Source organism: Nicotiana tabacum, chromosome 23 (assembly GCF_000715075.1).
Source record: "Nicotiana tabacum cultivar K326 chromosome 23, ASM71507v2, whole genome shotgun sequence".
Lineage (NCBI taxonomy): Eukaryota > Viridiplantae > Streptophyta > Magnoliopsida > Solanales > Solanaceae > Nicotiana > Nicotiana tabacum.
This window is the reverse complement of record NC_134102.1, coordinates 80,038,056-80,110,144: the sequence shown is the minus strand read 5'-3', so window position 1 is coordinate 80,110,144 and position 72,089 is coordinate 80,038,056. Positions and strand designations below refer to the sequence as shown.

Genomic DNA, 72,089 nt, shown 5'->3' with positions numbered 1-72,089 from the left:
ATTTATTTGTTAGAACCAGGACCCCCATAAAAGACCGCATGCCCAATTTCCTTATTGGTAATTGGTTTATTAGCAACCCGGTATAGGGTGTGGGCATCTTCAAAACTTGATACCGCGGGATCCCGAGTGTTGCCAACAGAATCAAGAATTGAAATTTTGCTACAAAATGCATCTTTATCGGTGTCTACAAATTTAGGGAAACGACCAGAACCCATTGGAGGGAAAGTAGGGACTGAACTAAATGCCTCTCCACCCCATGCCGCCTGTGATGCAAAACCCTTTAATCCCGTAAAAAGCTCTGAAGGCCAAAAACCAATTTGTGTGAAATCATGACTATAACGGAGCCACCATCTTCCATTTTTCAGATCCTGCGTATAAGAAAATGATTATATATGCTCTTAGTTACTTTTCGAATGAGATGAAATTTTAATATGGTAATAATCTAACCCTTTGAATGAAGAACGTCTGATCGAATATGCGTCCAGGTGTGGAAGTCAGAAGTACCATGTCCAAAGGTATTTGCGTATTCACAATTACGAATCCAGGGCAACGTGTGTTGAAGCATTGAGTTGTGCCTGCCTATGTCATGATGTAACAAATTTAACTAACCTTGAGTAATTAAGGATATTTTGCTAAAGCATGGCTCACTAATATTTGAATGAATAATAATAATTAAAAAAAAAAATAAGACTTACTTTAAACAATGAGAAAAATCGAGTACGAGTATCGCCATATAGGATTGGATCCACCTAGATCAACATAACATTCATTATCAACTTTTGATATTCTATTGTGTAGAATTAAAGCTAAGCAAGAAAGGGGGATTGAATTTCACTTAGCAAAATTAATTAAAAGTAATACTTACACGCCACCCAGCTTGTATTTGGTCACGGCCATTTTGTACCTTCACGATGGATGCACTCCACTGGTTCGAAAGAACCTTTGGATTATAAATACTACTTATCGTTCCAGCTCCCGAAATCTTGAGATTTGGATCATTTATTGTTTGTTCTAGAGCAAACTAAATGTTCAAATCAGAATAAGTAACACGATATGCTCACATTGGTTGATAATAAAAATACCCTTTTTTGAAAAAAAGTTGCAAGTTCTTAACGAGGTATAAAAACAAAAATATATGCAAGCCGCATTGAGATTAACGTCCACATATACCCATAAATCCGAAATCTTAAAATAAATTAATAAATAAGATGGAAATCATGAGTTTCAATGCCATAAGAGCTCCAAAAAGATGATAAACAATAGTGGAGTTCCCACTTGGATTATGTTTAATTTGTTGCTATTGCATATAATTGTTTCAATTTCCATCTTAGTGAATTAGGATAAACAAAAGCAGTTTATAAAGGAGCAGCTTACGTGAAAGACGCCACCAACATAACTAGTATTAAATCTCCTCTCTCTAATGAGATCTTCTTTCGTAGTTCTTCTAATAGGAACTGTTCCCATTGGACAACCTCCATCATTAAGCCCGATTCCGGAGGAGCTATTGGATGTTGACGATTTTTTGTTTCGCTTTAATAGGGAGAGAGATGGTTTCATCTGCATGCATCGTGTACAAAAATTCAAGAATCACAATCATTCTTACTTTCACAATACAAGTACTACAGTAGTGCTGAATAAGGATCTATATACCAAATAGACATACCTGAGGATGATAAGTATGATTCTTCAGTAAAGGATGATCAAATGCAGGTTGTTGATAGAAATCCACACAGTCATAAATATCTTCATATTCGGTCTACAAAATAATATAACTTGTTATTGGTTTTAAGTATATAGATTATTTATGTGTGATATTATTTTCGGTTCTATGAAAAGAAGATAATTGAAAACAACACAGATAGACCAATTACTTCCCAAACAGACCAAAACAAAAAATAAAAATCTACCTTAATAGTTTTTACTGCTGGCTTATTTAAAAATTTTAGTTGCCTCTCCAATGCTTCATGGTCCTTCTTTGATAAGCCCTCAACTTCATCATGGTTGAGATAAACCAAAATTGCAATCAAAAGTTGTATAACGCTTAGATGTATTCTTGTGGTCTTCATTCTATAATAAATTTAAAATATATTATATTAGATACAAATAAAATCATCAAATTAAACATAAAGGCTAATAAGAGAAATGGAAAACTATGATTATTGTGCAAATAACTAGCACATGACATATAATCCATCCTTTCAAGGATGGAATTTAAGAAATAAGAGACCAAGTACCTGATTTCTTTTTATGGGATGGAATACTGAATGATTCTACAAGAATAACATACTTTATATAGGAATTGCGGGACATTTCATAATCTCGTAATTCTATTGTTTGCATTGATTTACTTTTATTAGATTGATTCGTACAATCATTCTGTCCTTAAATTAACAGATATGAGATCTTCTCCTTAAATTCTTACTACATATTTATGGCACAATTAGCTCGAAGAGGCAAACGTACACGTTATGCAAATAAAAATCACCTATTTATGGCACAATTAGCTCGAAGAGGCAAACCTTTATGTGAATAGGCTATATATATATAACGCATGTCTCTGGTGGTTCAAGCTTTATAATAAAATTATATAGTACTAAATAAATAACTTTCAAATGCATGAGTTTACACTTGATGCTGATTAAGTTTATTTTACCCCATTTGGGCTAAATATCAATTTTTTATTAACTTAAAAGATCATGATTCTGATACTACCATATAAAAATATTCTGCAACTGCAAAGATATAGGGAAGAAAATCATAACGAATAAAAGGACAACAAATTAAATCAAGAAAAAAAAGTTGGATGGGAATGAATGGAATATTTAGCTTGTCTTTTATTGTTTATTTTGGTACTCCTTTTATTTTCAGATACTATTAATCTTTGTGAGTGCAAGCAATAAATCAATGGAGATTCATCACCTAGTAATACTAAATCACGCTTATTCATCTTCTAATTTCTTAGTATTTATTTTCTATATAACTTTTAATCACTATCAGTATACAAAATTAATGGAGATTGGAGAAATTGAATGATACTTTAAGATTGAATTCATAATAAAAAATGATTGTAGCGAGGTCATCTTAGTTCTGCTAAATTGTTGTGTTCTTGTTACTTCGTGCCAAAGAATCAGAATGATACCAAAATATTCATTATTTAATTTTATTTTTCACGTTAATTTCCTTTCAGTCTATTAGATTAATCCTTCTTACCATTCTATCCATTAATTAACAAATCTTGAATTTTTTTAATTCTTATATTTTGGTAAAATTAGATCTTTCATAATATATATTTTAGATGTTTGGGTTCTTAATTATTATTCCTCCTTTAGAGGAGTTAAAATCTTATTCTTATGAGTAACTTATGTTAATATATTATCTGGATATTTTGGAGTAGTTAATGCTATTATCATTTAATAAAAGATTAGAGATCTCAAACGTAACCTTCTAATTCAGCAAAGATGGCAAGTTAGATACGTTTACAAAATAATTCAAGAAAAGAAAAACAAAAATCACATCAGCATTATGATTTGAGATTCTCATTCAGAATCATGCACCCTTCTTAGTCTAGTTTTTCTTGTTATATCAAATATTATAGCCTACTCATCCACCAATCAATAAAGCGGCAATCGTATCAATTTGGCTTTTTTTCTTTTCTCCTTATAGATCTATGTGACCTTTACTAATTCTCTATATTTTATGGGGCACATAAACTCATAGTTTTTCCACCAAATTATGTATTTTATGTATTTATTTTTTAAAATTGATCTAATATTATTTATTGGCACCCATATTTCATAAATGTTGAATGATGCACTTGGTTGAATATTAGTTTATTTTGCCAAAGGAGTATGATCGATTCCCACTTATTACTTTTTCTTTCTCCTTTCTTTAGTAGTGCACTAATATTCTAAAAATTCTAAGATCAGCCAATACACACACATACATACATATATATATATATATATATATATATATATATATATATATATATATATATATATATATATATATAACGATAGCAGAGTTAAGAACAGGGTTGGTATTGGACCCTTGCCTTGATGGCGAGTTGTCAGTGTGACAGTATTAATATTACATATGCCATAACTTATCTTTCAAAAGTAATTCCTGACCATACTGCTTCATGGCAAACACCGAGGAACACTACAAAAAAACGGGGGTAATTGCGGCGGACTATTATGCGTATAGCCGGGGGCGGATCCACCCCTTTACAATGAGATGGCATGGCACCTGCTAAGATGATAAAAAATTTATATACCTATGTTGAAACTTTCTTAAATTAAGTTAAATATCTGATCCTACCACCCACAGCGGTAAATTAGACAAAGGTCCCATGACTGGTAAATCTTTTTGAAAGCTTTTCTCATGTGTAAAATTCAAGTTGGAAATTATCTTGAACCTTATCCCACTTTCACTTTTCGTGTGCTTTTTATTTTCTTTTTGTCCTGGTCATTTTTCTTTTCGGCTACCTCCCAATTTTCTATTTTTCGTTTCATTATTTTTTTTCTTTATTCTATTATTTATATGCGGTCTCTAACAAGAGCACTCAAAAAAAGACTCCAAAATTATAAAATTCTATAAAATAAGCATTCCTCTTAATCTCAAATTTATGAGTTTTCTTCTTCATATCCGAAAAATTTGGGTCTTAATGGGAATTTTAGATTGAGATCAATTTTTTTCATCTTTTTTTGTTATATCATAAAAATTTGTGTTATTCTATGGTTATTAAATATAATTTAAATCTCTTTAGTATTAGATTATGACAAATATTCGTAAGCATTGCTTAAAAATATGATATTTATGATTTTGATTTTTGAGAACTTGTAGTTTATTTAATTCTACACTTATGGGGTATAATTTATCTATTGAAGATATTTTTAAAATTTTCTTATTCTGATTGATGTAATTCCCTTATTGGAGATTGGAATTGTACTTATAGTTCCTTTTCTCATATAGTTTGATATGGTATGATCTTATATGTGAATTCCTTTTGCTCTGAACTGAATTCTTTCGCGGGTAATATCTAAACTTAAGATAGGGTGGCAATGTAACCAACTGCTATGTGTTTATATATTTTGAGTATTCTTACATAAACGAGTTGGAGTATGAGATCAAATGACATAATATTATAGGGAATAAACAAACACCAGTACAAGTACGACCAAAGCTTACTTTTTTTCATTTATTTATAACTGAGACATTGATGCAAATAAGGGTAGCTTTAAGTGGAAATCATTTCCTAATACTAGGCTAAACATACATGTAATTTATTTGTTAGAACCAGGACCCCCATAAAAGACCGCATGCCCAAATTCCTTATTGGTAATTGGTTTATTCGCAACCCGGTATAGGGCGTGGGCATCTTCAAAACTTGATACCGCGGGATCCCGAGTGTTGCCAACAGAATCAAGAATTGAAATTTTGCTACAAAATGCATCTTTATCGGTGTCTACAAATTTAGGGAAACGACCAGAACCCATTGGAGGAAAAGTAGGGACTGAACTAAATGCCTCTCCACCCCATGCTGCCTGTGATGCAAAATCCTTTAATCCCGTAAAAAGCTCTGAAGGCCAAAAACCAATTTGTGTGAAATCATGACTATAACGGAGCCACCATCTTCCATTTTTCAGATCCTGCGTATAAGAAAATGATTATATATGCTCTATTACTTTTCGAATGAGATGAAATTTTAATATGGTATTAATCTAACCCTTTGAATGAAGAACGTCTGTTCGAATATGCGTCCAGGTGTGGAAGTCAGAAATACCATGTCCAAAGGTATTTGCGTATTTACAATTACGAATCCAGGGCAACGTGTGTTGAAGCATTGAGTTGTGCCTGCCTATGTCATGATGTAACAAATTTAACTAACCTTGAGTAATTAAGGATATTTTCCTAAAGCATGGCTCACTAATATTTGAATGAATAATAATAATAATAAAAAAAATAAGACTTACTTTAAACAATGAGAAAAATCGAGTACGAGTATCGCCATATAGGATTGGATCCACCTAGATCAACATAACATTCATTATCAACTTTTGATATTCTATTGTGTAGAATTAAAGCTAAGCAAGAAAGGGGGATTGAATTTCACTTAGCAAAATTAATTAAAAGTAATACTTACACGCCACCCAGCTTGTATTTGGTCACGGCCATTTTGTACCTTCACGATGGATGCACTCCACTGGTTCGAAAGAACCTTTGGATTATAAATACTACTTATCGTTCCAGCTCCCGAAATCTTGAGATTTGGATCATTTATTGTTTGTTCTAGAGCAAACTAAATGTTCAAATCAGAATAAGTAACACGATATGCTCACATTGGTTGATAATAAAAATATCCCTTTTTTGAAAAAAAGTTGCAAGTTCTTAACGAGGTATAAAAACAAAAATATATGCAAGCCGCATTGAGATTAACGTCCACATATACCCATAAATCCGAAATCTTAAAATCAATTAATAAATAAGATGGAAATCATGAGTTTCAATGCCATAAGAGCTCCAAAAAGATGATAAACAATAGTGGAGTTCCCACTTGGATTATGTTTAATTTGTTGCTATTGCATATAATTGTTTCAATTTCCATCTTAGTGAATTAGGATAAACAAAAGCAGTTTATAAAGGAGCAGCTTACGTGAAAGACGCCACCAACATAACTAGTATTAAATCTCCTCTCTCTAATGAGATCTTCTTTCGTAGTTCTTCTAATAGGAACTGTTCCCATTGGACAACCTCCATCATTAAGCCCGATTCCGGAGGAGCTATTGGATGTTGACGATTTTTTGTTTCGCTTTAATAGGGAGAGAGATGGTTTCATCTGCATGCATCGTGTACAAAAATTCAAGAATCACAATCATTCTTACTTTCACAATACAAGTACTACAGTAGTGCTGAATAAGGATCTATATACCAAATAGACATACCTGAGGATGATAAGTATGATTCTTCAGTAAAGGATGATCAAATGCAGGTTGTTGATAGAAATCCACACAGTCATAAATATCTTCATATTCGGTCTACAAAATAATATAACTTGTTATTGGTTTTAAGTATATAGATTATTTATGTGTGATATTATTTTCGGTTCTATGAAAAGAAGATAATTGAAAACAACACAGATAGACCAAGTACTTCCCAAACAGTCCAAAACAAAAAATAAAAATCTACCTTAATAGTTTTTACTGCTGGCTTATTTAAAAGTTTTAGTTGCCTCTCCAATGCTTCATGGTCCTTCTTTGATAAGCCCTCAACTTCATCATGGTTGAGATAAACCAAAATTGCAATCAAAAGTTGTATAACGCTTAGATGTATTCTTGTGGTCTTCATTCTATAATAAATTTAAAATATATTATATTAGATACAAATAAAATCATCAAATTAAACATAAAGGCTAATAAGAGAAATGGAAAACTATGATTATTGTGCAAATAACTAGCACATGACATATAATCCATCCTTTCAAGGATGGAATTTAAGAAATAAGAGACCAAGTACCTGATTTCTTTTTATGGGATGGAATACTGAATGATTCTACAAGAATAACATACTTTATATAGGAATTGCGGGACATTTCATAATCTCGTAATTCTATTGTTTGCATTGATTTACTTTTATTAGATTGATTCGTACAATCATTCTGTCCTTAAATTAACAGATATGAGATCTTCTCCTTAAATTCTTACTACATATTTATGGCACAATTAGCTCGAAGAGGCAAACCTACACGTTATGCAAATAAAAATCACCTATTTATGGCACAATTAGCTCGAAGAGGCAAACCTTTATGTGAATAGGCTATATATAACGCATGTCTCTGGTGGTTCAAGCTTTATAATAAAATTATATAGTACTAAATAAATAACTTTCAAATGCATGAGTTTACACTTGATGCTGATTAAGTTTATTTTACCCCATTTGGGCTAAATATCAATTTTTTATTAACTTAAAAGATCATGATTCTGATACTACCATATAAAAATATTCTGCAACTGCAAAGATATAGGGAAGAAAATCATAACGAATAAAAGGACAACAAATTAAATCAAGAAAAAAAAGTTGGATGGGAATGAATGGAATATTTAGCTTGTCTTTTATTGTTTATTTTGGTACTCCTTTTATTTTCAGATACTATTAATCTTTGTGAGTGCAAGCAATAAATCAATGGAGATTCATCACCTAGTAATACTAAATCACGCTTATTCATCTTCTAATTTCGTAGTATTTATTTTCTGTATAACTTTTAATCACTATCAGTATACAAAATTAATGGAGATTGGAGAAATTGAATGATACTTTAAGATTGAATTCATAATAAAAAATGATTGTAGCGAGGTCATCTTAGTTCTGCTAAATTGTTGTGTTCTTGTTACTTCGTGCCAAAGAATCAGAATGATACCAAAATATTCATTATTTAATTTTATTTTTCACGTTAATTTCCTTTCAGTCTATCAGATTAATCCTTCTTACCATTCTATCCATTAATTAACAAATCTTGAATTTTTTTAATTCTTATATTTTGGTAAAATTAGATCTTTCATAATATATATTTTAGATGTTTGGGTTCTTAATTATTATTCCTCCTTTAGAGGAGTTAAAATCTTATTCTTATGAGTAACTTATGTTAATATATTATCTGGATATTTTGGAGTAGTTAATGCTATTATCATTTAATAAAAGATTAGAGATCTCAAACGTAACCTTCTCATTCAGCAAAGATGGCAAGTTAGATACGTTTACAAAATAATTCAAGAAAAGAAAAACAAAAATCACATCAGCATTATGATTTGAGATTCTCATTCAGAATCATGCACCCTTCTTAGTCTAGTTTTTCTTGTTATATCAAATATTATAGCCTACTCATCCACCAATCAATAAAGCGGCAATCGTATCAATTTGGCTTTTTTTCTTTTCTCCTTATAGATCTATGTGACCTTTACTAATTCTCTATATTTTATGGGGCACATAAACTCATAGTTTTTCCACCAAATTATGTATTTTATGTATTTATTTTTTAAAATTGATCTAATATTATTTATTGGCACCCATATTTCATAAATGTTGAATGATGCACTTGGTTGAATATTAGTTTATTTTGCCAAAGGAGTATGATCGATTCCCACTTATTACTTTTTCTTTCTCCTTTCTTTAGTAGTGCACTAATATTCTAAAAATTCTAAGATCAGCCAATACACACACATACATACATATATATATATATATATATATATATATATATATATATATATATATATAAACGATAGCAGAGTTAAGAACAGGGTTGGTATTGGACCCTTGCCTTGATGGCGAGTTGTCAGTGTGACAGTATTAATATTACATATGCCATAACTTATCTTTCAAAAGTAATTCCTGACCATACTGCTTCATGGCAAACACCGAGGAACACTACAAAAAAACGGGGGTAATTGCGGCGGACTATTATGCGTATAGCCGGGGGCGGATCCACCCCTTTACAATGAGATGGCATGGCACCTGCTAAGATGATAAAAAATTTATATACCTATGTTGAAACTTTCTTAAATTAAGTTAAATATCTGATCCTACCAACCACAGCGGTAAATTAGACAAAGGTCCCATGACTGGTAAATCTTTTTGAAAGCTTTTCTCATGTGTAAAATTCAAGTTGGAAATTATCTTGAACCTTATCCCACTTTCACTTTTCGTGTGCTTTTTATTTTCTTTTTGTCCTAGTCATTTTTCTTTTCGGCTACCTCCCAATTTTCTATTTTTCGTTTCATTATTTTTTTTCTTTATTCTATTATTTATATGCGGTCTCTAACAAGAGCACTCAAAAAAAGACTCCAAAATTATAAAATTCTATAAAATAAGCATTCCTCTTAATCTCAAATTTATGAGTTTTCTTCTTCATATCCGAAAAATTTGGGTCTTAATGGGAATTTTAGATTGAGATCAATTTTTTTCATCTTTTTTTGTTATATCATAAAAATTTGTGTTATTCTATGGTTATTAAATATAATTTAAATCTCTTTAGTATTAGATTATGACAAATATTCGTAAGCATTGCTTAAAAATATGATATTTATGATTTTGATTTTTGAGAACTTGTAGTTTATTTAATTCTACACTTATGGGGTATAATTTATCTATTGAAGATATTTTTAAAATTTTCTTATTCTGATAGATGTAATTCCCTTATTGGAGATTGGAATTGTACTTATAGTTCTTTTTCTCATATAGTTTGATATGGTATGATCTTATATGTGAATTCCTTTTGCTCTGAACTGAATTCTTTCGCGGGTAATATCTAAACTTAAGATAGGGTGGCAATGTAACCAACTGCTATGTGTTTATATATTTTGAGTATTCTTACATAAACGAGTTGGAGTATGAGATCAAATGACATAATATTATAGGGAATAAACAAACACCAGTACAAGTACGACCAAAGCTTACTTTTTTTCATTTATTTATAACTGAGACATTGATGCAAATAAGGGTAGCTTTAAGTGGAAATCATTTCCTAATACTAGGCTAAATATACATGTAATTTATTTGTTAGAACCAGGACCCCCATAAAAGACCGCATGCTCAATATCCTTATTGGTAATTGGTTTATTAGCAACCCGGTATAGGGCGTGGGCATCTTCAAAACTTGATACCGCGGGATCCCGAGTGTTGCCAACAGAATCAAGAATTGAAATTTTGCTACAAAATGCATCTTTATCGGTGTCTACAAATTTAGGGAAACGACCAGAACCTATTGGAGGGAAAGTAGGGACTGAACTAAATGCCTCTCCACCCCATGCTGCATGTGATGCAAAATCCTTTAGTCCCGTAAAAAGCTCTGAAGGCCAAAAACCAATTTGTGTGAAATCATGACTATAACGGAGCCACCATCTTCCATTTTTCAGATCCTGCATATAAGAAAATGATTATATATGCTCTTAGTTACTTTTTGAATGGGATGAAATTTCAATATTGTATTAATCTAACCCTTTGAATGAAGAACGTCTGATCGAATATGCGGCCAGGTGTGGAAGTCAAAAATACCATGTCCAAAGGTAATTGCGTATTCACAATTACGAATCCAGGGCAACGTGTGTTGAAGCATTGAGTTGTGCCTGCCTATGTCATGATGTAACAAATTTAACTAACCTTGAGTAATTAAGGATATTTTGCTAAAGCATGGCTCACTAATATTTGAATGAATAATAATAATAAAAAATAAGACTTACTTTAAACAATGAGAAAAATCGAGTACGAGTATCGCCATATAGGATTGGATCCACCTAGATCAACATAACATTCATTATCAACTTTTGATATTCTATTGTGTAGAATTAAAGCTAAGCAAGAAAGGGGGATTGAATTTCACTTAGCAAAATTAATTAAAAGTAATACTTACACGCCACCCAGCTTGTATTTGGTCACGGCCATTTTGTACCTTCACGATGGATGCACTCCACTGGTTCGAAAGAACCTTTGGATTATAAATACTACTTATCGTTCCAGCTCCCGAAATCTTGAGATTTGGATCATTTATTGTTTGTTCTAGAGCAAACTAAATGTTCAAATCAGAATAAGTAACACGATATGCTCACATTGGTTGATAATAAAAATATCCCTTTTTTGAAAAAAAGTTGCAAGTTCTTAACGAGGTATAAAAACAAAAATATATGCAAGCCGCATTGAGATTAACGTCCACATATACCCATAAATCCGAAATCTTAAAATAAATTAATAAATAAGATGGAAATCATGAGTTTCAATGCCATAAGAGCTCCAAAAAGATGATAAACAATAGTGGAGTTCCCACTTGGATTATGTTTAATTTGTTGCTATTGCATATAATTGTTTCAATTTCCATCTTAGTGAATTAGGATAAACAAAAGCAGTTTATAAAGGAGCAGCTTACGTGAAAGACGCCACCAACATAACTAGTATTAAATCTCCTCTCTCTAATGAGATCTTCTTTCGTAGTTCTTCTAATAGGAACTGTTCCCATTGGACAACCTCCATCATTAAGCCCGATTCCGGAGGAGCTATTGGATGTTGACGATTTTTTGTTTCGCTTTAATAAGGAGAGAGATGGTTTCATCTGCATGCATCGTGTACAAATATTCAAGAATCACAATCATTCTTACTTTCACGATACAAGTACTGTCACACCTCTTTTTTTCCGAACGGGGAATATGGGATGTTTTTCTAATTTAAGTGACATGAATCGAAATGGGATTATTTATTTATTTCAGAGTCGCCACTTGGAATAATTTATGGTGTCCCAAGTCACCGGTTTATTTTAAATCCCAAATCGAGGAAATTGACTCTTATTTATGGTCTGCGAACACAGAAGACCGGGTAAAGAATTCTGTTAACCCGGAAGAAGGTGTGAGGCACTCCCGAGTTCCGTGGTTTTAGCACGGTCGCTCAACTATTAATAATTGGCCTAATTATCTGATTTATTACATGTTTTAAAATCTATTGCGCATTTTTACTTTTTAACCGCTTTTAATTATTTATGAAATTATTTCTGAAACAAGTCACGATGTCGTACACTTGTCATTTTGGCACACACCGCAAACCGCGCCACATGAAATGCACCCGCGATTTACGACATGCTTATTTTTATTATTGTTTAAAGTTATGATCGGGCCACATGAAATGCACACCCGAATTGAGATTTACGTATTGTGACCATGCCACGGGAACCGTACCCATGACCACGATGATTCATTATTAATCGCGCTTAAAGCAAACTACGATGTTCGACGTTCATGAATTATTTATTCGACTATTTGAGATCGTTGTAAGGTCATGGATTATGGAAGTTGTTGTGGATAAATGTGCATGTTTAACTGCTGATTCATTAACAAATTCAAATACCTGCGACCTTTCAACAATTGTGCATTCAGCACCACTAAAATCTTAATAAACTTTCACTTTAAACTTGACAAGAGAACAAAATTAATGCATAAACAAAATACACTCTGCGTGGATATCTATAAGAACTTTCCAAATATAAGAACCCACTATCATAAACTTCATCATCCATATTTTAGTAATTACCCAATAGACTCTAACACATCTATCTTATAAGAGCAGATGAAAATTAATGCAGAACGAACAAAATTACTTAACATAGCTAAGGCAAATGTCACGGGTATAAACTATATATACAGTTTTTCAACACACGAGTGACACCTAAAGTATTGCAAAGCAAACACTACAAAACGGCAAGATGCTTACTCAACAAATCCATTCGACAATTGACACCATTAAGTCTATATTTATTCATGAAATCAGTCAACAGTTATACATGAGCTCGGAACGTACCTTTATATTGATGAATAAAGCTGAAAATTTACTACTCAATCGGAATAACAAAGCAACAATCGTTGGACTGAAATGCCGAAATTGTGAATCGGAACCTCGAATCGGCACCGGAAAACTCAAAATCCAAACCCGACTTCAATTAAACTCCGTCGGATTTCATGGTTTCGAAATCAAAAATCAAAAGAAGAAGCTAAAATCTGTTCTGGCGGAATGAGCTGCGAGCGTAGCAGTCATCGGATGTTTCACCATTTTGTGAGTCCTTTCCTCAATAAATCAACGTTCTCTTGAACCTTGGCTAAAATAGGGACCTTAAACGGAGAGCTCAAAAGGTATCGACTCGCCGACTCAAAGGGTGAAAGCTTTTCCAATTATAAGAGTGGTGGTATGACTTATGAGAAGCAACCGGGGTAGGAGACCACAGACGGAACCGCGTGCAGCGAATTCAAATGTCTTCTACACCCCAACTCCGATACAACTTGGCAAAAACGAAATCTGGTATTCCGAAAGAAGAATTGACGGAGCTTTTAATAACTGACTCAAAAACTCAAATGACCTGAATGGCAAACGGGGATGATTTTGGCTATTGTATTTTAATTTGTGGCTGCTGAACCAGAGGAGCTTAGTTTTGGCTTATGGAGTTCGGTGACTTTATTGCTAACTAAAAGACGATGGCATAACACTAGTGGTGGAGCTGCTGCGGCGTTAATGGAGGAAAGCCGGGGTAATTTGGTATATAAGGAAGAAGGCGACGGCGTTCTTAATCCTAAGTTGCTAGGGTTCGTCTGTCTCTGTTGTGGTTCGGCCTCTTTTTTTGTGTAGAGGAATTAGGTTAGGTCTAATATCAAATGGGGAGTGGGTATGGGCTTGAGGGAGGAGTGGATTGCCAGAATTTGGGCTCAGGTTTGGGCCAAATTTGCCTTTAAAAGTGGCCCTTTAATTCTACAAAGCTAAAATATTAATTTCTTTTCCTAAAATATCATACCATAAAAATGTAAAATCAATCCTAATTAATTAAAATATCTATATTATGACATGAAACTATTTTTTGGTATTTTCAAGAATTATACTAAAATAAAAATGGGTTAAAAGTGATATCTTTCTAAAAATACCTAATACATGTATTAAATAGAAAAAATAAAACTACTTTTGTATTTTCAAACATATGTTTTAAAATTAAAACTAAAAGTTCACTGAAATCCTATTAAAAATAAAAATAAACAAATATTTTTGAAATATTACTTTTAAAAGATACGCGGGTCAAAAATTACATGCTTACAACTGCCCCTCTTTGCTTGGAAACACGAAGAGTTTTTGGAGCAAAGAACAATAAGCAACGTAATTGATTTATGACCCGACGCTTATTCAAAACGAAACAAAGACGGATAAAAGATTGTGACCGAGCCCTGGTATTTGAGTTGCCTACATATCGTTGGCTTTAAAGGAATCAGGTCACGTGTAGTTCAGAGGTGAATGGAGTAATGGAGTGTGTGGAGAGGATGACAGAGTCGAGTGAGATACCGTTCCGTCGAGGTTCCAGTCCGCGGTCCTGTTATTACATCAAAATAAAAAAAATAAAAAAGACTAACTAAGCCTGTCAGCTATGAGTTACAAGATTCCTATCTATAAGTCTTCTGAAGCTTGATCTTGAGGCTTGAATGGTTCTTCATGCAGACTTTTGATTTGAACCTTGCTGCTTGCTAACTGCAGGTGCTGATTCATTCTTCTACAGCTTCTTTGGATCAAGACTGGACATGCGGTGCTCGTGTATTCAGTCATGCCTTGAGCAGTTTATGTCTTTCATCGGCTTATGCATTTTGGATTCACTTCTCTTTTTTCTTTTTTCTTTTTTTTTCTTTTATTCTGGATTGAGACTTCTTCCTTTGGTCATCTCGGACTGTCAGCTCGCATTCTTGAGGCGAGCTTCTGCTACTTCTAACTTGAATTGAATTCTTAAATAACTTCCCTCGTTCTCCAGGTGGGCGCCTGATGACTTAAAACTCGAAATAAATTTCCTCATTCTCCAGGTGGGCGCCTGCTGACTTAAAAACTTGAAATAAATTCCCTCATTCTCCAGGTGGGCACCTGCTGACTTAAAAACTTAAAATAAATTCCCCCATTCTCCAGGTGGGCGCCTGTGCTGACTTAAAACAGAAATGAATTCCCTCATTCTCCAGGTGGGCGCCTGATGTTGACTTAAAACTTGAAATGAATTCCCTCGTTTTCCAGGTGGGCGCCTGATGACTTAAAAACTTGAAATAAATTCTCCCATTCTCCAGGTGGGCGCCTGATTTTGACTTAAATCTAAGATAAATTCCCTCGTTCTCCAAGTGGGCGCCTGATGACTTAAAACTGAAATGAATTCCCTCGTTCTCTAGGTGGGCGCCTGATACTACAACAAAATAGACAAAACAAAAGAAACTTTTGTGCCCCAGTTTGCACTAGGAGGATTTGTGAGTTGTTAGCAAAACTATAAATCACTTATGTTATTGATGAATGATGCAATGATGAGAGTAAAATTGAAGGCTCGACTAGGATATGCGTCTCCTAAAGAAATAAAAATCTGAAAACCCCAAACTAAGAAGTGCGTCTCCTAAATTTGAGATTGAGCTTGCGAAAAACTATAAAGTAAGCTCGACTAAACTAAAAACAAACCCTATTCTCCAGGCGGGACCCCTGATTTCAAGAAAACTAAAGATTGATAACTTAAGAAAACTAAAATTGACCCTTCTTTTTTTCTCTTTTTTTTTTAAATAAAAAATCCAAACTTCCCCTTTCTTTTTTTTAAAACTTATTATCCTAGGAGAAAATTCATCAGACTAGGTCTTTTTTTGGTATCTTAGGAGAAAAATTCATCAGACTAAGACTTCTATCCTAGGAGAAAGTTCATCAGACTAGGTCTCTTTTTTATTATCTTAGGAGAAAGATTTTTATTGAGAGAAAATCCATCAGACTAGGACTTTTTATTCTAGGAGGAAAAATGTGAAGAGCAATGGCAACATTTTATGCACACTAGCAAGATAAATAAAGGTAAAGATTTGAGAAACTTCCCTTTTGTCGGCTCTTCTCTTCTCTTTTATTTTTGACACCCAAATTCCTTGCACTGCTTTATTCCTGTTTCAAACAAAGAAAATTTTGTCAGTTTTACAAGTGGTGGTCAGTTCGCGGCCTTGAGTCTTGGGTGGCTTGACTTTGTGATCATCCAACTTTGGAAGACTGACTGCATTGGTAGTTGGCTGCACTGCTGGGAGACTCTGTTGTTCCTTACAAGGGACCTTTACTTTCTGTATCAAACCTGATTGTTTCGCTCCCAATGCCATTTGTGTTTTGTGGCTCAATCAGCCTTATCTCAAAAAAAGAGATTTCTTTTCTTGGATAACCTTTTCAGATATCTTGAATGGCTTTTGCTTTTGGAGCAATTTTGTTTCTCAGGGAGAATCACAACTGGTAAGTGTCTTTTGCACAATGTGCCACTTCATAGTCCTTGTTCGGTACTATAGGGAATCCATGATTAACCTTGAGGTTATCTTTGCTTGCTTTAGCCAAATAGGCTGACAAGAGTCTTTTGGGGGAAACCTTCGTATTGCACGAATCCTCAAGACATGTTGGCTGTAACAACTGAGTGTGCTGGCCAAATTTACTTTGTGCAACTGAAAAGCTGGTAGCAGATTTTGAAATCTTTTCTTGCTTGTTTTGACAAGGACTGACTCAGAGCGAATGACACAATGATGCGAAGAAACAATATTAACAAGAAATACCCCTGTCGGGAAGGAAAGGAGGAAGATTTTTTTTTGGGGGGGGGGGCAGCTAGCCTTTATGATCATGACATGCATTTTGGACTTAGCGGCCTGATCTTTCAAACTGTTCAAATCTTTCCTTTTACCATTCCTATGACATTTGAAGTCGGGCTTGTTTGTGCCAAATCTTTGCATCAGCTTCATGACTCACTTTCGACTAGTGGTGCCCCGAGAGGTTTTCACCAACAAGTCTCTCTCATTTATTCATCTCTGCTTACCGTCGTCTTACAGTGCCCGTGAGGGTTTTCACTAGTAAGACTCTCTCATTTGTTCTTCTTTATTTTTCTTTTTCTTTTGCTTTCTTGTATGAGCAACTTGACATTGTCCTATGTCGCGTGACAAACATTGCTCATTGTATGCTTCTCTTGACATTCTTGAAGGCATATCGGAATGTCTTTATTTGGAAGGTTTTTGGATAGGGTTGGAAAGAAGGTTGACATGAAGGCTCAAAGTAGACTCAAAATGAGGGGTTGTAGACTTACAACTCCTGGAATCGACTCTTTCAAAAGTGAAATAAAATCTTTGCCCTAGTTTCAGATATTGGGGATTTTTGGATTTTTTGTTTTTTTTGAATTCTTATTTGGTTGGACCGAACCGTGTAAGGCTGCCTACTTATCCTTTTTAAAGGAATCAGGTCTAACGTAGTTCAAACATCTAACTTAACTCTTCTTTTTTTTATCTCTATCTTTTTTTTCACTTCTTTTTTTTCTCTTTTCTTTTTTTTCAAAACAAGTTGCCCCAACTTTTATTTTTTGGGGGCATGAGCTTTTAACTGTTCTTTTCTTCTTATTTTGTTTTACTTGTACTTTCTAAGAGTTGCCCCAGTTTGTACTCTTTGGGCATGGACTTTTATTTTTATTTTTTTTATTTTTTTTTGGACTTTTAACTATAAACTAGATTCCAAAAGAGGGTGGTCGAAGAAAATAACACAGGCTCAAAAGGGGTAACAAAGGGTATAAAGTGTTGAGGTAGCACAAAAAGGGCCTCCCAGCCTCGAGAACGCCAAACATATTATCTTTTGCGGTCACAACATTGATGACCATGTTTGTCTTCTTGGTTTGTCGTAGTCGAAAGACACTTTCCATCCCTTAATGTCAAACTTTCCAACAAACTTCAATTGATTCTTTCCCAAACCCGATTTTCACCATGATTTGAAGGTAAAACTTACTCGAGCTTAATTCCAAAGTATTTCGACTCTTTGTTCAACCTCAAAAATATATTTTTTTTCGGTTATCCGATTCAAGATTAAATCAATTTTCTAAGATCTAGCCAAAAGTTTCACATGCATGTCATGTCACTAGAACTAGCGGCGAAAGAACTGAGCATAGAATGAAACAAAGACAAAATATATTTCATTGAATAACAGATAGAAGGATTTGACAATAAGACAAACAAACTGAAATCCGAGTTACGACCCTAAAATAACCCGGCTAATGAAAATAGCAACAAAACGAACAGACAAGACTCACACAAACAAAATAGAGGGATAGAAGGGTTTGACTCAATAAAATAAATAAAATCTGGATCACACCCTAGAATAACCCAGATAATAGAAAAAACATCAAAACAAACTACCAAGATTCCTTCCTAGTGAGGAGGGAATGACTTTTCAATTGCTAAGCTTGACATTTAGCCACAAATTTGCTCATCAGAATCACCATAGCCTTCTCCAATTTCAGTCGGCAAGTTACCGAGAGGATTCTCATACTCCATGTCACCACACATCATCCCCACAAAGTGTGCATCATCATGTGCATATAAAGGATTCTGCGTGATATTCTGGGTGTCATTATCTTGGATCACTATCAGTTTTTCCTGGATCATCCTTTCTATTTCTCTTTTCAAATCCCGACAACTTTCAACATTGTGCCCCTGGGCATTGGAATGGTATTCACACCTTTTAGAAAGGTCAAAGTTTCTTGCACGTGGGTCCACATGATTTGGAGGAATAGGTGCAATCATGTCATAATGCTTTAATTTCTCAAACACACTTGCATAGGACTCTCCTATTGGTGTAAAATTATCTTTCAACCTTTGTTCCCCTCTATACCCCTAGCTCCGTTGTGGGTTATAGGGCATTTGAAAATTTTGTGGAGACTGGTGGAGATTTTGCGGTGCTGGTGCTCGCTTTCTGGGGTGTCTTGGTGGCTGGACAACATACTGAAATGGAGCAATAGAGTATTGTGGGTTCTGAGGTGGATAGTAGTGCTCAGGGGAATCATCGAAAACCTGATGAGTCTGCTCATACCTTCGAGATGTTCTCCTAGGACCTCTTCTCGACCTTATTGTCATCATGGTTTCTTCATCCTTCTCATTCGTGTCACTAAAATTATCAAATTCAATCTTTACAGCCTGAGTTGCAGCTTTGAGAACTGCTTGACTTATAATTTTGCTTGTCTTAAGGCCATTCTCAACCATTTCCCCAATTTTGATTGCTTCCAAGAAGGATTTGCCAACTGCGGACATCATGTTTTGAAAATAATCTGGCTCTTAAGCCTGAAGGAAGACAGTGATTAGCTCGTGGTCATCCATGAGTGGCTTAACTCTAGCTGCTTGCTCTCTCCATTTAATGGCATAATCCCTGAAGCTTTCAGTCGATTTCTTCTTCAAGTTAGAAGTCGATTTCTTCTTCAAGTTAGAAAGGGAATTGCGGTCTGGGGCGATGTCGATATTGTACTGGAATTGTCTGACGAAGGCTCGGGCCATGTCATCCCAGACATGCCAGTGAGAGGTGTCTATATCAATAAACCTTTCAGAGGCCACCCCTGTCAAGCTTTCCCCAAAATAAGCCATTAGCAATTCTTCATTTCTTCCCGCACCTCTTAGCTGATTGCAATACCTTTTCAAGTGAGCTATGGGGTCGCCGTGTCCATCATACTTTTCAAATTTGGGGATCTTGAAACCAAGTGGAAAACGAACATCGGGGAACATACATAGATCCTTGAAGGCAACACTCTTCTTACCTTCCAACCCTTGCATATTTTTCAACTGTTGTTCTAAGCTTTTCATTCTTTGGGTCATTTCTTCCTGTGCCATCTTACGGCCAGGATTCTCAATCTTTGCAGGAAGATCGAATAGGCACGAGTGGTACTCAGGAGAATGGTATTGTTCTTGTTGGGTAGCAAATTGTGACTCGTGAGTTTTCTTTTGCACCACCGTCGGTTGTGGGATGGTAAAGACGGGTATAACAGTAGTGGTTGTCTGATTGGTTGTCAATGGCACACTTTGGGAGCGCGCAACAGAAGTTTCAGTTGTAGTCATACAGTTGGGATAAAGACTGAACCCAGGTGGATAGGATTGATCGGGCAATGAGACCGGAATGGTAGTAGTCGAAATGGATGTGAACTCTGGGAAACCATGAATATAAAAAGGCGGTCCTTGGCCATTGGCCCATGCTTGACACATTTCAGTCATTTGCTGCTTCAGTACTCTATTTTCCTCAACCACAGTAGACTCTTGTAGAACCCTCTGACCCTGAGTCTCTTGAGCACTTGTAACAGCTTCGATGCCAGTTGTCAATGGCATTTTTCCCTTGGATATTGTGTTGCCAACTTACCACAAACCGACCACCTCAAACTTTTTCTATGATTCAAAATAAGAGACACGTTAGAATGGACTCAGTCGGTCCTTATTATCATCATCATTTTTATTTTATTTTTTCATTTATTTATTTTTTTGGTCGATCGAACCTGATGTGGGTTGCCTACGTATCATGTGGGAACATGAATCAGATCGTGCGTAGTTCGGGAAGATCAAGAATAAAGGAAATAAACTAACTCTTTTTTTTTATTTTGATTTTTTTAATTTCCGAAAGAAAGACTTATAAAGTAGAAAGAAAATATTTTTGGAATTTGATTTTTTTCTAATTTTTTCCGAAAGAAGGACTTCTACATAAGAAAGAAAAAATATTTTTTGGCTTTTGATGTTTTTTTTTGGGAGAAAGTCTTTCTAAAAAAAAGGTAGAAAAATTGTTTTTGGATTTTGATTTCATTTGTTTTATTTTTCTAATGAAAGACTCCTACAAATAAAATATTTTTTGGTTTAAACTTTTTTTTAAATTTTTTTTTATTTGTTTGGGATTTTTCTTTTTAAAAAAAAGACTCCTAAAAGAAGGAATTAAAGAAAATATTTTTGGATTTTTTTTAAAAAAATGGGGTCTCAAAGAAAGATTTTCTAAAGAAGGAAATAAAGGAAAATATTTTTAGATTTTTGAAAATTAGGGTCTAAAAGAAAGACTTTCTAAAGAGGAGATAAAGAAAAATATTTTTGGATTTTTGAAAATTGTGGGCCGGAACCGATGAGGTTTGCCTACGTATCTCACACCTGGTGAGAATCAGACCCGCGTAGTTCTGCCAGTTTTGACGGAACAAGGGAAACAATGACTTTTGAAAGCATTGGCTTATTTTCTCTCCTTTTTTTTTCAAAATTTCCACAGAGTTTCGAAATGTTTCAAATACCTACCTCACTCTTATTTTTTTTTCTTGATTTTCTTTTCCTATTCTAGAAGTCGGTAAACAAGCCGAAGCAAATAAGTAGCACGTAAAATGCATCAAGATGGTCTTTTAATTTTTGGGTACACCTGTCCTAGATGGACCCAACCCCTGTGTTGAGTCCCTAAGGTCAAATGCACGTGATGCAGACAAACGTTCCTACTAGGGATCCAGCATGAGGCTATGTTATTCTAAGTTTGAATCCTGAAGTGTGTTGCTCTAGACCTGGCTCACCCGAGCGGACAACTCGAGCCGAGGGGAGGCAACGTACCGGTAACCAAAAGGCCATCCGGCTTTGTAACTGATCCGATCCTAGTTCTAAATTAGGATATGACACTAACATAAAAGAAGTCACGCCAGCGTGCACCTCCCAGAAGATTTAGAAGACTCAGAGAGGAGAATGGTTTCGTAGCAGTTTATATACAGTCCAAACAATATCAAAGCAGTATAAAGAGGCATTTAGCACATTAGGCTCAAACACGTAAAAAATCAGATAATAAGTAAAAGCCAAGTATAACAGTCATCTAAGCTTGAATTCTGAACCTTGAACCAGAGATTCTAGGTTCGTATCCCCAGCAGAGTCGCCAGAGCTGTCACACCTCTTTTTTCCCGAACGGGGAATATGGGAAGTTTTTCCAATTTAAGTGACATGAATCGAAATGGGATTATTTATTTATTTCAGAGTCGCCACTTGGAATAATTTATGGTGTCCCAAGTCACCGGTTTATTTTAAATCCCAAATCGAGGAAATTGACTCTTATTTATGGTCTGCGAACACAGAAGACCGAGTAAGGAATTCTGTTAACCCGGAAGAAGGTGTGAGGCACTCCCGAGTTCCGTGGTTTTAGCACGGTCGCTCAACTATTAATAATTGGCCTAATTATCTGATTTATTACATGTTTTAAAATCTATTGCGCATTTTTACTTTTTAACCGCTTTTAATTATTTATGAAATTATTTCTGAAACAAGTCACGATGTCGTACACTTGTCATTTTGGCACACACCGCAAACCGCGCCACATGAAATGCACCCGCGATTTACGACATGCTTATTTTTATTATTGTTTAAAGTTATGATCAGGCCACATGAAATGCACACCCGAATTGAGATTTACGTATTGTGACCATGCCACGGGAACCGTACCCATGACCACGATGATTCATTATTAATCGCGCTTAAAGCAAACTACGATGTTCGATGTTCATGAATTATTTATTCGACTATTTGAGATCGTTGTAAGGTCATGGATTATGGAAGTTGTTGTGGATAAATGTGCATGTTTAACTGCTGATTCATTAACAAATTCAAATACCTGCGACCTTTCAACAATTGTGCATTCAGCACCACTAAAATCTTAATAAACTTTCACTTTAAACTTGACAAGAGAACAAAATTAATGCATAAACAAAATACACTCTGCGTGGATATCTATAAGAACTTTCCAAATATAAGAACCCACTATCATAAACTTCATCATCCATATTTTAGTAATTACCCAATAGACTCTAACACATCTATCTTATAAGAGCAGATGAAAATTAATGCAGAACGAACAAAATTACTTAACATAGCTAAGGCAAATGTCACGGGTATAAACTATATATACAGATTTTCAACACACGAGTGACACCTAAAGTATTGCAAAGCAAACACTACAAAACGGCAAGATGCTTACTCAACAAATCCATTCGACAATTGACACCATTAAGTCTATATTTATTCATGAAATCAGTCAACAGTTATACATGAGCTCGGAACGTACCTTTATATTGATGAATAAAGCTGAAAATTTGCAACTCAATCGGAATAACAAAGCAACAATCGTTGGACTAAAACGCCGAAATTGTGAATCGGAACCTCGAATCGGCACCGGAAAACTCGAAATCCAAACCCGACTTCAATTAAACTCCGTCGGATTTCATGGTTTCGAAATCAAAAATCAAAAGAAGAAGCTAAAATCTGTTCTGGCGGAATGAGCTGCGAGCGTAGCAGTCATCGGATGTTTCACCATTTTGTGAGTCCTTTCCTCAATAAATCAACGTTCTCTTGAACCTTGGCTAAAATAGGGACCTTGAACGGAGAGCTCAAAAGGTATCGACTCGCCGACTCAAAGGGTGAAAGCTTTTCCAATTATAAGAGTGGTGGTATGACTTATGAGAAGCAACCGGGGTAGGAGACCACAGACGGAACCGCGTGCAGCGAATTCAAATGTCTTCTACACCCCAACTCCGATACAACTTGGCAAAAATGAAATCTGGTGTTCCGAAAGAAGAATTGACGGAGCTTTTAATAACTGACTCAAAAACTCAAATGATCTGAATGGCAAACGGGGATGATTTTGGCTATGGTATTTTAATTTGTGGCTGCTGAACCAGAGGAGCTTAGTTTTGGCTTATGGAGTTCGGTGACTTTATTGCTAACTAAAAGACGATGGCATAACACTAGTGGTGGAGCTGCTGCGGCGTTAATGGAGGAAAGCCGGGGTAATTTGGTATATGAGGAAGAAGGCGACGGCGTTCTTAATCCTAAGCTGCTAGGGTTCGTCTGTCTCTGTTGTGGTTCGGCCTCTTTTTTTGTGTAGAGGAATTAGGTTAGGTCTAATATCAAATGGGGAGTGGGCATGGGCTTGAGGGAGGAGTGGATTGCCAGAATTTGGGCTCAGGTTTGGGCCAAATTTGCCTTTAAAAGTGGCCCTTTAATTCTACAAAGCTAAAATATTAATTTCTTTTCCTAAAATATCATACCATAAAAATGTAAAATCAATCCTAATTAATTAAAATATCTATATTATGACATGAAACTATTTTTTGGTATTTTCAAGAATTATACTAAAATAAAAATGGGTTAAAAGTGATATCTTTCTAAAAATACCTAATACATGTATTAAATAGAAAAAATAAAACTACTTTTGTATTTTCAAACATATGTTTTAAAATTAAAACTAAAAGTTCACTGAAATCCAATTAAAAATAAAAATAAACAAATATTTTTGAAATATTACTTTTAAAAGTTACGCGGGTCAAAAATTACATGCTTACAGCTGCCCCTCTTTGCTTGGAAACACGAAGAGTTTTCGGAGCAAAGAACAATAACCAACATAATTGATTTATGACCCGACGCTTATTCAAAACGAAACAAAGACGGATAAAAGATTGTGACCGAGCCCTGGTATTTGAGTTGCCTACATATCGTTGGCTTTAAAGGAATCAGGTCACGTGTAGTTCAGAGGTTAATGAAGTAATGGAGTGTGTGGAGAGGATGACAGAGTCGAGTGAGATACCGTTCCGTCGAGGTTCCGGTCCGCGGTCCTGTTATTACATCAAAATAAAAAAAATGAAAAAGACTAACTAAGCCTGTCAGCTATGAGTTACAAGATTCCTATCTATAAGTCTTCTGAAGCTTGATCTTGAGGCTTGAATGGTTCTTCATGCAGACTTTTGATTTGAACCTTGCTGCTTGCTAACTGCAGGTGCTGATTCATTCTTCTACAGCTTCTTCGGATCAAGACTGGACATGCGGTGCTCGTGTATTCAGTCATGCCTTGAGCAGTTCATGTCTTTCATCGGCTTATGCATTTTGGATTCACTTCTCTTTTTTCTTTTTTATTTTTTTTTCTTTTATTCTGGATTGGGACTTCTTCCTTTGGTCATCTCGGACTGTCAGCTCGCATTCTTGAGGCGAGCTTCTACTACTTCTAACTTGAATTGAATTCTTAAATGACTTCCCTCGTTCTCCAGGTGGGCGCCTGATGACTTAAAACTCGAAATAAATTTCCTCATTCTCCAGGTGGGCGCCTGCTGACTTAAAAACTAGAAATAAATTCTCTCATTCTCCAGGTGGGCGCCTGCTGACTTAAAAACTTGAAATAAATTCCCTCATTCTCCAGGTGGGCGCCTGTGCTGACTTAAAACAGAAATGAATTCCCTCATTCTCCAGGTGGGCGCCTGATGTTGACTTAAAACTTGAAATGAATTCCCTCGTTTTCCAGGTGGGCGCCTGATGACTTAAAAACTTGAAATAAATTCTCCCATTCTCCAGGTGGGCGCCTGATTTTGACTTAAATCTAAAATAAATTCCCTCGTTCTCCAAGTGGGCGCCTGATGACTTAAAACTGAAATGAATTCCCTCGTTCTCTAGGTGGGCGCCTGATACTACAACAAAATAGACAAAACAAAAGAAACTTTTGTGCCCCAGTTTGCACTCGGAGGATTTGTGAGTTGTTAGCAAAACTATAAATCACTTATGTTATTGATGAATGATGCAATGATGAGAGTAAAATTGAAGGCTCGACTAGGATATGCGTCTCCTAAAGAAATAAAAATCTGAAAACCCCAAACTAAGAAGTGCGTCTCCTAAATTTGAGATTGAGCTTGCGAAAAACTATAAAGTAAGCTCGACTAAACTAAAATCAAACCCTATTCTCCAGGCGGGACCCCTGATTTCAAGAAAACTAAAGATTTATAACTTAAGAAAACTAAAATTGACCCTTCTTTTTTTTTCTCTTTTTTATTTTTTTAATAAAAAATCCAAACTTCCCCTTTCTTTTTTTTAAAACTTATTATCCTAGGAGAAAATTCATCAGACTAGGTCTTTTTTTGGTATCTTAGAAGAAAAATTCATTAGACTAAGACTTCTATCCTAGGAGAAAGTTCATCAGACTAGGTCTCTTTTTTATTATCTTAGGAGAAACATTTTTATTGAGAGAAAATCCATCAGACTAGGACTTTTTATTCTAGGAGGAAAAATGTGAAGAGCAATGGCAACATTTTATGCACACTAGCAAGACAAATAAAGGTAAAGATTTGAGAAACTTCCCTTTTGTCGGCTCTTCTCTTCTCTTTTTTTTTTTTGACACCCAAATTCCTTGCACTGCTTTATTCCTATTTCAAACAAACAAAATTTTGTCAGTTTTACAAGTGGTGGTCGGTTCGCAGCCTTGAGTCTTGGATGGCTTGACTTTGTGATCATCCAACTTTGGAAGACTGACTGCATTGGTAGTTGGCTGCACTGCTGGGAGACTCTGTTATTCCTTACAAGGGACCTTTACTTTCTGTATCAAACCTGATTGTTTTCGCTCCCAATGCCATTTGTGTTTTGTGGCTCAATCAACCTTATCTCAAAAAAAGAGATTTCTTTTCTTGGATAACCTTTTCAGATATCTTGAATGGCTTTTGCTTTTGGAGCAATTTTGTTTCTCAGGGAGAATCACAACTGGTAAGTGTCTTTTGCACAATGTGCCACTTCATAGTCCTTGTTCGGTACTACAGGGAATCCCTGATTAACCTTGAGGTTATCTTTGCTTGCTTTAGCCAAATAGGCTGACAAGAGTCTTTTGGGGGAAACCTTCGTATTGCACGAATCCTCAAGACATGTTGGCTGTAACAACTGAGTGTGCTGGCCAAATTTACTTTGTGCAACTGAAAAGCTGGTAGCAGATTTTAAAATCTTTTCTTGCTTGTTTTGACAAGGAATGACTCAGAGCGAATGACACAATGATGCGAAAAAATAATATTAACAAGAAATACCCCTGTCGGGAAGGAAAGGAGGAAGATTTTTTTTTTTGGGGGGGAGGGGGGGCAGCTAGCCTTTATGATCATGACATGCATTTTGGACTTAGCGGCCTGATCTTTCAAACTGTTCAAATCTTTCCTTTTACCATTCCTATGACATTTGAAGTCGGGCTTGTTTGTGCCAAATCTTTGCATCAGCTTCATGACTCACTTTCGACTAGTGGTGCCCCGAGAGGTTTTCACCAACAAGTCTCTCTCATTTATTCATCTCTGCTTACCGTCGTCTTACAGTGCCCGTGAGGGTTTTCACTAGTAAGACTCTCATTTGTTCTTCTTTATTTTTCTTTTTCTTTTGCTTTCTTGTATGAGCAACTTGACATTGTCCTATGTCGCGTGACAAACATTGCTCATTGTATGCTTCTCTTGACATTCTTGAAGGCATATCGGAAGGTCTTTATTTGAAAGGTTTTTGGATAGGGTTGGAAAGAAGGTTGACATGAAGGCTCAAAGTAGACTCAAAATGAGGGGTTGTAGACTTACAACTCTTGGAATCGACTCTTTCAAAAGTGAAATAAAATCTTTGCCCTAGTTTCAGATATTGGGGATTTTTGGATTTTTTTTTTGAATTCTTATTTGGTTGGACCGAACCGTGTAAGGCTGCCTACTTATCCTTTTTAAAGGAATCAGGTCTAACGTAGTTCAAACATCTAACTTAACTCTTCTTTTTTTTATCTCTATCTTTTTTTTTACTTCTTTTTTTTCTCTTTTCTTTTTTTTCAAAACAAGTTGCCCCAACTTTTATTTTCTGGGGGCATGAGCTTTTAACTGTTCTTTTCTTCTTATTTTTTTTTACTTGTACTTTCTAAGAGTTGCTCCAGTTTGTACTCTTTGGGCATGGACTTTTATTTTTATTTTTATTATTTTTTTTTGGACTTTTAACTATAAACTAAATTCCAAAAGAGGGTGGTCGAAGAAAATATCACAGGCTCAAAAGGGGTAACAAAGGGTATAAAGTGTTTAGGTAGCACAAAAAGGGCCTCCCAGCCTCGAGAACGCCAAACATATTATCTTTTGCGGTCACAACATTGATGACCATGTTTGTCTTCTTGGTTTGTCGTGGTCGAAAGACACTTTCCATCCCTTAATGTCAAACTTTCTAACAAACTTCAATTGATTCTTTCCCAAACCCGATTTTCACCATGATTTGAAGGTAAAACTTACTCGAGCTTAATTCCAAAGTGTTTCGACTCTTTGTTCAACCTCAAAAATATTTTTTTTTCGGTTATCCGATTCAAGATTAAATCAATTTTCTAAGATCTGGCCAAAAGTTCCGCATGCATGTCATGTCACTAGAACTAGCGGCGAAAGAACTGAGCATAGAATGAAACAAAGACAAAATGTATTTCATTGAATAACAGATAGAAGGATTTGACAATAAGACAAACAAACTGAAATCCGAGTTACGACCCTAAAATAACCCGGCTAATGAAAATAGCAACAAAACGAACAGACAAGACTCACACAAACAAAATAGAGGGATAGAAGGGTTTGACCCAATAAAATAAATAAAATCTGGATCACACCCTAGAATAACCCAGATAATAGAAAAAATATCAAAACAAACTACCAAGATTCCTTCCTAGTGAGGAGGGAATGACTTTTCAATTGCTAAGCTTGACATTTAGCCACAAATTTGCTCATTAGAATCACCATGGCCTTCTCCAATTTCAGTCGGCAAGTTCCCGAGAGGATTCTCATACTCCATGTCACCACACATCATCCCCACAAAGTGTGCATCATCATGTGCATATAAAGGATTCTGCGTGATATTCTCGGTGTCATTATCTTGGATCACTATCAGTTTTTCCTGGATCATCCTTTCTATTTCTCTTTTCAAATCCCGACAACTTTCAACATTGTGCCCCTGGGCATTGGAATGGTATTCACACTTTTTAGAAAGGTCAAAGTTTCTTGCACGTGGGTCCACATGATTTGGAGGAATAGGTGCAATCATGTCATAATGCTTTAATTTCTCAAACACACTTGCATAGGACTCTCCTATTGGTGTAAAATTATCTTTCAACCTTTGTTCCCCTCTATACCCCTGGCTCCGTTGTGGGTTATAGGGCATTTGAAAATTTTGTGGAGGCTGGTGGAGATTTTGCAATGCTGGTGCTCGCTTTCTGGGGTGTCTTGGTGGCTGGACAACATACTAAAATGGAGCAATAGAGTATTGTGGGTTCTGAGGTGGATAGTAGTGCTCAGGGGAATCATCGAAAACCTGATGAGGCTGCTCATACCTTCGAGATGTTCTCCTAGGACCTCTTCTCGACCTTATTGTCATCAATGGTTTCTTCATCCTTCTCATTCGTGTCACTAAAATTATCAAATTCAATCTTTACAGCCTGAGTTGCAGCTTTGAGAACTGCTTAACTTATAATTTTGCTTGTCTTAAGGCCATTCTCAACCATTTCCCCAATTTTGATTGCTTCCAAGAAGGATTTGCCAACTGCGGACATCATGTTTTGAAAATAATCTGGCTCTTGAGCCTGAAGGAAGACAGTGATTAGCTCGTGGTCATCCATGGGTGGCTTAACTCTAGCTGCTTGCTCTCTCCATTTAATGGCATATTCCCTGAAGCTTTCAGTCGATTTCTTCTTCAAGTTAGAAAGAGAATTGCGGTCTGGGGCGATGTCGATATTGTACTGGAATTGTCTGACGAAGGCCCGGGCCATGTCATCCCAGACATGCCAGTGAGAGGTGTCTTGATCAATAAACCATTCAGAGGCCACCCCTATCAAGCTTTCCCCAAAATAAGCCATTAGCAATTCTTCATTTCTTCCCGCACCTCTTAGCTGATTGCAATACCTTTTCAAGTAAGCTATGGGGTCGCCGTGTCCATCATACTTTTCAAATTTGGGGATCTTGAAACCAGGTGGAAAACGAACATCGGGGAACATACATAGATCCTTGAAGGCAACACTCTTCTTACCTTCCAACCCTTGCATATTTTTCAACTGCTGTTCTAAGCTTTTCATTCTTTGGGTCATTTCTTCCTGTGCCATCTTACGGCCAGGATTCTCAATCTTTGCAGGAAGATCGAATAGGTACGAGTGGTACTCAGGAGAATGGTATTGTTCTTGTTGGGTAGCAAATTGTGACTCGTGAGTTTTCTTTTGCACCACCGTCGGTTGTGGGATGGTAAAAACGGGTATAACAGTAGTGGTTGTCTGATTGGTTGTCAATGGCACACTTTGGGAGCGCGCAACAGAAGTTTCAGTTGTAGTCATATAGTTGGGATAAAGATTGAACCCAGGTGGATAGGATTGATCGGGCAATGAGACCGGAATGGTAGTAGTCGAAATGGATGTGAACTCTGGGAAACCATGAATAGAAAAAGGCGGTCCTTGGCCATTGGCCCATGCTTGACACATTTCAGTCATTTGCTGATTCGGTACTCTATTTTTCTCAACCACAGTAGACTCTTGTAGAACCCTCTGACCCTGAGTCTCTTGAGCACTTGTAACAGCTTCGATGCCAGTTGTCAATGGCATTTTTCCCTTGGATATTGTGTTGCCAACTTACCACAAACCGACCACCTCAAACTTTTTCTATGATTCAAAACAAGAGACACGTTAGAATGGACTCAGTCGGTCCTTATTATCATCATCATTTTTATTTTATTTTTTAATTTATTTATTTTTTTGGTCGATCGAACCTGATGTGGGTTGCCTACGTATCATGTGGGAACATGAATCAGATCGTGCGTAGTTCGGGAAGATCAAGAATAAAGGAAATAAACTAACTCTTTTTTTTTATTTTAATTTTTTTAATTTCCGAAAGAAAGACTTATAAAGTAGAAAGAAAATATTTTTGGAATTTGATTTTTTTCTAATTTTTTCCGAAAGAAGGACTTCTACATAAGAAAGAAAAAATATTTTTTGGCTTTTGATGTTTGTTTTTGGATTTTTGGGAGAAAGTCTTTCTAAAAAAAAGGTAGAAAAATTGTTTTTGGATTTTGATTTCATTTGTTTTATTTTTCTAATGAAAGACTCCTACAAATAAAATATTTTTTGGTTTAAACTTTTTTTTAAATTTTTTTTTATTTGTTTGGGATTTTTCTTTTTAAAAAAAAGACTCCTAAAAGAAGGAATTAAAGAAAATATTTTTGGATTTTTTTTAAAAAAAATGGGGTCTCAAAGAAAGACTTTCTAAAGAAGGAAATAAAGAAAAATATTTTTAGATTTTTAAAAATTAGGGTCTAAAAGAAAGACTTTCTAAAGAGGAGATAAAGAAAAATATTTTTGGATTTTTGAAAATTGTGGGCCGGAACCGATGAGGTTTGCCTACGTATCTCATACCCGGTGAGAATCAGACCCGCATAGTTCTGCCAGTTTTGACGGAACAAGGGAAAGAATGACTTTTGAAAGCATTGGCTTATTTTCTCTCCTTTTTTTTTCAAAATTTCCACAGAGTTTCGAAATGTTTCAAATACCTACCTCACTCTTATTTTTTTTTTCTTGATTTTCTTTTCCTATTCTAGAAGTCGGTCAACATATAAGCCGAAGCAAATAAGTAGCACGTAAAATGCATCAAGATGGTCTTTTAATTTTTGGGTACACCTGTCCTAGACGGACCCAACCCCTGTGTTGAGTCCCTAAGGTCAAATGCACGTGATGCAGACAAACGTTCCTACTAGGGATCCAGCATGAGGCTATGTTATTCTAAGTTTGAATCCTGAAGTGTGTTGCTCTAGACCTGGCTCACCCGAGCGGACAACTCGAACCGGGGGGAGGCAACGTACCGGTAACCAAAAGGCCATCCGGCTTTGTAACTGATCCGATCCTAGTTCTAAATTAGGATATGACACTAACAGAAAAGAAGTCACGCCAGCGTGCACCTCCCAGAAGATTTAGAAGACTCAGAGAGGAGAATGGTTTCGTAGCAGTTTATATACAGTCCAAACAATATCAAAGCAGTAAAAGAGGCATTTAGCACATTAGGCTCAAACACGTAAAAAATCAGATAATAAGTAAAAGCCAAGTATAACAGTCATCTAAGCTCGAATTCTGAACCTTGAACCAGAGATTCTAAGTTCGTATCCCCAGCAGAGTCGCCAGAGCTGTCATACCTCTTTTTTCTCGAACGGGGAATATGGGAAGTTTTTCCAATTTAAGTGACATGAATCGAAATGGGATTATTTATTTATTTCAGAGTCGTCACTTGGAATAATTTATGGTGTCCCAAGTCACCGGTTTATTTTAAATCCCAAATCGAGGAAATTGACTCTTATTTATGGTCTGCGAACACAGAAGACCGGGTAAGGAATTCTGTTAACCCGGGAGAAGGTGTGAGGCACTCCCGAGTTCCGTGATTTTAGCACGGTCACTCAACTATTAATAATTGGCCTAATTATCTGATTTATTACATGTTTTAAAATCTATTGCGCATTTTTACTTTTTAACCGCTTTTAATTATTTATGAAATTATTTTTGAAACAAGTCACGATGTCGTACACTTGTCATTTTGGCACACACCGCAAACCGCGCCACATGAAATGCACCCGCGATTTACGACATGCTTATTTTTATTATTGTTTGAAGTTATGATCGGTCCACATGAAATTCGAAAGAAGGACTTCTACATAAGAAAGAAAAAATATTTTTTGGCTTTTGATGTTTTTTTTTGGATTTTTGGGAGAAAGTCTTTCTAAAAAAAAGGTAGAAAAATTGTTTTTGGATTTTGATTTCATTTGTTTTATTTTTCTAATGAAAGACTCCTACAAATAAAATATTTTTTGGTTTAAACTTTTTTTTAAATTTTTTTTTATTTGTTTGGGATTTTGTTTTTTTAAAAAAAGACTACTAAAAGAAGGAATTAAAGAAAATATTTTTGGATTTTTTTAAAAAAAATGGGGTCTCAAAGAAAGATTTTCTGAAAAAGGAAATAAAGGAAAATATTTTTAGATTTTTGAAAATTAGGGTCTAAAAGAAAGACTTTCTAAAGAGGAGATAAAGAAAAATATTTTTGGATTTTTGAAAATTGTGGGCCGGAACCGATGAGGTTTGCCTACGTATCTCACACCCGGTGAGAATCAGACCCGCGTAGTTCTGCTAGTTTTGACGGAACAAGGGAAACAATGACTTTTGAAAGCATTGGCTTATTTTCTCTCCTTTTTTTTTCAAAATTTCCACAGAGTTTCGAAATGTTTCAAATACCTACCTCACTCTTTTTTTTTCTTGATTTTCTTTTCCTATTCTAGAAGTCGGTCAACATACAAGCCGAAGCAAATAAGTAGCACGTAAAATGCATCAAGATGGTCTTTTAATTTTTGGGTACACCTGTCCTAGATGGACCCAACCCCTGTGTTGAGTCCCTAAGGTCAAATGCACGTGATGCAGACAAACGTTCCTACTAGGGATCCAGCATGAGGCTATATTATTCTAAGATTGAATCCTGAAGTGTGTTGCTCTAGACCTGGCTCACCCGAGCGGACAACTCGAGCCGGGGGGAGGCAACGTACCGGTAACCAAAAGGCCATCCGGCTTTGTAACTGATCCGATCCTAGTTCTAAATTAGGATATGACACTAACAGAAAAGAAGTCACGCCAGCGTGCACCTCCCAGAAGATTTAGAAGACTCAGAGAGGAGAATGGTTTCGTAGCAGTTTATATACAGTCCAAACAATATCAAAGCAGTAAAAGAGGCATTTAGCACATTAGGCTCAAACACGTAAAAAATCAGATAATAAGTAAAAGCCAAGTATAACAGTCATCTAAGCTCGAATTCTGAACCTTGAACCAGAGATTCTAGGTTCGTATCCCCAGCAGAGTCGCCAGAGCTGTCACACCTCTTTTTTCCCGAACGGGGAATATGGGAAGTTTTTCCAATTTAAGTGACATGAATCGAAATGGGATTATTTATTTATTTCAGAGTCGCCACTTGGAATAATTTATGGTGTCCCAAGTCACCGGTTTATTTTAAATCCCAAATCAAAGAAATTGACTATTATTTATGGTCTGCGAACACAGAAGACCGAGTAAGGAATTCTGTTAACCCGGAAGAAGGTGTGAGGCACTCCCGAGTTCCGTGGTTTTAGCACGGTCGCTCAACTATTAATAATTGGCCTAATTATCTGATTTATTACATGTTTTAAAATCTATTGCGCATTTTTACTTTTTAACCGCTTTTAATTATTTATGAAATTATTTCTGAAACAAGTCACGATGTCGTACACTTGTCATTTTGGCACACACCGCAAACCGCGCCACATGAAATGCACCCGCGATTTACGACATGCTTATTTTTATTATTGTTTAAAGTTATGATCGGGCCACATGAAATGCACACCCGAATTGAGATTTACGTATTGTGACCATGCCACGGGAACCGTACCCATGACCACGATGATTCATTATTAATCGCGCTTAAAGCAAACTACGATGTTCGATGTTCATGAATTATTTATTCGACTATTTGAGATCGTTGTAAGGTCATGGATTATGGAAGTTGTTGTGGATAAATGTGCATGTTTAACTGCTGATTCATTAACAAATTCAAATACCTGCGACCTTTCAACAATTGTGCATTCAGCACCACTAAAATCTTAATAAACTTTCACTTTAAACTTGACAAGAGAACAAAATTAATGCATAAACAAAATACACTCTGCGTGGATATCTATAAGAACTTTCCAAATATAAGAACCTACTATCATAAACTTCGTCATCCATATTTTAGTAATTACCCAGTAGACTCTAACACATCTATCTTATAAGAGCAGATGAAAATTAATGCAGAACGAACAAAATTACTTAACATAGCTAAGGCAAATGTCACGGGTATAAACTATATATACAGTTTTTCAACACACGAGTGACACCTAAAGTATTGCAAAGCAAACACTACAAAACGGCAAGATGCTTACTCAACAAATCCATTCGACAATTGACACCATTAAGTCTATATTTATTCATGAAATCAGTCAACAGTTATACATGAGCTCGGAACGTACCTTTATATTGATGAATAAAGCTGAAAATTTGCAACTCAATCGGAATAACAAAGCAACAATCGTTGGACTAAAACGCCGAAATCGTGAATCGGAACCTCGAATCGGCACCGGAAAACTCGAAATCCAAACCCGACTTCAATTAAACTCCGTCGGATTTCATGGTTTCGAAATCAAAAATCAAAAGAAGAAGCTAAAATCTGTTCTGGCGGAATGAGCTGCGAGCGTAGCAGTCATCGGATGTTTTACCATTTTGAGAGTCCTTTCCTCAATAAATCAACGTTCTCTTGAACCTTGGCTAAAATAGGGACCTTGAACGGAGAGCTCAAAAGGTATCGACTCGCCGACTCAAAGGGTGAAAGCTTTTCCAATTATAAGAGTGGTGGTATGACTTATGAGAAGCAACCGGGGTAGGAGACCACAGACGGAACCGCGTGCAGCGAATTCAAATGTCTTCTACACCCCAACTCCGATACAACTTGGCAAAAACGAAATCTGGTATTCCGAAAGAAGAATTGACGGAGCTTTTAATAACTGACTCAAAAACTCAAATGATCTGAATGGCAAACGGGGATGATTTTGGCTATGGTATTTTAATTTGTGGCTGCTGAACCAGAGGAGCTTAGTTTTGGCTTATGGAGTTCGGTGACTTTATTGTTAACTAAAAGACGATGGCATAACACTAATGGTGGAGCTGCTACGGCGTTAATGGAGGAAAGCCGGGGTAATTTGGTATATGAGGAAGAAGGCGACGGCGTTCTTAATCCTAAGTTGCTAGGGTTCGTCTGTCTCTGTTGTGGTTCGGCCTCTTTTTTTGTGTAGAGGAATTAGGTTAGGTCTAATATCAAATGGGGAGTGGGTATGGGCTTGAGGGAGGAGTGGATTGCCAGAATTTGGGCTCAGGTTTGGGCCAAATTTGCCTTTAAAAGTGGCCCTTTAATTCTACAAAGCTAAAATATTAATTTCTTTTCCTAAAATATCATACCATAAAAATGTAAAATCAATCCTAATTAATTAAAATATCTATATTATGACATGAAACTATTTTTTGGTATTTTCAAGAATTATACTAAAATAAAAATGGGTTAAAAGTGATATCTTTCTAAAAATACCTAATACATGTATTAAATAGAAAAACTAAAACTACTTTTGTATTTTCAAACATATGTTTTAAAATTAAAACTAAAAGTTCACTGAAATCCTATTAAAAATAAAAATAAACAAATATTTTTGAAATATTACTTTTAAAAGTTACGCGGGTCAAAAATTACATGCTTACAACTGCCCCTCTTTGCTTGGAAACACGAAGAGTTTTTGGAGCAAAGAACAATAAGCAACGTAATTGATTTATGACCCGACGCTTATTCAAAACGAAACAAAGACGGATAAAAGATTGTGACCGAGCCCTGGTATTTGAGTTGCCTACATATCGTTGGCTTTAAAGGAATCAGGTCACATGTAGTTCAGAGGTGAATGAAGTAATGGAGTGTGTGGAGAGGATAACAGAGTCGAGTGAGATACCGTTCCGTCGAGGTTCCGGTCCACGGTCCTGTTATTACATCAAAATAAAAAAATAAAAAAGACTAACTAAGCCTGTCAGCTATGAGTTACAAGATTCCTATCTATAAGTCTTCTAAAGCTTGATCTTGAGGCTTGAATGGTTCTTCATGCAGACTTTTGATTTGAACCTTGCTGCTTGCTAACTGCAGGTGCTGATTCATTCTTCTACAGCTTCTTCGGATCAAGACTGGACATGCGGTGCTCGTGTATTCAGTCATGCCTTGAGCAGTTCATGTCTTTCATCGGCTTATGCATTTTGGATTCACTTCTCTTTTTTCTTTTTTCTTTTTTTTTTCTTTTATTCTGGATTGAGACTTCTTCCTTTGGTCATCTCGGACTGTCAGCTCGCATTCTTGAGGCGAGCTTCTGCTACTTCTAACTTGAATTGAATTCTTAAATGACTTCCCTCGTTCTCCAGGTGGGCGCCTGATGACTTAAAACTCGAAATAAATTTCCTCATTCTCCAGGTGGGCGCCTGCTGACTTAAAAACTTGAAATAAATTCCCTCATTCTCCAGGTGGGCGCCTGCTACCTTAAAAACTTGAAATAAATTCCCCCATTCTCCAGGTGGGCGCCTGTGCTGACTTAAAACAGAAATGAATTCCCTCATTCTCCAGGTGGGCGCCTGATGTTGACTTAAAACTTGAAATGAATTCCCTCGTTTTCCAGGTGGGCGCCTGATGACTTAAAAACTTGAAATAAATTCTCCCATTCTCCAGGTGGGCGCCTGATTTTGACTTAAATCTAAAATAAATTCCCTCGTTCTCCAAGTGGGCGCCTGATGACTTAAAACTGAAATGAATTCCCTCGTTCTCTAGGTGGGCGCCTGATACTACAACAAAATAGACAAAACAAAAGAAACTTTTGTGCCCCAGTTTGCACTCGGAGGATTTGTGAGTTGTTAGCAAAACTATAAATCACTTATGTTATTGATGAATGATGCAATGATGAGAGTAAAATTGAAGGCTCGACTAGGATATGCGTCTCCTAAAGAAATAAAAATCTGAAAACCCCAAACTAAGAAGTGCGTCTCCTAAATTTGAGATTGAGCTTGCGAAAAACTATAAAGTAAGCTCGACTAAACTAAAAACAAACCCTATTCTCCAGGCGGGACCCCTGATTTCAAGAAAACTAAAGATTGATAACTTAAGAAAACTAAAATTGACCCTTCTTTTTTTCTCTTTTTTTTTTAAATAAAAAATCCAAACTTCCCCTTTCTTTTTTTTAAAACTTATTATCCTAGGAGAAAATTCATCAGACTAGGTCTTTTTTTGGTATCTTAGGAGAAAAATTCATCAGACTAAGACTTCTATCCTAGGAGAAAGTTCATCAGACTAGGTCTCTTTTTTATTATCTTAGGAGAAAGATTTTTATTGAGAGAAAATCTATCAGACTAGGACTTTTTATTCTAGGAGGAAAAATGTGAAGAGCAATGGCAACATTTTATGCACACTAGCAAGACAAATAAAGGTAAAGATTTGAGAAACTTCCCTTTTGTCGGCTCTTCTCTTCTCTTTTTTTTTTTGACACCCAAATTCCTTGCACTGCTTTATTCCTGTTTCAAACAAAGAAAATTTTGTCAGTTTTACAAGTGGTGGTCGGTTCGCGGCCTTGAGTCTTGGGTGGCTTGACTTTGTGATCATCCAACTTTGGAAGACTGACTGCATTGGTAGTTGGCTGCACTGCTGGGAGACTCTGTTGTTCCTTACAAGGGACCTTTACTTTCTGTATCAAACCTGATTGTTTCGCTCCTAATGCCATTTGTGTTTTGTGGCTCAATCAGCCTTATCTCAAAAAAAGAGATTTCTTTTCTTGGATAACCTTTTCAGATATCTTGAATGGCTTTTGCTTTTGGAGCAATTTTGTTTCTCAGGGAGAATCACAACTGGTAAGTGTCTTTTGCACAATGTGCCACTTCATAGTCCTTGTTCGGTACTACAGGGAATCCCTGATTAACCTTGAGGTTATCTTTGCTTGCTTTAGCCAAATAGGCTGACAAGAGTCTTTTGGGGGAAACATTCGTATTGCACGAATCCTCAAGACATGTTGGCTGTAACAACTGAGTGTGCTGGCCAAATTTACTTTGTGCAACTGAAAAGCTGGTAGCAGATTTTGAAATCTTTTCTTGCTTGTTTTGACAAGGACTGACTCAGAGCGAATGACACAATGATGCGAAGAAACAATATTAACAAGAAATACCCCTGTCGGGAAGGAAAGGAGGAAGATTTTTTTTTTTTGGGGGAGGGGGGCAGCTAGCCTTTATGAGCATGACATGCATTTTGGACTTAGCGGCCTGATCTTTCAAACTGTTCAAATCTTTCCTTTTACCATTCCTATGACATTTGAAGTCGGGCTTGTTTGTGCCAAATCTTTGCATCAGCTTCATGACTCACTTTCGACTAGTGGTGCCCCGAGAGGTTTTCACCAACAAGTCTCTCTCATTTATTCATCTCTGCTTACCGTCGTCTTACAGTGCCCGTGAGGGTTTTCACTAGTAAGACTCTCTCATTTGTTCTTCTTTATTTTTCTTTTTCTTTTGCTTTCTTGTATGAGCAACTTGACATTGTCCTATGTCGCGTGACAAACATTGCTCATTGTATGCTTCTCTTGACATTCCTGAAGGCATATCGGAAGGTCTTTATTTGGAAGGTTTTTGGATAGAGTTGGAAAGAAGGTTGACATGAAGGCTCAAAGTAGACTCAAAATGAGGGGTTGTAGACTTACAACTCCTGGAATCGACTCTTTCAAAAGTGAAATAAAATCTTTACCCTAGTTTCAGATATTGGGGATTTTTGGATTTTTTTTTTTTGAATTCTTATTTGGTTGGACCGAACCGTGTAAGGCTGCCTACTTATCCTTTTTAAAGGAATCAGGTCTAACGTAGTTCAAACATCTAACTTAACTCTTCTTTTTTTTATCTCTATCTTTTTTTTCACTTCTTTTTTTTTCTCTTTTCTTTTTTTTCAAAACAAGTTGCCCCAACTTTTATTTTCTGGGGGCATGAGCCTTTAACTGTTCTTTTCTTCTTATTTTGTTTTACTTGTACTTTCTAAGAGTTGCCCCAGTTTGTACTCTTTGGGCATGGACTTTTATTTTTATTTTTTTTATTTTTTTTTGGACTTTTAACTATAAACTAGATTCCAAAAGAGGGTGGTCGAAGAAAATAACACAGGCTCAAAAGGGGTAACAAAGGGTATAAAGTGTTGAGGTAGCACAAAAAGGGCCTCCCAGCCTCGAGAACGCCAAACATATTATCTTTTGCGGTCACAACATTGATGACCATGTTTGTCTTCTTGGTTTGTCGTAGTCGAAAGACACTTTCCATCCCTTAATGTCAAACTTTCCAACAAACTTCAATTGATTCTTTCCCAAACCCGATTTTCACCATGATTTGAAGGTAAAACTTACTCGAGCTTAATTCCAAAGTATTTCGACTCTTTGTTCAACCTCAAAAATATTTTTTTTTTTAGGTTATCCGATTCAAGATTAAATCAATTTTCTAAGATCTAGCCAAAAGTTCCGCATGCATGTCATGTCACTAGAACTAGCGGCGAAAGAACTGAGCATAGAATGAAACAAAGACAAAATGTATTTCATTGAATAACAGATAGAAGGATTTGACAATAAGACAAACAAACTGAAATCCGAGTTACGACCCTAAAATAACCCGGCTAATGAAAATAGCAACAAAACGAACAGACAAGACTCACACAAACAAAATAGAGGGATAGAAGAGTTTGACTCAATAAAATAAATAAAATCTGGATCACACCCTAGAATAACCCAGATAATAGAAAAAACATCAAAACAAACTACCAAGATTCCTTCCTAGTGAGGAGGGAATGACTTTTCAATTGCTAAGCTTGACATTTAGCCACAAATTTGCTCATCAGAATCACCATGGCCTTCTCCAATTTCAGTCGGCAAGTTACCGAGAGGATTCTCATACTCCATGTCACCACACATCATCCCCACAAAGTGTGCATCATCATGTGCATATAAAGGATTCTGCGTGATATTCTGGGTGTCATTATCTTGGATCACTATCAGTTTTTCCTGGATCATCCTTTCTATTTCTCTTTTCAAATCCCGACAACTTTCAACATTGTGCCCCTAGGCATTGGAATGGTATTCGCACCTTTTAGAAAGGTCAAAGTTTCTTGCACGTGGGTCCACATGATTTGGAGGAATAGGTGCAATCATGTCATAATGCTTTAATTTCTCAATCACACTTGCATAGAACTCTCCTATTGGTGTAAAATTATCTTTCAACCTTTGTTCCCCTCTATACCCCTGGTTCCGTTGTGGGTTATAGGGCATTTGAAAATTTTGTGGAGACTGGTGGAGATTTTGCGGTGCTGGTGCTCGCTTTCTGGGGTGTCTTGGTGGCTGGACAACATACTGAAATGGAGCAATAGAGTATTGTGGGTTCTGAGGTGGATAGTAGTGCTCAGGGGAATCATCGAAAACCTGATGAGTCTGCTCATACCTTCGAGATGTTCTCCTAGGACCACTTCTCGACCTTATTGTCATCATGGTTTCTTCATCCTTCTCATTCGTGTCACTAAAATTATCAAATTCAATCTTTACAGCCTGAGTTGCAGCTTTGAGAACTGCTTGACTTATAATTTTGCTTGTCTTAAGGCCATTCTCAACCATTTCCCCAATTTTGATTGCTTCCAAGAAGGATTTGCCAACTGCGGACATCATGTTTTGAAAATAATCTGGCTCTTAAGCCTAAAGGAAGACAGTGATTAGCTCGTGGTCATCCATGGGTGGCTTAACTCTAGCTGCTTGCTCTCTCCATTTAATGGCATAATCCCTGAAGCTTTCAGTCGATTTCTTCTTCAAGTTAGAAGTCGATTTCTTCTTCAAGTTAGAAAGGGAATTGCGGTCTGGGGCGATGTCGATATTGTACTGAAATTGTCTGACGAAGGCTCGGGCCATGTCATCCCAGACATGCCAGTGAGAGGTGTCTATATCAATAAACCTTTCAGAGGCCACCCCTGTCAAGCTTTCCCCAAAATAAGCCATTAGCAATTCTTCATTTCTTCCCGCACCTCTTAGCTGATTGCAATACCTTTTCAAGTGAGCTATGGGGTCGCCGTGTCCATCATACTTTTCAAATTTGGGGATCTTGAAACCAAGTGGAAAACGAACATCGGGGAACATACATAGATCCTTGAAGGCAACACTCTTCTTACCTTCCAACCCTTGCATATTTTTCAACTGTTGTTCTAAGCTTTTCATTCTTTGGGTCATTTCTTCCTGTGCCATCTTACGGCCAGGATTCTCAATCTTTGCAGGAAGATCGAATAGGCACGAGTGGTACTCAGGAGAATGGTATTGTTCTTGTTGGGTAGCAAATTGTGACTCGTGAGTTTTCTTTTGCACCACCGTCGGTTGTGGGATGGTAAAGACGGGTATAACAGTAGTGGTTGTCTGATTGGTTGTCAATGGCACACTTTGGGAGCGCGCAACAGAAGTTTCAGTTGTAGTCATACAGTTGGGATAAAGACTGAACCCAGGTGGATAGGATTGATCGGGCAATGAGACCGGAATGGTAGTAGTCGAAATGGATGTGAACTCTGGGAAACCATGAATATAAAAAGGCGGTCCTTGGCCATTGGCCCATGCTTGACACATTTCAGTCATTTGCTGCTTCAGTACTCTATTTTCCTCAACCACAGTAGACTCTTGTAGAACCCTCTGACCCTGAGTCTCTTGAGCACTTGTAACAGCTTCGATGCCAGTTATCAATGGCATTTTTCCCTTGGATATTGTGTTGCCAACTTACCACAAACCGACCACCTCAAACTTTTTCTATGATTCAAAATAAGAGACACGTTAGAATGGACTCAGTCGGTCCTTATTATCATCATCATTTTTATTTTATTTTTTCATTTATTTATTTTTTTGGTCGATCGAACCTGATGTGGGTTGCCTACGTATCATGTGGGAACATGAATCAGATCGTGCGTAGTTCGGGAAGATCAAGAATAAAGGAAATAAACTAACTCTTTTTTTTTATTTTGATTTTTTTAATTTCCGAAAGAAAGACTTATAAAGTAGAAAGAAAATATTTTTGGAATTTGATTTTTTTCTAATTTTTTTTGAAAGAAGGACTTCTACATAAGAAAGAAAAAATATTTTTTGGCTTTTGATGTTTTTTTTTGGGAGAAAGTCTTTCTAAAAAAAAGGTAGAAAAATTGTTTTTGGATTTTGATTTCATTTGTTTTATTTTTCTAATGAAAGACTCCTACAAATAAAATATTTTTTGGTTTAAACTTTTTTTTAAAATTTTTTTTATTTGTTTGGGATTTTTCTTTTTAAAAAAAAGACTCCTAAAAGAAGGAATTAAAGAAAATATTTTTGGATTTTTTTAAAAAAATGGGGTCTCAAAGAATGATTTTCTAAAGAAGGAAATAAAGGAAAATATTTTTAGATTTTTGAAAATTAGGGTCTAAAAGAAAGACTTTCTAAAGAGGAGATAAAGAAAAATATTTTTGGATTTTTGAAAATTGTGGGCCGGAACCGATGAGGTTTGCCTACGTATCTCACACCCGGTGAGAATCAGACCCGCGTAGTTCTGCCAGTTTTGACGGAACAAGGGAAACAATGACTTTTGAAAGCATTGGCTTATTTTCTCTCCTTTTTTTTTCAAAATTTCCACAGAGTTTCGAAATGTTTCAAATACCTACCTCACTCTTTTTTTTTTCTTGATTTTCTTTTCCTATTCTAGAAATCGGTCAACATACAAGCCGAAGCAAATAAGTAGCACGTAAAATGCATCAAGATGGTCTTTTAATTTTTGGGTACACCTGTCCTAGATGGACCCAACCCCTGTGTTGAGTCCCTAAGGTCAAATGCACGTGATGCAGACAAACGTTCCTACTAGGGATCCAGCATGAGGCTATGTTATTCTAAGTTTGAATCCTGAAGTGTGTTGCTCTAGACCTGGCTCACCCGAGCAGACAACTCGAGCCGGGGGGAGGCAACGTACCGGTAACCAAAAGGCCATCCGGCTTTGTAACTGATCCGATCCTAGTTCTAAATTAGGATATGACACTAACAGAAAAGAAGTCACGCCAGCGTGCACCTCCCAGAAGATTTAGAAGACTCAGAGAGGAGAATGGTTTCGTAGCAGTTTATATATAGTCCAAACAATATCAATGCAGTAAAAAGAGGCATTTAGCACATTAGGCTCAAACACGTAAAAAATCAGATAATAAGTAAAAGCCAAGTATAACAGTCATCTAAGCTCGAATTCTGAACCTTGAACCAGAGATTCTAGGTTCGTATCCCCAGCAGAGTCGCCAGAGTTATCACACCTCTTTTTTCCCGAACGGGGAATATGGGAAGTTTTTCCAATTTAAGTGACATGAATCGAAATGGGATTATTTATTTATTTCAGAGTCGCCACTTGGAATAATTTATGGTGTCCCAAGTCACCGGTTTATTTTAAATCCCAAATCGAGAAAATTGACTCTTATTTATGGTCTGCGAACACAGAAGACCGAGTAAGGAATTGTGTTAACCCGAGAGAAGGTGTGAGGCACTCCCGAGTTCCATGGTTTTAGCACGGTCGCTCAACTATTAATAATTGGCCTAATTATCTGATTTATTACATGTTTTAAAATCTATTGCGCATTTTTACTTTTTAACCGCTTTTAATTATTTATGAAATTATTTCTGAAACAAGTCACGATGTCGTACACTTGTCATTTTGGCACACACCGCAAACCGCGCCACATGAAATGCACCCGCGATTTACGACATGCTTATTTTTATTATTGTTTAAAGTTATGATCGGGCCACATGAAATGCACACCCGAATTGAGATTTACGTATTGTGACCATGCCACGGGAACCGTACCCATGACCACGATGATTCATTATTAATCGCGCTTAAAGCAAACTACGATGTTCGATGTTCATGAATTATTTATTCGACTATTTGAGATCGTTGTAAGGTCATGGATTATGGAAGTTGTTGTGGATAAATGTGCATGTTTAACTGCTGATTCATTAACAAATTCAAATACCTGCGACCTTTCAACAATTGTGCATTCAGCACCACTAAAATCTTAATAAACTTTCACTTTAAACTTGACAAGAGAACAAAATTAATGCATAAACAAAATACACTCTGCGTGGATATCTATAAGAACTTTCCAAATATAAGAACCCACTATCATAAACTTCATCATCCATATTTTAGTAATTACCCAATAGACTCTAACACATCTATCTTATAAGAGCAGATGAAAATTAATGCAGAACGAACAAAATTACTTAACATAGCTAAGGCAAATGTCACGGGTATAAACTATATATACAGTTTTTCAACACACGAGTGACACCTAAAGTATTGCAAAGCAAACACTACAAAACGGCAAGATGCTTACTCAACAAATCCATTCGACAATTGACACCATTAAGTCTATATTTATTCATGAAATCAGTCAACAGTTATACATGAGCTCGGAACGTACCTTTATATTGATGAATAAAGCTGAAAATTTGCAACTCAATCGGAATAACAAAGCAACAATCGTTGGACTAAAACGCCGAAATTGTGAATCGGAACCTCGAATCGGCACCGAAAAACTCGAAATCCAAACCCGACTTCAATTAAACTCCGTCGGATTTCATGGTTTCGAAATCAAAAATCAAAAGAAGAAGCTAAAATCTGTTCTGGCGGAATGAGCTGCGAGCGTAGCAGTCATCGGATGTTTCATCATTTTGTGAGTCCTTTCCTCAATAAATCAACGTTCTCTTGAACCTTGGCTAAAATAGGGACCTTGAACGGAGAGCTCAAAAGGTATCGACTTGCCGACTCAAAGTGTGAAAGCTTTTCCAATTATAAGAGTGGTGGTATGACTTATGAGAAGCAACCGGGGTAGGAGACCACAGACGGAACCGCGTGCAGCGAATTCAAATGTCTTCTACACCCCAACTCCGATACAACTTGGCAAAAACGAAATCTGGTATTCCGAAAGAAGAATTGACGGAGCTTTTAATAACTGACTCAAAAACTCAAATGATCTGAATGGCAAACGGGGATGATTTTGGCTATGGTATTTTAATTTGTGGCTGCTGAACCAGAGGAGCTTAGTTTTGGCTTATGGAGTTCGGTGACTTTATTGTTAACTAAAAGACGATGGCATAACACTAATGGTGGAGCTGCTACGGCGTTAATGGAGGAAAGCCGGGGTAATTTGGTATATGAGGAAGAAGGCGACGGCGTTCTTAATCCTAAGTTGCTAGGGTTCGTCTGTCTCTGTTGTGGTTCGGCCTCTTTTTTTGTGTAGAGGAATTAGGTTAGGTCTAATATCAAATGGGGAGTGGGTATGGGCTTGAGGGAGGAGTGGATTGCCAGAATTTGGGCTCAGGTTTGGGCCAAATTTGCCTTTAAAAGTGGCCCTTTAATTCTACAAAGCTAAAATATTAATTTCTTTTCCTAAAATATCATACCATAAAAATGTAAAATCAATCCTAATTAATTAAAATATCTATATTATGACATGAAACTATTTTTTGGTATTTTCAAGAATTATACTAAAATAAAAATGGGTTAAAAGTGATATCTTTCTAAAAATACCTAATACATGTATTAAATAGAAAAACTAAAACTACTTTTGTATTTTCAAACATATGTTTTAAAATTAAAACTAAAAGTTCACTGAAATCCTATTAAAAATAAAAATAAACAAATATTTTTGAAATATTACTTTTAAAAGTTACGCGGGTCAAAAATTACATGCTTACAACTGCCCCTCTTTGCTTGGAAACACGAAGAGTTTTTGGAGCAAAGAACAATAAGCAACGTAATTGATTTATGACCCGACGCTTATTCAAAACGAAACAAAGACGGATAAAAGATTGTGACCGAGCCCTGGTATTTGAGTTGCCTACATATCGTTGGCTTTAAAGGAATCAGGTCACATGTAGTTCAGAGGTGAATAAAGTAATGGAGTGTGTGGAGAGGATAACAGAGTCGAGTGAGATACCGTTCCGTCGAGGTTCCGGTCCACGGTCCTGTTATTACATCAAAATAAAAAAATAAAAAAGACTAACTAAGCCTGTCAGCTATGAGTTACAAGATTCCTATCTATAAGTCTTCTAAAGCTTGATCTTGAGGCTTGAATGGTTCTTCATGCAGACTTTTGATTTGAACCTTGCTGCTTGCTAACTGCAGGTGCTGATTCATTCTTCTACAGCTTCTTCGGATCAAGACTGGACATGCGGTGCTCGTGTATTCAGTCATGCCTTGAGCAGTTCATGTCTTTCATCGGCTTATGCATTTTGGATTCACTTCTCTTTTTTCTTTTTTCTTTTTTTTTTTCTTTTATTCTGGATTGAGACTTCTTCCTTTGGTCATCTCGGACTGTCACCTCGCATTCTTGAGGCGAGCTTCTGCTACTTCTAACTTGAATTGAATTCTTAAATGACTTCCCTCGTTCTCCAGGTGGGCGCCTGATGACTTAAAACTCGAAATAAATTTCCTCATTCTCCAGGTGGGCGCCTGCTGACTTAAAAACTTGAAATAAATTCCCTCATTCTCCAGGTGGGCGCCTGCTAACTTAAAAACTTGAAATAAATTCCCCCATTCTCCAGGTGGGCGCCTGTGCTGACTTAAAACAGAAATGAATTCCCTCATTCTCCAGGTGGGCGCCTGATGTTGACTTAAAACTTGAAATGAATTCCCTCGTTTTCCAGGTGGGCGCCTGATGACTTAAAAACTTGAAATAAATTCTCCCATTCTCCAGGTGGGCGCCTGATTTTGACTTAAATCTAAAATAAATTCCCTCGTTCTCCAAGTGGGCGCCTGATGACTTAAAACTGAAATGAATTCCCTCGTTCTCTAGGTGGGCGCCTGATACTACAACAAAATAGACAAAACAAAAGAAACTTTTGTGCCCCAGTTTGCACTCGGAGGATTTGTGAGTTGTTAGCAAAACTATAAATCACTTATGTTATTGATGAATGATGCAATGATGAGAGTAAAATTGAAGGCTCGACTAGGATATGCGTCTCCTAAAGAAATAAAAATCTGAAAACCCCAAACTAAGAAGTGCGTCTCCTAAATTTGAGATTGAGCTTGCGAAAAACTATAAAGTAAGCTCGACTAAACTAAAAACAAACCCTATTCTCCAGGCGGGACCCCTGATTTCAAGAAAACTAAAGATTGATAACTTAAGAAAACTAAAATTGACCCTTCTTTTTTTCTCTTTTTTTTTTTTAATAAAAAATCCAAACTTCCCCTTTCTTTTTTTTAAAACTTATTATCCTAGGAGAAAATTCATCAGACTAGGTCTTTTTTTGGTATCTTAGGAGAAAAATTCATCAGACTAAGACTTCTATCCTAGGAGAAAGTTCATCAGACTAGGTCTCTTTTTTATTATCTTAGGAGAAAGATTTTTATTGAGAGAAAATCTATCAGACTAGGACTTTTTATTCTAGGAGGAAAAGTGTGAAGAGCAATGGCAACATTTTATGCACACTAGCAAGACAAATAAAGGTAAAGATTTGAGAAACTTCCCTTTTGTCGGCTCTTCTCTTCTCTTTTTTTTTTTGACACCCAAATTCCTTGCACTGCTTTATTCCTGTTTCAAACAAAGAAAATTTTGTCAGTTTTACAAGTGGTGGTCGGTTCGCGGCCTTGAGTCTTGGGTGGCTTGACTTTGTGATCATCCAACTTTGGAAGACTGACTGCATTGGTAGTTGGCTGCACTGCTGGGAGACTCTGTTGTTCCTTACAAGGGACCTTTACTTTCTGTATCAAACCTGATTGTTTCGCTCCTAATGCCATTTGTGTTTTGTGGCTCAATCAGCCTTATCTCAAAAAAAGAGATTTCTTTTCTTGGATAACCTTTTCAGATATCTTGAATGGCTTTTGCTTTTGGAGCAATTTTGTTTCTCAGGGAGAATCACAACTGGTAAGTGTCTTTTGCACAATGTGCCACTTCATAGTCCTTGTTCGGTACTACAGGGAATCCCTGATTAACCTTGAGGTTATCTTTGCTTGCTTTAGCCAAATAGGCTGACAAGAGTCTTTTGGGGGAAACATTCGTATTGCACGAATCCTCAAGACATGTTGGCTGTAACAACTGAGTGTGCTGGCCAAATTTACTTTGTGCAACTGAAAAGCTGGTAGCAGATTTTGAAATCTTTTCTTGCTTGTTTTGACAAGGACTGACTCAGAGCGAATGACACAATGATGCGAAAAAATAATATTAACAAGAAATACCCCTGTCGGGAAGGAAAGGAGGAAGATTTTTTTTTTTGGGGGGGAGGGGGGGCAGCTAGCCTTTATGATCATGACATGCATTTTGGACTTAGCGGCCTGATCTTTCAAACTGTTCAAATCTTTCCTTTTACCATTCCTATGACATTTGAAGTCGGGCTTGTTTGTGCCAAATCTTTGCATCAGCTTCATGACTCACTTTCGACTAGTGGTGCCCCGAGAGGTTTTCACCAACAAGTCTCTCTCATTTATTCATCTCTGCTTACCGTCGTCTTACAGTGCCCGTGAGGGTTTTCACTAGTAAGTCTCATTTGTTCTTCTTTATTTTTCTTTTTCTTTTGCTTTCTTGTATGAGCAACTTGACATTGTCCTATGTCGCGTGACAAACATTGCTCATTGTATGCTTCTCTTGACATTCTTGAAGGCATATCGGAAGGTCTTTATTTGAAAGGTTTTTGGATAGGGTTGGAAAGAAGGTTGACATGAAGGCTCAAAGTAGACTCAAAATGAGGGGTTGTAGACTTACAACTCTTGGAATCGACTCTTTCAAAAGTGAAATAAAATCTTTGCCCTAGTTTCAGATATTGGGGATTTTTGGATTTTTTTTTTGAATTCTTATTTGGTTGGACCGAACCGTGTAAGGCTGCCTACTTATCCTTTTTAAAGGAATCAGGTCTAACGTAGTTCAAACATCTAACTTAACTCTTCTTTTTTTTATCTCTATCTTTTTTTTCACTTCTTTTTTTTCTCTTTTCTTTTTTTTCAAAACAAGTTGCCCCAACTTTTATTTTCTGGGGGCATGAGCTTTTAACTGTTCTTTTCTTCTTATTTTTTTTACTTGTACTTTCTAAGAGTTGCTCCAGTTTGTACTCTTTGGGCATGGACTTTTATTTTTATTTTTATTATTTTTTTTTGGACTTTTAACTATAAACTAGATTCCAAAAGAGGGTGGTCGAAGAAAATAACACAGGCTCAAAAGGGGTAACAAAGGGTATAAAGTGTTTAGGTAGCACAAAAAGGGCCTCCCAGCCTCGAGAACGCCAAACATATTATCTTTTGCGGTCACAACATTGATGACCATGTTTGTCTTCTTGGTTTGTCGTGGTCGAAAGACACTTTCCATCCCTTAATGTCAAACTTTCTAACAAACTTCAATTGATTCTTTCCCAAACCCGATTTTCACCATGATTTGAAGGTAAAACTTACTCGAGCTTAATTCCAAAGTGTTTCGACTCTTTGTTCAACCTCAAAAATATTTTTTTTTCGGTTATCCGATTCAAGATTAAATCAATTTTCTAAGATCTGGCCAAAAGTTCCGCATGCATGTCATGTCACTAGAACTAGCGGCGAAAGAACTGAGCATAGAATGAAACAAAGACAAAATGTATTTCATTGAATAACAGATAGAAGGATTTGACAATAAGACAAACAAACTGAAATCCGAGTTACGACCCTAAAATAACCCGGCTAATGAAAATAGCAACAAAACGAACAGACAAGACTCACACAAACAAAATAGAGGGATAGAAGGGTTTGACTCAATAAAATAAATAAAATCTGGATCACACCCTAGAATAACCCAGATAATAGAAAAAATATCAAAACAAACTACCAAGATTCCTTCCTAGTGAGGAGGGAATGACTTTTCAATTGCTAAGCTTGACATTTAGCCACAAATTTGCTCATCAGAATCACCATGGCCTTCTCCAATTTCAGTCGGCAAGTTCCCGAGAGGATTCTCATACTCCATGTCACCACACATCATCCCCACAAAGTGTGCATCATCATGTGCATATAAAGGATTCTGCGTGATATTCTCGGTGTCATTATCTTGGATCACTATCAGTTTTTCCTGGATCATCCTTTCTATTTCTCTTTTCAAATCCCGACAACTTTCAACATTGTGCCCCTGGGCATTGGAATGGTATTCACACCTTTTAGAAAGGTCAAAGTTTCTTGCACGTGGGTCCACATGATTTGGAGGAATAGGTGCAATCATGTCATAATGCTTTAATTTCTCAAACACACTTGCATAGGACTCTCCTATTGGTGTAAAATTATCTTTCAACCTTTGTTCCCCTCTATACCCCTGGCTCCGTTGTGGGTTATAGGGCATTTGAAAATTTTGTGGAGACTGGTGGAGATTTTGCGGTGCTGGTGCTCGCTTTCTGGGGTGTCTTGGTGGCTGGACAACATACTGAAATGGAGCAATAGAGTATTGTGGGTTCTGAGGTGGATAGTAGTGCTCAGGGGAATCATCGAAAACCTGATGAGGCTGCTCATACCTTCGAGATGTTCTCCTAGGACCTCTTCTCGACCTTATTGTCATCATGGTTTCTTCATCCTTCTCATTCGTGTCACTAAAATTATCAAATTCAATCTTTACAGCCTGAGTTGCAGCTTTGAGAACTGCTTAACTTATAATTTTGCTTGTCTTAAGGCCATTCTCAACCATTTCCCCAATTTTGATTGCTTCCAAGAAGGATTTGCCAACTGCGGACATCATGTTTTGAAAATAATCTGGCTCTTGAGCCTGAAGGAAGACAGTGATTAGCTCGTGGTCATCCATGGGTGGCTTAACTCTAGCTGCTTGCTCTCTCCATTTAATGGCATATTCCCTGAAGCTTTCAGTCGATTTCTTCTTCAAGTTAGAAAGAGAATTGCGGTCTGGGGCGATGTCGATATTGTACTGGAATTGTCTGACGAAGGCCCGGGCCATGTCATCCCAGACATGCCAGTGAGAGGTGTCTTGATCAATAAACCATTCAGAGGCCACCCCTATCAAGCTTTCCCCAAAATAAGCCATTAGCAATTCTTCATTTCTTCCCGCACCTCTTAGCTGATTGCAATACCTTTTCAAGTAAGCTATGGGGTCGCCGTGTCCATCATACTTTTCAAATTTGGGGATCTTGAAACCAAGTGGAAAACGAACATCGGGGAACATACATAGATCCTTGAAGGCAACACTCTTCTTACCTTCCAACCCTTGCATATTTTTCAACTGCTGTTCTAAGCTTTTCATTTTTTGGGTCATTTCTTCCTGTGCCATCTTACGGCCAGGATTCTCAATCTTTGCAGGAAGATCGAATAGGTACGAGTGGTACTCAGGAGAATGGTATTGTTCTTGTTGGGTAGCAAATTGTGACTCGTGAGTTTTCTTTTGCACCACCGTCGGTTGTGGGATGGTAAAAACGGGTATAACAGTAGTGGTTGTCTGATTGGTTGTCAATGGCACACTTTGGGAGCGCGCAACAGAAGTTTCAGTTGTAGTCATATAGTTGGGATAAAGACTGAACCCAGGTGGATAGGATTGATCGGGCAATGAGACCGGAATGGTAGTAGTCGAAATGGATGTGAACTCTGGGAAACCATGAATAGAAAAAGGCGGTCCTTGGCCATTGGCCCATGCTTGACACATTTCAGTCATTTGCTGATTCAGTACTCTATTTTCCTCAACCACAGTAGACTCTTGTAGAACCCTCTGACCCTGAGTCTCTTGAGCACTTGTAACAGCTTCGATGCCAGTTGTCAATGGCATTTTTCCCTTGGATATTGTGTTGCCAACTTACCACAAACCGACCACCTCAAACTTTTTCTATGATTCAAAACAAGAGACACGTTAGAATGGACTCAGTCGGTCCTTATTATCATCATCATTTTTATTTTATTTTTTAATTTATTTATTTTTTTGGTCGATCGAACCTGATGTGGGTTGCCTACGTATCATGTGGGAACATGAATCAGATCGTGCGTAGTTCGGGAAGATCAAGAATAAAGGAAATAAACTAACTCTTTTTTTTTATTTTAATTTTTTTAATTTCCGAAAGAAAGACTTATAAAGTAGAAAGAAAATATTTTTGGAATTTGATTTTTTTCTAATTTTTTCCGAAAGAAGGACTTCTACATAAGAAAGAAAAAATATTTTTTGGCTTTTGATGTTTGTTTTTGGATTTTTGGGAGAAAGTCTTTCTAAAAAAAAGGTAGAAAAATTATTTTTGGATTTTGATTTCATTTGTTTTATTTTTCTAATGAAAGACTCCTACAAATAAAATATTTTTTGGTTTAAACTTTTTTTTAAAATTTTTTTTATTTGTTTGGGATTGTTTTTTTAAAAAAAAGACTCCTAAAAGAAGGAATTAAAGAAAATATTTTTGGATTTTTTTAAAAAAATGGGGTCTCAAAGAAAGACTTTCTAAAGAAGGAAATAAAGGAAAATATTTTTAGATTTTTAAAAATTAGGGTCTAAAAGAAAGACTTTCTAAAGAGGAGATAAAGAAAAATATTTTTGGATTTTTGAAAATTGTGGGCCGGAACCGATGAGGTTTGCCTACGTATCTCATACCCGGTGAGAATCAGACCCGCATAGTTCTGCCAGTTTTGACGGAACAAGGGAAAGAATGACTTTTGAAAGCATTGGCTTATTTTCTCTCCTTTTTTTTTCAAAATTTTCACAGAGTTTCGAAATGTTTCAAATACCTACCTCACTCTTGTTTTTTTTTCTTGATTTTCTTTTCCTATTCTAGAAGTCGGTCAACATACAAGCCGAAGCAAATAAGTAGCACGTAAAATGCATCAAGATGGTCTTTTAATTTTTGGGTACACCTGTCGTAGACGGACCCAACCCCTGTGTTGAGTCCCTAAGGTCAAATGCACGTGATGCAGACAAACGTTCCTACTAGGGATCCAGCATGAGGCTATGTTATTCTAAGTTTGAATCCTGAAGTGTGTTGCTCTAGACCTGGCTCACCCGAGCGGACAACTCGAACCGGGGGGAGGCAACGTACCGGTAACCAAAAGGCCATCCGGCTTTGTAAATGATCCGATTCTAGTTCTAAATTAGGATATGACACTAACAGAAAAGAAGTTATGCCAGCGTGCACCTCCCAGAAGATTTAGAAGACTCAGAGAGGAGAATGGTTTCGTGGCAGTTTATATACGGTCCAAACAATATTAAAGCAGTAAAAAGAGGCATTTAGCACATTAGGCTCAAACACATAAAAAAATCAGATAATAAGTAAAAGCCAAGTATAACAGTCATCTAAGCTCGAATTCTGAACCTTGAACCAGAGATTCTAAGTTCGTATCCCCAGCAGAGTCGCCAGAGCTGTCATACCTCCTTTTTCCCGAACGGGGAATATGGGAAGTTTTTCCAATTTAAGTGACATGAATCGAAATGGGATTATTTATTTATTTCAGAGTCGTCACTTGGAATAATTTATGGTGTCCCAAGTCACCGGTTTATTTTAAATCCCAAATCGAGGAAATTGACTCTTATTTATGGTCTGCGAACACAGAAGACCGGGTAAGGAATTCTGTTAACCCGGGAGAAGGTGTGAGGCACTCCCGAGTTCCGTGGTTTTAGCACGGTCGCTCAACTATTAATAATTGGCCTAATTATCTGATTTATTACATGTTTTAAAATCTATTGCGCATTTTTACTTTTTAACCGCTTTTAATTATTTATGAAATTATTTTTGAAACAAGTCACGATGTCGTACACTTGTCATTTTGGCACACACCGCAAACCGCGCCACATGAAATGCACCCGCGATTTACGACATGCTTATTTTTATTATTGTTTGAAGTTATGATCGGGCCACATGAAATGTACACCCGAATTAAGATTTATGTATCGTGACCATGCCACAGGAATCGTACCCATGACCACAATGACTCATTATTAATCGCGCTTAAAGCAAACTACGATGTTCGATGTTCATGAATTATTTATTCGACTATTTGAGATCGTTGTAAGGTCATGGATTATGGAAGTTGTTGTGGATAAATGTGCATGTTTAACTGCTGATTCATTAACAAATTCAAATACCTGCGACCTTTCAACAATTGTGCATTCAGCACCACTAAAATCTTAATAAACGTTCACTTTAAACTTGACAAGAGAACAAAATTAATGCATAAACAAAATACACTCTGCGTAGATATCTATAAGAACTTTCCAAATATAAGAACCCACTATCCAAAACTTCATCATCCATATTTTAGTAATTACCCAATAGACTCTAACACATCTATCTTATAAGAGCAGATGAAAATTAATGCAGAACGAACAAAATTACTTAACATAGCTAAGGCAAATGTCACGGGTATAAACTATATATACAGTTTTTCAACACACGAGTGACACCTAAAGTATTGCAAAGCAAACACTACAAAACGGCAAGATGCTTACTCAACAAATCCATTCGACAATTGACACCATTAAGTCTATATTTATTCATGAAATCAGTCAACAGTTATACATGAGCTCGGAACGTACCTTTATATTGATGAATAAAGCTGAAAATTTGCAACTCAATCGGAATAACAAAGCAACAATCATTGGACTGAAACGCCGAAATTGTGAATCGGAACCTCGAATCGGCACCGGAAAACTCAAAATCCAAACCCGACTTCAATTAAACTCCGTCGGATTTCATGGTTTCGAAATCAAAAATCAAAAGAAGAAGCTAAAATCTGTTCTGGCGGAATGAGCTGCGAGCGTAGCAGTCATCGGATGTTTCACCATTTTGTGAGTCCTTTCCTCAATAAATCAACGTTCTCTTGAACCTTGGCTAAAATAGGGACCTTGAACGGAGAGCTCAAAAGGTATCGACTCGCCGACTCAAAGGGTGACAGCTTTTCCAATTATAAGAGTGGTGGTATGACTTATGAGAAGCAACCGGGGTAGGAGACCACAGACGAAACCGCGTGCAGCGAATTCAAATATCTTCTACACCCCCAACTCCGATACAACTTGGCAAAAATGAAATCTGGTGTTCCGAAAGAAGAATTGACGGAGCTTTTAATAACTGACTCAAAAACTCAAATGATCTGAATGGCAAACGGGGATGATTTTGGCTATGGTATTTTAATTTGTGGCTGCTGAACCAGAGGAGCTTAGTTTTGGCATATGGAGTTCGATGACTTTATTGCTAACTAAAAAACGATGGCATAACGCTAGTGGTGGAGCTGCTGCGGCGTTAATGGAGGAAAGCCGGGGTAATTTGGTATATGAGGAAGAAGGCGACGGCGTTCTTAATCCTAAGCTGCTAGGGTTCGTCTGTCTCTGTTGTGGTTCGGCCTCTTTTTTTGTGTAGAGAAATTAGGTTAGGTCTAATATTAAATGGGGAGTGGGCATGGGCTTGAGGGAGGAGTGGATTGCCAGAATTTGGGCTCAGGTTTGGGCCAAATTTGTCTTTAAAAGTGGCCCTTTAATTCTACAAAGCTAAAATATTAATTTCTTTTCCTAAAATATCATACCATAAAAATGTAAAATCAATCCTAATTAATTAAAATATCTATATTATGACATGAAAGTATTTTTTGGTATTTTCAAGAATTATACTAAAATAAAAATGGGTTAAAAGTGATATCTTTCTAAAAATACCTAATACATGTATTAAATAGAAAAAATGAAACTACTTTTGTATTTTCAAACATATGTTTTAAAATTAAAACTAAAAGTTCACTGAAATCCTATTAAAAATAAAAATAAACAAATATTTTTGAAATATTACTTTTAAAAGTTACGCGGGTCAAAAATTACATGCTTACAAGTACTACAGTAATGATGAATAAGGATCTATATACCAAATAGACATACCTGAGGATGATAAGTATGATTCTTCAATAAAGGATGATCAAATGCAGGTTGTTGATAGAAATCCACACAGCCATAAATATCTTCATATTCGGTCTACAAAATAATATAACTTGTTATTGGTTTTAAGTATATAGATTATTTATGTGTAATATTATTTTCAGTTCTATGAAAAGAACATAATTGAAAACAATACAGATAGACCAATTACTTCCCGAACAGACCAAAACAAAAAATAAAAATCTACCTTAATAGTTTTTACTGCTGGCTTATTTAAAAGTTTTAGTTGCCTCTCCAATGCTTCATGGTCCTTCTTTGATAAGCCCTCAACTTCATCATGGTTGAGATAAACCAAAATTGCAATCAAAAGTTGTATAACGCTTAGATGTATTCTTGTGGTCTTCATTCTATAATAAATTTAAAATATATTATATTAGATACAAATAAAATCATCAAATTAAACATAAAGGCTAATAAGAGAAATGGAAAACTATGATTATTGTGCAAATAACTAGCACATGACATATAATCCATCCTTTCAAGGATGGAATTTAAGAAATAAGAGACCAAGTACCTGATTTCTTTTTATGGGATGGAATACTGAATGATTCTACAAGAATAACATACTTTATATAGGAATTGCGGGACATTTCATAATCTCGTAATTCTATTGTTTGCATTGATTTACTTTTATTAGATTGATTCGTACAATCATTCTGTCCTTAAATTAACAGATATGAGATCTTCTCCTTAAATTCTTACTACATATTTATGGCACAATTAGCTCGAAGAGGCAAACCTACACGTTATGCAAATAAAAATCACCTATTTATGGCACAATTAGCTCGAAGAGGCAAACCTTTATGTGAATAGGCTATATATAACGCATGTCTCTGGTGGTTCAAGCTTTATAATAAAATTATATAGTACTAAATAAATAACTTTCAAATGCATGAGTTTACACTTGATGCTGATTAAGTTTATTTTACCCCATTTGGGCTAAATATCAATTTTTTATTAACTTAAAAGATCATGATTCTGATACTACCATATAAAAATATTCTGCAACTGCAAAGATATAGGGAAGAAAATCATAACGAATAAAAGGACAACAAATTAAATCAAGAAAAAAAAGTTGGATGGGAATGAATGGAATATTTAGCTTGTCTTTTATTGTTTATTTTGGTACTCCTTTTATTTTCAGATACTATTAATCTTTGTGAGTGCAAGCAATAAATCAATGGAGATTCATCACCTAGTAATACTAAATCACGCTTATTCATCTTCTAATTTCGTAGTATTTATTTTCTATATAACTTTTAATCACTATCAGTATACAAAATTAATGGAGATTGGAGAAATTGAATGATACTTTAAGATTGAATTCATAATAAAAAATGATTGTAGCGAGGTCATCTTAGTTCTGCTAAATTGTTGTGTTCTTGTTACTTCGTGCCAAAGAATCAGAATGATACCAAAATATTCATTATTTAATTTTATTTTTCACGTTAATTTCCTTTCAGTCTATCAGATTAATCCTTCTTACCATTCTATCCATTAATTAACAAATCTTGAATTTTTTTAATTCTTATATTTTGGTAAAATTAGATCTTTCATAATATATATTTTAGATGTTTGGGTTCTTAATTATTATTCCTCCTTTAGAGGAGTTAAAATCTTATTCTTAGGAGTAACTTATGTTAATATATTATCTGGATATTTTGGAGTAGTTAATGCTATTATCATTTAATAAAAGATTAGAGATCTCAAACGTAACCTTCTCATTCAGCAAAGATGGCAAGTTAGATACGTTTACAAAATAATTCAAGAAAAGAAAAACAAAAATCACATCAGCATTATGATTTGAGATTCTCATTCAGAATCATGCACCCTTCTTAGTCTAGTTTTTCTTGTTATATCAAATATTATAGCCTACTCATCCACCAATCAATAAAGCGGCAATCGTATCAATTTGGCTTTTTTTCTTTTCTCCTTATAGATCTATGTGACCTTTACTAATTCTCTATATTTTATGGGGCACATAAACTCATAGTTTTTCCACCAAATTATGTATTTTATGTATTTATTTTTTAAAATTGATCTAATATTATTTATTGGCACCCATATTTCATAAATGTTGAATGATGCACTTGGTTGAATATTAGTTTATTTTGCCAAAGGAGTATGATCGATTCCCACTTATTACTTTTTCTTTCTCCTTTCTTTAGTAGTGCACTAATATTCTAAAAATTCTAAGATCAGCCAATACACACACATACATATATATATATATATATATATATATATATATATATATATATATATATATATATATAAACGATAGCAGAGTTAAGAACAGGGTTGGTATTGGACCCTTGCCTTGATGGCGAGTTGTCAGTGTGACAGTATTAATATTACATATGCCATAACTTATCTTTCAAAAGTAATTCCTGACCATACTGCTTCATGGCAAACACCGAGGAACACTACAAAAAAACGGGGGTAATTGCGGCGGACTATTATGCGTATAGCCGGGGGCGGATCCACCCCTTTACAATGAGATGGCATGGCACCTGCTAAGATGATAAAAAATTTATATACCTATGTTGAAACTTTCTTAAATTAAGTTAAATATCTGATCCTACCACCCACAGCGGTAAATTAGACAAAGGTCCCATGACTGGTAAATCTTTTTGAAAGCTTTTCTCATGTGTAAAATTCAAGTTGGAAATTATCTTGAACCTTATCCCACTTTCACTTTTCGTGTGCTTTTTATTTTCTTTTTGTCCTAGTCATTTTTCTTTTCGGCTACCTCCCAATTTTCTATTTTTCGTTTCATTATTTTTTTTCTTTATTCTATTATTTATATGCGGTCTCTAACAAGAACACTCAAAAAAAGACTCCAAAATTATAAAATTCTATAAAATAAGCATTCCTCTTAATCTCAAATTTATGAGTTTTCTTCTTCATATCCGAAAAATTTGGGTCTTAATGGGAATTTTAGATTGAGATCAATTTTTTTCATCTTTTTTTGTTATATCATAAAAATTTGTGTTATTCTATGGTTATTAAATATAATTTAAATCTCTTTAGTATTAGATTATGACAAATATTCGTAAGCATTGCTTAAAAATATGATATTTATGATTTTGATTTTTGAGAACTTGTAGTTTATTTAATTCTACACTTATGGGGTATAATTTATCTATTGAAGATATTTTTAAAATTTTCTTATTCTGATAGATGTAATTCCCTTATTGGAGATTGGAATTGTACTTATAGTTCTTTTTCTCATATAGTTTGATATGGTATGATCTTATATGTGAATTCCTTTTGCTCTGAACTGAATTCTTTCGCGGGTAATATCTAAACTTAAGATAGGGTGGCAATGTAACCAACTGCTATGTGTTTATATATTTTGAGTATTCTTACATAAACGAGTTGGAGTATGAGATCAAATGACATAATATTATAGGGAATAAACAAACACCAGTACAAGTACGACCAAAGCTTACTTTTTTTCATTTATTTATAACTGAGACATTGATGCAAATAAGGGTAGCTTTAAGTGGAAATCATTTCCTAATACTAGGCTAAACATACATGTAATTTATTTGTTAGAACCAGGACCCCCATAAAAGACCGCATGCCCAAATTCCTTATTGGTAATTGGTTTATTCGCAACCCGGTATAGGGCGTGGGCATCTTCAAAACTTGATACCGCGGGATCCCGAGTGTTGCCAACAGAATCAAGAATTGAAATTTTGCTACAAAATGCATCTTTATCGGTGTCTACAAATTTAGGGAAACGACCAGAACCCATTGGAGGAAAAGTAGGGACTGAACTAAATGCCTCTCCACCCCATGCTGCCTGTGATGCAAAATCCTTTAATCCCGTAAAAAGCTCTGAAGGCCAAAAACCAATTTGTGTGAAATCATGACTATAACGGAGCCACCATCTTCCATTTTTCAGATCCTGCGTATAAGAAAATGATTATATATGCTCTATTACTTTTCGAATGAGATGAAATTTTAATATGGTATTAATCTAACCCTTTGAATGAAGAACGTCTGTTCGAATATGCGTCCAGGTGTGGAAGTCAGAAATACCATGTCCAAAGGTATTTGCGTATTTACAATTACGAATCCAGGGCAACGTGTGTTGAAGCATTGAGTTGTGCCTGCCTATGTCATGATGTAACAAATTTAACTAACCTTGAGTAATTAAGGATATTTTCCTAAAGCATGGCTCACTAATATTTGAATGAATAATAATAATAAAAAAAATAAGACTTACTTTAAACAATGAGAAAAATCGAGTACGAGTATCGCCATATAGGATTGGATCCACCTAGATCAACATAACATTCATTATCAACTTTTGATATTCTATTGTGTAGAATTAAAGCTAAGCAAGAAAGGGGGATTGAATTTCACTTAGCAAAATTAATTAAAAGTAATACTTACACGCCACCCAGCTTGTATTTGGTCACGGCCATTTTGTACCTTCACGATGGATGCACTCCACTGGTTCGAAAGAACCTTTGGATTATAAATACTACTTATCGTTCCAGCTCCCGAAATCTTGAGATTTGGATCATTTATTGTTTGTTCTAGAGCAAACTAAATGTTCAAATCAGAATAAGTAACACGATATGCTCACATTGGTTGATAATAAAAATATCCCTTTTTTGAAAAAAAGTTGCAAGTTCTTAACGAGGTATAAAAACAAAAATATATGCAAGCCGCATTGAGATTAACGTCCACATATACCCATAAATCCGAAATCTTAAAATCAATTAATAAATAAGATGGAAATCATGAGTTTCAATGCCATAAGAGCTCCAAAAAGATGATAAACAATAGTGGAGTTCCCACTTGGATTATGTTTAATTTGTTGCTATTGCATATAATTGTTTCAATTTCCATCTTAGTGAATTAGGATAAACAAAAGCAGTTTATAAAGGAGCAGCTTACGTGAAAGACGCCACCAACATAACTAGTATTAAATCTCCTCTCTCTAATGAGATCTTCTTTCGTAGTTCTTCTAATAGGAACTGTTCCCATTGGACAACCTCCATCATTAAGCCCGATTCCGGAGGAGCTATTGGATGTTGACGATTTTTTGTTTCGCTTTAATAGGGAGAGAGATGGTTTCATCTGCATGCATCGTGTACAAAAATTCAAGAATCACAATCATTCTTACTTTCACAATACAAGTACTACAGTAGTGCTGAATAAGGATCTATATACCAAATAGACATACCTGAGGATGATAAGTATGATTCTTCAGTAAAGGATGATCAAATGCAGGTTGTTGATAGAAATCCACACAGTCATAAATATCTTCATATTCGGTCTACAAAATAATATAACTTGTTATTGGTTTTAAGTATATAGATTATTTATGTGTGATATTATTTTCGGTTCTATGAAAAGAAGATAATTGAAAACAACACAGATAGACCAATTACTTCCCAAACAGACCAAAACAAAAAATAAAAATCTACCTTAATAGTTTTTACTGCTGGCTTATTTAAAAGTTTTAGTTGCCTCTCCAATGCTTCATGGTCCTTCTTTGATAAGCCCTCAACTTCATCATGGTTGAGATAAACCAAAATTGCAATCAAAAGTTGTATAACGCTTAGATGTATTCTTGTGGTCTTCATTCTATAATAAATTTAAAATATATTATATTAGATACAAATAAAATCATCAAATTAAACATAAAGGCTAATAAGAGAAATGGAAAACTATGATTATTGTGCAAATAACTAGCACATGACATATAATCCATCCTTTCAAGGATGGAATTTAAGAAATAAGAGACCAAGTACCTGATTTCTTTTTATGGGATGGAATACTGAATGATTCTACAAGAATAACATACTTTATATAGGAATTGCGGGACATTTCATAATCTCGTAATTCTATTGTTTGCATTGATTTACTTTTATTAGATTGATTCGTACAATCATTCTGTCCTTAAGTTAACAGATATGAGATCTTCTCCTTAAATTCTTACTACATATTTATGGCACAATTAGCTCGAAGAGGCAAACCTACACGTTATGCAAATAAAAATCACCTATTTATGGCACAATTAGCTCGAAGAGGCAAACCTTTATGTGAATAGGCTATATATAACGCATGTCTCTGGTGGTTCAAGCTTTATAATAAAATTATATAGTACTAAATAAATAACTTTCAAATGCATGAGTTTACACTTGATGCTGATTAAGTTTATTTTACCCCATTTGGGCTAAATATCAATTTTTTATTAACTTAAAAGATCATGATTCTGATACTACCGTATAAAAATATTCTGCAACTGCAAAGATATAGGGAAGAAAATCATAACGAATAAAAGGACAACAAATTAAATCAAGAAAAAAAAGTTGGATGGGAATGAATGGAATATTTAGCTTGTCTTTTATTGTTTATTTTGGTACTCCTTTTATTTTCAGATACTATTAATCTTTGTGAGTGCAAGCAATAAATCAATGGAGATTCATCACCTAGTAATACTAAACCACGCTTATTCATCTTCTAATTTCGTAGTATTTATTTTCTGTATAACTTTTAATCACTATCAGCATACAAAGTTAATGGAGATTGGAGAAATTGAATGATACTGTAAGATTGAATTCATAATAAAAAATGATTGTAGCGAGGTCATCTTAGTTCTGCTAAATTGTTGTGTTCTTGTTACTTCGTGCCAAAGAATCAGAATGATACCAAAATATTCATTATTTAATTTTATTTTTCACGTTAATTTCCTTTCAGTCTATCAGATTAACCTTCTCATTCAGCAAAGATGGCAAGTTAGATACGTTTACAAAATAATTCAAGAAAAGAAAAACAAAAATCACATCAGCATTATGATTTGAGATTCTCATTCAGAATCATGCACCCTTCTTAGTCTAGTTTTTCTTGTTATATCAAATATTATAGCCTACTCATCCACCAATCAATAAAGCGGCAATCGTATCAATTTGGCTTTTTTTCTTTTCTCCTTATAGATCTATGTGACCTTTACTAATTCTCTACATTTTATGGGGCACATGAACTCATAGTTTTTCCACCAAATTATGTATTTTATGTATTTATTTTTTAAAATTGATCTAATATTATTTATTGGCACCCATGTTTCATAAATGTTGAATGATGCACTTGGTTGAATATTAGTTTATTTTGCCAAAGGAGTATGATCGATTCCCACTTATTACTTTTTCTTTCTCCTTTCTTTAGTAGTGCACTAATATTCTAAAAATTCTAAGATCAGCCAATACATATATATATATATATATATATATATATATATAAACGATAGCAGAGTTAAGAACAGGGTTGGTATTGGACCCTTGCCTTGATGGCGAGTTGTCAGTGTGACAGTATTAATATTACATATGCCATAACTTATCTTTCAAAAGTAATTCCTGACCATACTGCTTCATGGCAAACACCGAGGAACACTACAAAAAAACGGGGGTAATTGCGGCGGACTATTATGCGTATAGCCGGGGGCGGATCCACCCCTTTACAATGAGATGGCATGGCACCTGCTAAGATGATAAAAAATTTATATACCTATGTTGAAACTTTCTTAAATTAAGTTAAATATCTGATCCTACCACCCGCAGCGGTAAATTAGACAAAGGTCCCATGACTGGTAAATCTTTTTGAAAGCTTTTCTCGTGTGTAAAATTCAAGTTGGAAATTATCTTGAACCTTATCCCACTTTCACTTTTCGTGTGCTTTTTATTTTCTTTTTGTCCTAGTCATTTTTCTTTTCGGCTACCTCCCAATTTTCTATTTATCGTTTCATTATTTTTTGTATTTTTTTCTTTATTCTATTATTTATATACGGTCTCTAACAAGAACACTCAAAAAAAGACTCCAAAATTATAAAATTCTATAAAATAAGCATTCCTCTTAATCTCAAATTTATGAGTTTTCTTCTTCATATCCGAAAAATTTGGGTCTTAATGGGAATTTTAGATTGAGATCAATTTTTTTCATCTTTTTTTTGTTATATCATAAAAATTTGTGTTATTCTATGGTTATTAAATATAATTTAAATCTCTTTAGTATTAGATTATGACAAATATTCGTAAGCATTGCTTAAAAATATGATATTTATGATTTTGATTTTTGAGAACTTGTAGTTTATTTAATTCTACACTTATGGGGTATAATTTATCTATTGAAGATATTTTTAAAATTTTCGTATTCTGATTGATGTAATTCCCTTATTGAAGATGTTATCTTACTTGTGTAAATTTATTTTTAATATACAAAAAGAGATGTAATTTCCTAGTGAAAATGTTGATTTTACTTGTGTTGTTATAATAAAGGTATGTTTCTTATTTAAAATACTAATTATGTCTATCTTTTAATATTTGAGATGTAATTTTTGTATTTTCAAATACAAAATAACCCGAATAAACTCAAAAAATAAACATTCCTAACAAATTTCATAATAGTCATTACAAGGAATACATTAAAAGAAATTATGGCACCCGCCACCTTCAAATCCTAGATCTGTCTCTGCGTATAGCAGCAGTTTCGAACCGCCGTAATTGTAATTAATGTCGGCTTCCAAAACCGCCAAAATTGCTTCCGCCAAAAGGTATAATACGGCGATTTCCTTTTTTTTTAACTGTCGTAATTGTTGTCTTTCAAATTATAGCCAAAAACTATCCAGTCTATAGCCAAAAGCTGCCATAATTGTAATATTTTTAATGTTAGAGTTTTTAATTCCACATTTAGATTCTTTTTACTCCACAAAATCCATCAAAATATGTAATCAAGCAGTAAAAATTGTATGGGTCACCCTATTTGGTCGCCCCTTTTTAACCTGTACCCGCTTTGTTTTTCTGTTTGCATCTATACCCATTATTTTGTTAAAAGTCTTTTAAAAAGATGATTTTGCCCTTCTTTATTAAAAGACTACTTTCTCTCCAAATATACGCCATTCTACTGTCTCTGTCTCTCTTCTCCCGTTCTTCGCGTTTTTTGATTTATTTCTCTTTGAAATCAAACGGTTTTCGATTTTTCTTGATTTTTTAACTATTTGTTCCCCAATAACATTACGTTTAATCACAGATACATTGCGTTAACTTTCTGGGTTTTATTTTAGTATTATTTTTAGGATTTAATTTCTTATTTTTTTTATTTATAGTCATCTTAGTTGAATCGTTTTTTTTTTTTATTTATGATAAAATAGTTTCCTAGGTTTTACTTTGATTAGTGCATTAGTTTTTCCTTCAGACTTAAGCACGTTTAAGCTAAAATTTTAGCAAATGTACTAGAATACTTCAGCTTGTTTATTCTGAAATTTTCGAAAAAAAGCTCATGAAAAAGCTGTTTAATGCTGGACAAAACTTAAGCATGAAAGGAATTTAACTTCAGCATGCAGGAGAAAATTATATAGTGTAGGAGGAAAACTTCAGCAGTTTCATCCTGAAGTTTTTACAAATGAACTAAACAACTTCAGCATCTTCTGCTGAAGTTTATGAAAAAGCTCATGACAAAACTATTGAATCCAGGACAAAACTTCAGCATATTGAATGCTGAAGTATTAGCAAATGAACTAAAAAACTTCAGCTTGTTTATACTGTAAGACAAAGACTTCAGCGTTTTGGTGTTAAGATTTAGCAAATTATATAAAAACTCAGCTAGTTAAATTCACTAGGAAATTACATAGTGCAGGAAGAAAAACTTCAGCAGGTTTGTCCAGAAGTTTTTACAAATGAACTAAAGAACTTCAACATCGTCTGCTGAAATTTCGAAAAAAGCTCATGACAAAACTATTGAATCCAGGACAAAACTTCAGCATATTGAATGCTGAAGTATTAGCAAATGAACTAAAAGATTTCAGTTTGTTTATACTACAAGACAAAGACTTTAGCGTTTTTGTGTGAATGTTTAGAAAATTATGTAAAAACTCAGCTAGTTAAATTCACTAGAAAATTACATAGTGCAGGAGGAAAACTTCAGCAGGTTTGTCCTGAACTTTTTACAAATGAACTAAACAACTTCAGCATCTTCTGCTGAAGTTTCGGAAAAAGCTCATGACAAACTATTGAATCGAGGACAAAACTTTAGCATATTTTAATGCTGAAGTATTAGCAAATGAACTAAAAAACTTCAGTTTTTTTATACTGCAAGACAAAGACTTCAGCGTTTTGGTGTGAAGGTTTAGCAAATTATGTAAAAACTCAGCTTGTTTAGCATGTGCTAGCAAACAAACCAAAAACTTCAGCATGTTTGTCCTCATGACAAAACTGTTGAATGCCTTTGTGTCCTGCATATAACAGTATCAAACAAAGTTATTGTATAACTCCATGCAAGATTGATTAAAATATATGGGTTGATTGAATTAAAACTTAAAAAGCATGATGAATTCATGAAGATAATCAGTTTCAAAAACTAATTTGAATTCTGAAGATGATTTGCAATACTTACAATGTATTTTGTAATTTTGAATTTGGAATTTGAATCTGGTTCAACTTTTTTGTTTCGTGATTATGGCAGATGTGAGAGAAGATCTGAGGAGGGACGGAGTGATATAGGAGAACCGTAAAGTAATTTATGCGTGATGCATCTTTTATATGTTTTGTCAGGGGTATAATGGTCATATTATTACGGATGTTTTGTCAACCGGGTATCAAATCAATAATTTTTAAAAATAGGGTACAGGTTAAAAGGTGGTACAAATATAGGGTATGACTGCAAATCGCCCAATCAAGCACCCATCATAATAATTAACATAAATTATAGAGAATTAGATAAGCAAAATATTCATCATATTAAAACAGAAGTGCCCAAAATCCACATCATCCAAGATTCAAGTTTTAGTTGCAAGGAGTTATTCAACAGTTACAACACAAAAAAAACATAGTTCATCCTAACAATGATTACTAATTGTCATTTGCTGTGTTTTCATAGTTACTTTCGTCAAAGGATCTTCTTGGCCCAGTTGGTGACGGAATGCCATATACTAGATTGGGTGAATGCATAAAAAAAACTAATTAGTTGTCTCAAACAGTTAGACCTGATCAAGCAGACAGCCTTATCTGCATTTGAATTTTAAGCCCCAATTACTACTATGTTAATGCTTGCATATGCCTGCAGTATGAAAATTTGCTTAGTATAAACGAATATGTTTGCTATTATTCATATAACAATGAAAAGTCAGATTATGTTGAGTGACGACATTAATCTTCTGAATAGAAGCTGTTCCTATTTTGTATATCAAATGTTTTTAGTGTTGGATCTTATTAAGAAAACAGCTGCACCTTTGACTTACCATCCCAGCCAATAACGAACCAGTTGACTGCAAGAGATGCCAACAATCCCAACTTCTTTAGTAACCCAAATGATCCCAACACCAACTACGTAAACGTCCCAATTCCTACATCAAACACGGGACAACAACGAAGGCTAGAATTCCGCGACCTAAGAAATTCATGCACCATAGCATAGTAATGATGCCTACTCTCATGGAGAATACCAGTCAGCCAGAGATGATGATCAACTCCGGAAATCTATCAATGCGGTTAATTCTTCATTTAAGAAATTCAAGAATGGTTTTCCTGTGGCCAAATAATCTAAAGTTTTCACCCATTCAAGTACGAGAGGATCCAACAAAAACAACCACAAGAGGAGCCCAAGTAAACAAGATAAAAAAGGAGCAAACAATTACCATAGAAACCAAATGTCTCCAAAATCCTTAAGAACAGAAGATATGCAGCAATAACTAAAGAAAGTAATTGCTTCAACAAGAAGCCATTGACTACAAAAACATTTGCTCCGTGTTAGCTTCTTAATATCATGACGAGCTACCAACAAAAGACAACAATCCACTATCAGCAGCATATATAACTCTTTTGTCATTTTAGTGTTGGTCGGAAAAAAAAAAAAAGAACTAATCCACTGCAAATATATAACTCTTTTGTCATTTTAGTGTAGCATGTTCCAGAAAATATTGGCTGCTATGGAGTAATATAGAAAAAGAAAAGCAGGCAACAGATTATGCAATGGCTAATCAAGATTAATGTTGAAAAAACTGTTCTTATCATGGCATTGATGTAGGTGACAAAATGTACTAGAGAAACTAAGTTTTTATAATAATGGATTGGGACGAACTTAAATGGAGCGACATGGATAATGAGAAGCCATATAGCTGACTCTAATTTCTTGGGACTGAGTAGTATTTTTTGTCGTTTAGACTAAAGTTTAGGAAATTAGTAGAATGCACCAGCAGTGTTTGATCCAAGGATTGTCTCGCGGATGCTGGGTTAAGGATTCAGATTACTTTCAATTTATCACTCTGCTACCTATCAGCATGTACTAATAATTTAAAGTTAAACTCCTCACTGTATCACCACACGTTTTTCAGATGTTTTCATTAAGTATGAAAATGGATATGGAATAGGAATAGCATAATGAAACTATTTAAATCTGTCAAATGAAACACAGTAATCATGTCAACACTTGCCCCAATCTCCCTAGCTTGATCATTCACATAACTCCCATCTTTCCTCTTATGAGTCTCAGTCCACACTTTGACTCGATCAACTTCTTTTCTCTGTTTCTTCTGAAAGTTTTAAAAAGTAAAATTAAACTAAATAACTCTTATCACATTAAAGCAACAGTAAGTACGTCCTATTACACTACCATCAAAGCCCTTCTTCTAGCCAAACTCATAGCACCACTAGTATGGGGAAGTGTTTGTTGTTCTTTAATCGGTTGATTCCTCAAGCAAAGCGCCTACAAGTCAAAATAGGAGAAATTTTGTTACATATAAAAAGCGACAAGGGGCCCAGTTTCATTAAGCAAAACGAAAAAGGGAAAAAAAGAAACCACAACAGTGGCAGAGAAGAAGCAGCGAAACAAAAAAGGGAAAAGAAGACAGAAGCATCAGAGACAAGTAGTGAAACGAAGAAGAAGAAGAAGAAGAAGAAGAAGAAGAAGAAGAAGAAGAAGAAGAAGAAGAAGAAGAACCTTTGTTTCCTCTTTTGAAAGATAGTTAAGATACAATGCCCATTGGTCCATGGGAATGCCTTCTGGAGCATTCTTTATGATATCTTTTTTACTCAATAATGGATCCTCAGCCACATGCCATAGTTTAAGCTTGAATTCCTTACACTTTTTGTTAAGCGAATTGTTAATACAACTTTTTACCTTTAGAAAAGAGAAGTCGACAGCTAAACCAATAAAATCGATTGTTGAATCAGTAAAATTGACTGCCAAAACGGTGAAATTGACAGAAAAACCAGTGAATCGACAGCAAAAAACAGTAATTTAAATTGATCTTCATCCAATACACAGACATGCACGCCTTAAATCAATGAAATCAATGGCTAAATTAGCAAAATCTAAAGCTAAATCAGTGAAATTCACGGCTAAGATCAGTGCTTTAAACTGATATCCATCCAATACACACACATGCACGCCTTAAATCAGTGAAATCAATGGCATTTTGAAAGGAATTACACGAACGACTTGAAATAGGAGACGTATTGAAACGATTATTTATCAGAAAATGGCTATTTATAGACGAATTGAAACACATTACCACGTATAAACGAGTTTAAATCTGATCTCCTCATAAAAAGCTAAAGGATTTGGGAGAATCGTTAAACGATTTGGGGGAATTGTCTTTTTTAGAGAAAGAGAGAGAGAGAGAGAAGGCGTAGAGAGGGTGTAGAGAGAGAAGACCGTGTGTATACTATTAAAATTAGGGTTTTAACATATTAGCGGGGAATTCTAAATATGTAGAATTATTAAAAATTTATTGTAATTAGTGGTGGTTTTGAACCGCCGTAATTTTGAAAAGAACGTTGTTTTAACATATGCCCTAATGGCGTCTGGAACGCTGCCATATTATGATCTATATTGCGGCGGTTTTAGTGAACCGCCATTATATGACCGTCGCAATAATTCCGTTTTTTTGTAGTGGAATAACAAAAACATATACTTTTTCAAACTTACTTCTTGGCTCCTTCTTTAACTAGTATATATGCCACCTTGTTTTTCTCTCTGTACCTATACTTTAGTACTGGATTCCCCAACCCTTTCATCAATAAACGGCATTGAATAATGAAAAAGTTATAAGGAAGGTATCATTTTTCCATGTTAATTAATTTTTTAGAGTCAATGTCAATCTCGAAAGGTGTTAGGTTGTTTTCCATAGCCAATTTCAGCCCTGTAAAATTACAAGCAGTTCTGCTAGATTGTTAGTTGTGTGTGGTAGCCCCTTAATGTACCCATGATCAGTCCCTCCCCCCCCCCCCCCCCCAAAAAAAAAAAAAAATAATTGTTTCTGATTACTCCTCCAATTCTGCCAATTCTTAGATGTAAAGTCTCGGGCTACTTTAACACTCTTTGAAGTCCAAATCGATGACTAATTGATTGAAAATGGTAGTAAAATTTTCATGTCCAAGGATACTTTAAGGTCAATATATGGGTTACAGAATAAATTAAAATCAAGTTGGTTTAGTATAATATTTTAAAGATGGCAGAAATATGGAATTGCCAATTAGTATTTTGGCTACGTAATTAATTATTTATTTTCTATGAAAAACAAGGGTGTAAAGGATTATCGCAAAGTGGGCTTACAATTGAGGTTACACGTGAATTACAAGCCCATCCCAAAGACGATGTTGTACACCAGGGTCATTCTTATGCTTCTTTATTTGTCAATTTTAAAAGAAGGAAAATGCAGCAGCCAGGTAACGAAATTGAAACGAAAAAATAGGGTTTTAGCAACCACTTAAGTATTACCAAATAAGAACAGTAAAATAGCTTTACTGTAAGTTATACTCAAAACATGATACAGAAGGGGAAGACATATACATCATTGTCTTTCACTTTTGGTAGGAATGAGATGGAAAATTATTGGGATTTGAAGAATAGCTAATGCTTGTCATTTAAATTCCACCACGATAACTTTTCAAAGGGAACAAAGTGATTTGGATAGCTTACAAGTCAACAACGAAAATCTCAGCAATTCTTGAAGGATTAGGTAGAAACAAATCGCGAGGTCGAGGCATATTAACAATCAAATGTTGGCGGTGGATTACGATGGTTTAGTATTAAAATTCTTGCATCAGATCTTTAAGTTTGGATTCAAGGTACGTTTTAAATCTTTCTCTCCTAATAGGAAATTCTATTAGAACCCACGTGCTATATATATATTCGATAAAATTCCTAAGCTATGTCTCCTTGTGCTTCAGTATTCAATTTACTCTATTCTTATTCGGTAGTATGAAAATGTGACAGTCTTATATGCTTATATATATTATCAATTATTAGTTGACTTTGTTATAATATTTTCATTTAGTTTAGCATCCATTCATGCATTAATGTGATCACATTCAGAAAGGGAGAGTTAGCCGACGTAGGGGTTATTGTTTGCTGTGGAGATTGGCCGACACTCCCCGTGCGTGTTTCTAGATCTCACGTACACAGGGCCACTATGCTGCAACTATTTTTCAGAAATGTTACTTCATTAAAAATACTTAGTTTTCAC

The 72,089-nt window shown here is 35.5% G+C and overlaps 4 protein-coding genes and 1 long non-coding RNA gene across 5 annotated transcripts in view; all 5 read right to left on the bottom strand.

Moving 5' to 3' along the window:
* The window catches only part of LOC142177556 (protein neprosin-like), a 2,154-nt gene extending 88 nt beyond the window's left edge, over positions 1-2,066 (bottom strand). Inside the window, exons 1-7 of the mRNA XM_075246674.1 lie at positions 1,908-2,066; positions 1,664-1,756; positions 1,375-1,557; positions 866-1,021; positions 696-749; positions 448-579; positions 1-368 (exon numbers count right to left, since the gene is read on the bottom strand). The exon at positions 1-368 is cut by the window's left edge and continues 88 nt beyond it. Coding sequence (XP_075102775.1) covers positions 3-368; positions 448-579; positions 696-749; positions 866-1,021; positions 1,375-1,557; positions 1,664-1,756; positions 1,908-2,066 — 1,143 coding nt within the window. The 3' untranslated portion in view covers positions 1-2. The remainder of the gene's footprint in view (positions 369-447; positions 580-695; positions 750-865; positions 1,022-1,374; positions 1,558-1,663; positions 1,757-1,907) is intronic.
* A 3,104-nt stretch (positions 2,067-5,170) lies between these two features.
* LOC142177564 (protein neprosin-like) lies at positions 5,171-7,347 on the bottom strand. The gene is made up of 7 exons (XM_075246711.1): positions 7,189-7,347; positions 6,945-7,037; positions 6,656-6,838; positions 6,146-6,301; positions 5,976-6,029; positions 5,729-5,860; positions 5,171-5,651 (listed from the first exon to the last, which is right to left on the bottom strand). The coding sequence occupies exons 1-7, from the start codon at positions 7,345-7,347 to the stop codon at positions 5,286-5,288; spliced, it is 1,143 nt and encodes a 380-aa protein (XP_075102812.1). The 3' UTR covers positions 5,171-5,285.
* A 3,162-nt stretch (positions 7,348-10,509) lies between these two features.
* On the bottom strand, positions 10,510-12,065 carry LOC142177615 (protein neprosin-like). The gene is made up of 5 exons (XM_075246844.1): positions 11,915-12,065; positions 11,405-11,560; positions 11,235-11,288; positions 10,993-11,124; positions 10,510-10,913 (listed from the first exon to the last, which is right to left on the bottom strand). The coding sequence occupies exons 1-5, from the start codon at positions 12,002-12,004 to the stop codon at positions 10,548-10,550; spliced, it is 798 nt and encodes a 265-aa protein (XP_075102945.1). The 5' UTR covers positions 12,005-12,065; the 3' UTR covers positions 10,510-10,547.
* A 47,978-nt stretch (positions 12,066-60,043) lies between these two features.
* On the bottom strand, positions 60,044-62,217 carry LOC107800800 (protein neprosin-like). The gene is made up of 7 exons (XM_075246712.1): positions 62,059-62,217; positions 61,815-61,907; positions 61,526-61,708; positions 61,016-61,171; positions 60,846-60,899; positions 60,602-60,733; positions 60,044-60,524 (listed from the first exon to the last, which is right to left on the bottom strand). The coding sequence occupies exons 1-7, from the start codon at positions 62,215-62,217 to the stop codon at positions 60,159-60,161; spliced, it is 1,143 nt and encodes a 380-aa protein (XP_075102813.1). The 3' UTR covers positions 60,044-60,158.
* A 5,271-nt stretch (positions 62,218-67,488) lies between these two features.
* LOC142177544 (uncharacterized) lies at positions 67,489-70,275 on the bottom strand. The gene is made up of 3 exons (XR_012706067.1): positions 70,134-70,275; positions 69,233-69,325; positions 67,489-69,152 (listed from the first exon to the last, which is right to left on the bottom strand). It is a non-coding gene; the product is annotated as an uncharacterized LOC142177544 (long non-coding RNA).
* Between the last annotated feature and the right edge of the window lie 1,814 nt (positions 70,276-72,089).

What these genes read in the sequence shown, in the direction of transcription:
- LOC107800800 (XM_075246712.1), bottom strand. Translation starts at nt 62,217, where the DNA reads ATGAAGACCACAAGAATACATCTAAGCGTTATACAACTTTTGATTGCA. An exon ending in ATCATACTTATCATCCTCAG is followed by an intron (nt 61,709 to 61,814) that starts GTATGTCTATTT and finishes CGATGCATGCAG; the next exon opens with ATGAAACCATCTCTCTCCCT. An exon ending in AGACGTTCTTCATTCAAAGG is followed by an intron (nt 60,525 to 60,601) that starts GTTAGATTAATA and finishes TCTTATACGCAG; the next exon opens with GATCTGAAAAATGGAAGATG.
- LOC142177564 (XM_075246711.1), bottom strand. Translation starts at nt 7,347, where the DNA reads ATGAAGACCACAAGAATACATCTAAGCGTTATACAACTTTTGATTGCA. An exon ending in CAGCAGTAAAAACTATTAAG is followed by an intron (nt 7,038 to 7,188) that starts GTAGATTTTTAT and finishes ATTATTTTGTAG; the next exon opens with ACCGAATATGAAGATATTTA. An exon ending in ATGTTGGTGGCGTCTTTCAC is followed by an intron (nt 6,302 to 6,655) that starts GTAAGCTGCTCC and finishes TTGAACATTTAG; the next exon opens with TTTGCTCTAGAACAAACAAT.
- LOC142177615 (XM_075246844.1), bottom strand. Translation starts at nt 12,004, where the DNA reads ATGGGAACAGTTCCTATTAGAAGAACTACGAAAGAAGATCTCATTAGA. An exon ending in ATGTTGGTGGCGTCTTTCAC is followed by an intron (nt 11,561 to 11,914) that starts GTAAGCTGCTCC and finishes TTGAACATTTAG; the next exon opens with TTTGCTCTAGAACAAACAAT. An exon ending in GATTTTTCTCATTGTTTAAA is followed by an intron (nt 11,125 to 11,234) that starts GTAAGTCTTATT and finishes ATCATGACATAG; the next exon opens with GCAGGCACAACTCAATGCTT.